Below are 72,089 nucleotides of genomic sequence, written 5' to 3' on the forward strand. Positions count from 1 at the left end.
ACAGAGTTGTGGAGGCCATCTAGCCCCAGTAGATACATCGACAACACAACTCCTGCACCTGGGGCTCAGGGACCATTTTGGAGGAGACAGTGGAAACATTATAAGAACCAGAAGAAACTGAGAGTTTGCTGTGAGAATTGTCTCCTAGAAATGTTAGAAGCTACACCCAATAAAGTCTCACCAATAGCCAAGTAGGGGTGGCATTTAATCCCAGCACTTGGGAGGCAGAGGCAGGCAAATTTCTGAGTTTGAGGCCAGTCTGGTCTGCAGAGCAAGTTCCAGGCTACACAGAGAAACCCTCTGGGGGGGGGGAGTCGGGGGGAGTCTCACCAGCATGACTAAGTATGAACTGAGCAAGGGCTACTCCAACAGACATGCTAACGTGGATGGCACAAACCCAGGCCTCAACCCTAGGCAAAGAACTAAGGAATACTGAGAATAGGAGAAATAATCCTCCTCAGGGAAGACCACACCAACTGGTCATTCAATATCAGAGTCAGCTCTGAAAACATACATACAAATAACATTACACAGACTGAGCAGGGTATATTTATGTATTTAACACATAAACACCAATTAATGAAAAAAAAAAAAAAAAAAGAGTCCCTGAATTTGAAAGAGGGCAACGAGAGGTATATAGGAAGGCTTGGAGGAAGGAAAGGGAAGGGAGAAATGATTTTAATTCCAAAAAGTAAATAAATATTAAAATTAAAAGACTGCTAATAACACCTTTGTTAAGGGCAACTTGCTTAAACCAGACAGTTATAACATTTGATCCCATCTTGCACCATCTTCATTCTGCCATTTGGGGTGCTTATCATAAATTATGCTAATGATTTCTATAATATTTAAAGAAAATAGATTTATAAAAATCCTAAGATATAGAATGATGTAAAAATGCCAAGTACTAACATTCTAGTTGTAGATGAACGGTCTTGTTAAATAAGAAACACAGAGCCAATGCAGAGATGAAAGCCCAAGAGGTCAGAGCTAAAAACCTTACCCTTCACTGCTGCTGTCCTCTTCAGCTAGAGCTACTTCCTATCTGTCCTTTTTATACTTTCTATTCTGCCTTCTCATTGGTTGTAAACCCAACCACATGACCTCCTCGTCACTGCCTGTCTGTACAGACCTCCAGGTCTTCTATGGTTGGTATTGAGATTAAAGGCGTGTGTCTCCATGCTGGCTGTATCCTTGAACACACAGAGATCTGCCTAGCTCTGCCTCCCAAGAGCTGGGATTAAAGGAGCGCACCACCACCGCCCAGTTTCTGAGATGGCTTGCTATTAGCTCTGACCCCCAGGCAACTTTATTAACAAATAAAATCACATTTCAGTACAATTAAAATATCACCATATCTAGTTTCCTGGGGCTGGAGAAATGGCTCAGTGGTTTAGAGCACTGGCTGCTCTTCCAGGAACCCGGATTAATTTCCAGCATCTACATGATGGCTCATAACTGTTCCCACTCCCAGGAGATCTGACAGTCTCTTCTAGCCTCTGTGGGCATCAAGCATATACACGGTGCACAGGCATACATACAGGCAAAACACTCAAGCACATAAAAATAAAAAATAAAGTTCTAGTTTTGCTGTTCTTCTGTGATGAGCATTTTCCCACCACAGGTCAGAAAAAAAGTGTGCACTCTGCTGCTTCTGCCTTGGCTGTAAGTCTCAAGCTTAAAGAGAAGGACACTGATGTGTAACGGAGCCAGTAAGGTGCTTTTTAAAATAAGACATCAGCTTTCTTAAGCCTTAAGCTGAAGCCTGGCCCCTTCTCCCTCTTAAGACAGTATTATGTGGTGTGGAGGGGGGCACACCATGGGTGTGGGTGTCAGAGACTTCATTGTGGAGGTGGCTTTCTTCCTCCACTTTTAAGTGTATTCTGGGGATTGAACTCAGGTCATCAGGCTTGTGCAGCAAGCCCCTATAGCTGCTGAGCCTTCTCATCATCCCTACACTTTTGTCTCTCGATTCTTAACGCCATTTCCCATTTCTCAGTCAAGTGGAACTTTAAGATGTATCACAAATCACATAGCTTTAGGCCAAATAAAATGAAACTGTGTAATAAATTGAGAAATGTTAAAATGGGGGCTGGAGAGACGGCTCATAATGTAAAAGCACTTGTTGCCAAGACTGAGGACCTGAATTCTATCCCCTGGACCCACAGGGTCAAAGAACTGACTCCCCAAAGTTGTCATCTGACTGCACATGCATGCATGGCATATCAATCTCCTTCTAACCACAGACACAAATAAAATGCAACAAAAAATTGTAATGGGATGGATGCTAATAAACAATCACGTGGTTTCTAAGACAAGGTCAAAGAAAACAAGTTATTAGAATACCAGGCCCCAGAAAGTGCCATGCAGCTCTTGGCTAAATTCAGTCTCATCTTCATTTCAGATAGATTACATGTCTGGGCCAGGCCAGGGAATATAACTAATTGCCTAGATTACATGCCTGGGCCAGGCCAGGGAATATAATCGCCTCCGAGTTCTAAAGCCTTCTACAGACCTATGTAGGCGAGGAACTTCATGCACAGCATCAAAACCCCGCCCAACAGCAAGGTGGCCAGTAAATTGGTAGATAGGATCTTTAATTTTCACTCACTTACAAAGTCCAAACTAGAACTGATATAGCTATTCAAAGATGTTATCTTTCTAAGCCATTGGGACTTTACCCCTCATGGTCACAATATTATTGCTCTATCTCCTGGCATGGAATCTGCTAAGCCAAAGTTTCTCTTTTTAAACTTTTTTCCTTTCCTCCTAGGAACACCTTCTCAAGACCTCTGACCTAAATCTCACTGAACCAAATATCATGCATGTGGTCACCTCTGACTGCACAGGAGTCTGAGAAGGCAAGTACCATTATTTTGTTTACTGACTTCTATATAGAATAATTTGAATGAGATGGCTAGTTAGAAATGCGTGTTGTCTACTACAGAGAGACACAGGAACAGACCACCAGCAAGTGGGAACTGGTTGAACATAATTATGAGCTGCTTCAACAGCATGGCATTGTTGGGTCCAGTGTCATTATTTAACTCACTAAATGGGCAAAAGCATTCCACAATGTGGCAGAAAACAACGTGGCAGGGCCAAAAGACTGAGGCATGAGCAATCTGGGGTGTGGGTCAGTCTAGCACACGGGAGGGGAAAAAAGGGAAAGGTTCTATCGAATAAGATCAATGTTAGGATATGGGGTTCAATGCAACAGAGGCCTGAGCTCACACTGGATGTCCCCACCCCCTAGCTACCTTTTTGTATGGAGAAACACAGGCTGTGCCTGCATCTGCTTCAATACAAAACTCCTCTACTGACACCCAAATGTGTCGTGATGTCACCTCTACTTCTTTATAAAACAGTGCTGGGTATACCTGCCTGAGCTGCTCTTTCCCTGGTGCTGGACCTATTCTGTGTGACAGAACCACACAATCTCAGAGCCCATCCAGTGCCACCAACTTCTGATCTCAGGATCAGGCTTAATCTCAGCATTTAGAGGCTGAATAGGGAGAATTTTGACTGTGAAGACAGCCTGGGCTACTACATGAAACCCTGTCTTGGCTGTGGTATGTTTATGTGTTGCATTATATGCACATGGAACAGCATTATTGAGCTATAAAAGGAAATGAAGTATTGATATATGCTATGACAGAAACAAACGGCAAGCCAGGTGGGGGTGGTGCACACCTTTGATCCCAGCACTGGAAGGCAGAGGCAGGCGGATCTCCGTGAGTTCAAGGCCAGCCTTGTCTACAGAGCAGACTCCAAGGATACCCAGAAAAACCCTGTCTTGAGGGAAACAAACAAAAAACAAACAAGAAAGAAAAGCAACAAACAGCAAAACCACCACACTTAGCTCAGTGGTACAGCATTTGCCCGACAAGCTCAAGGCTCTAGGCGTGGTCACCAGGAACACAAACAAGAGAACATTAAGTCAAAGAGTCAAACACAAAAACACACAACTGTCAAGTTTTCAAACTCATGGTGACTTGTGAATGTATACACTTAAATGCCATTATAATTATTTCTTGCTTTGGAAATATTTTTTATTTTTAAAACCCTTTTTTAAATCATGAATCTCCATTGTTCAGCAGCCTTTGTCTCTACCCAGTTCTGCCCCTTGTGTGCCTTTCAATATTTATTCATCAGTAACTTTCCACTACTCACGATGGGCAGAGGCGTGGATGGGAAATACAGAATCAACAGTGATCTTGTTACCTGTGAACATCTCTGGCATAAAGGGAACAAATACTTAAACACAGATGTGGGGAAACAAATCAGTAAAATGAGATTATGGGTTAGTAGGGGTTTAGATTCATCTATCAACATGGATTTTCATTGTGGTTTAGCAAGGATTAAAAAAAAAAAAAAAACTACCCACTGGACTATATGCATCTTGACAACTCCCGCGTCAACGTTTATTCCGTTGGAACCTCCAGCTTACCCCTGCAAGATCTGGAAAGCCCCATTCCTGTCTCTCTCTCCAAACCCCACCCACTCAGGGTCTCCAAACAAAGGAAAGGCACCAGAAAGCCTGGTTCTGAATTCCTGGTAGCTACTGCAGCTCTCTCCCCTAAAGTTGCCAGCTGCCCCAGCCCCTTCTCTCCACTCCCCCTCCCAACCCCCGCTAAGTGCTCAGCTTTTGACCTTGCTAGGGTACAAACCCAGCTTGTGGTGGACACATCATCACTCCTAGCCTACAACCTATGAAGTCTCCCTGGTTTTGCTTGTGGGCGTGGCTTCTCCAGCCTCCATCTCTGGATCTAGAGAACCCTCCTGGGAGTTGCTTTGCCCAAATAACCTGTTCTTATACTTTTCAATTCGTCTTAATCTGGCTTACTACATCAGCAGAGAAACCTATTATGGGGTGGGGTGGGGGAAGGGATGCAGAAAATCTAAAATGGTTAACGCAAGGTACCCAGAAATGGCTATGTGCATCTGCGTGCTAATTTTCCAAGATTTTGTAACCAATTGCTATAATGTTGGAGGCTTAATTACAACAGCTACATATTTTCTCCCAGTTCTGGAGGTTAGAAGTCTGCAACTGCAGTGCTCACAGAGCATGATCCCTCAGAGGCTCAGGGAGAAGTCCTGTCCCTGTTCCAGCTTCTGTGGTGCCAGGCAGTCCTAGTTTCCTCATGGCAGGAGAGCCTCTGTCTCCTCCTGCTTGTGGCCTCATTCACTGGGTCCTGCCTTTACATCTTCTTATGAAGACGCCATCAGAGATTTAGTGCCCCTCCTGTGTTGAAATGGTTTCTGCTCAACAATCCTTAACTAACCTTACCTTCAGACTATTTACAAGTAAGGTCACAAATGACATTCTAAGTAGACATGAGTTTGAGATAAATGGGATATTTCATCTCACTGTAGCTTGTAAGCCACATAATTTCTTTAGACTCAATAATAAAAACTGTCAAATTCAAACTTAGCTTCACAAATTTATAGTAATTTTTGCTCAGGGGTGGGGGGATGAGGGCAGAAACTTTATTTAAAAAATGAAGTCAAACAAAATCAAGCTGAGTTCTCCCCTTTTATCTATGAATTAAAATTGAAGTAAATAAAGGAGAAAACTACCTTTTGATAGAATCATTAAGTCAGTGATATATTATTTATAATTTATTAATATTAAAAACATTGGTAGCCAGGCGTTGGTAGTACATACCTTTAATCCCAGCACTTGGGAGGCAGAGGCAGGTGGATCTCTGTGAGTTCGAGGGCAGGCTGATCTACATACAGAGTGAGCTCCAGGACAACCAGGACTACACAGAGAAACCTTGTCTCAAAACCACAAAACAATATAAAAAAACAAAACAAAACCAGAAAACACTGGTGTCACACTATGACAACAATTCAACAATCCCAGTCCTAGAACTCAGGGCCCTGCACTTAGTTTTTTCACTAAGAAAAACCTGAAAAGAGATTCCAGGCGTGGAGAGATGGCTCAGCTCTCAAGGACCAGGTTCAACTGCCAATTACATGGTGGCTCACAACCTTCACTAACTCTAGTCCCAGGGGATTTGATGCCCTCTTCTGGCCTCTGAGGGAACCAGGCATGCATGTGGTACACAGACAATAATTTTTAAAAGAGAGAAGGATCCCTAAGGCCATCTTTGCCCATTTTGCAACGTTGGGGGTAAAACTTAAAGCCTTCCACATGTGAAGAACAAACTCTACCAATGAGTTACATCCCTAGACCAGATTATTTTTCAAAATGTGGATGAAACTTTATTACCATCTTCATTGTACAGTACAATCATCAGTCAGATATCAAGTACTTGAAATAGCATGATGGAAAAACATCTTTAAATGCTAAGTAAAAAGATAATGTGTAGGTAATTTTGTAAACAAATTACCAAATAAAAAGAGCGTTGGCTGACTGTTCATTTTTCAAATATATCCCACATTAACACTCAGGGGATGTCTTATATCATAAATTCTATTTTTAAGGATCTTTCTAATATATCAAGATTTATATGAAAAATGAAATGTAAATTTTTGTTAGAAAACATTAAATATGAACCCAATGTAGAAATGTGAAGGTAGATTATTCCTTTGGCAGAAAATAAATAACTACAAACATCTTAAAATAAGTACAGTTCATAGGATCATGGGAAGAAAAAAATATATCTTTACATTTCATATTAATACTGAAACCAGATCAATACAGATTTAATTTCATTTTATGCTATCAATAACTCTGCTACACAAATTTATGAATGGAAAAAATAAAATTATTTTGAGGAAGAAACTTCTGTATATATTAAACTTCACAGACACCAATATATACTATTTATATACAGATCATGTTGCATGTCTTATTATTCCAAAACATCTGAGTTCTACTGGCTGGTCCCCATTCAGTGAGTACACAGTATTTACACTGATTGAAAAGCTTTCACTGAATAAAGCTTTTAAGATTTAGACAAGAACTAAACATGAAATGCACAAATATTAAGATGAGCTTATTACACAGTTCAGAAGAGAAAGGTAAGATGTGTCCATGTGTGCAAACGCTTTCAAGAGCAGCTCTGGAGTCTTTTACATTTATTTCCTTAATTTTTAAAGAACAGATTTTTCCAGAAAAGTCAGGTGCCGTGTTGCAGTACATTCTTGTATGTACATAAGTAAATTCACCTGAAAGGAAATGCTACAGAGAAAGGTGGAAACTCTTTCCTGTCTCTTGTACTGAACCAGATCCTCACAGAACACAGGCTTGCAGGGACTGACTGTTCTCTTCAGTGTTGGCCATTTTATGCAGTAGCATGTTCTAGAATAAAGTTTCTTTGAAAAAAGAACATAATTGTTATCAAATATTTATAAATAGATAAATGACAAAATTTCCAAATTGTCTTCCAATGGAGTTTTAATAGAAAGATTAAGTGCTTAAAAAATATATAGAAGTTCATTCATGCAAGATTTAACTTTTAAAAAAGATTAAGCTTGGAACATTCTCGAAGTCTAAATATCATGTATCTGAAGCATGTGCATCTAGGGTTTCTAGTTTGTTGTTATGTAAAAAGTTGGTACAATAGGTAGTTTGCAAAGTTTTATCAGGTTATCACCAGCTCCCACAGTATGTGGGATCTTGCACTATTAACCAATTTCAAACCGGACTTCAGAAAGACAGCATGGAGCTCTCCTGTTCCTTTCTACCAAACCACTGCCTGCCGTTCCTGCAAAGGCTCACAGTTACTGCCGAGGAAATGCATACTTCTTTCAAGAGCTTGGCATGATGACAGCTTACCATGGAATGTCAATCACTTCTGTAAGAAGGTAACACGCCCACCTCACACTTCATAGCCATGATGCTTTCTATCCCATCAGATTATGAAGAAAGTCTCCTGGCTCAAGTTCACTGATAATCCCTGAGAAGGAAGTACAGGACTTGGCAGGAAGGAAAGCCAAAGGACAGCACCTTCAGGAGACATCCAAGTCACCTGAAAAGGTCAGCAGTGGCAATGCTAAACATCAGGGACAGAATGCCTTCCTCAGGGAAGGCTACCATGTGTGAGGCACTCCTGGGTCCACCGCTGCCACAGGACACATGGCTTTCACTGTTAGTAACAGAAAACACTGTGTTCCTTCCACATGCTCTTGCTTCTGTGGACAATCATAGCTAATTACTCACCACAACACTGCGAGCAAACCGACAGGACTGCACACACAGCTGTGATTAAGGAGCCCAAAGGAAATGCATGGCAAGCTAAAGGCCTACACTAAAAGACGTTTGTCTTTTAAAATAGTAGGGTGGGGGAAAGTGGGGGGGGGGGGATGCAGACAAAAATGTTTAAAGGTCCTTAGTGCTCCTCGAATCACATCTTGGAGGAAACTGCTTTCCTTACAGAAAATGTCTCACACTCCTATCTTATACATTGTAGTGTTCTAAGGCTACTCACTGAGAGCCCAGAAAGTTCAACAAAACTAACCCGAAACATCTTTAAGCTGCCTCTGATCAAAAGATGAGCTTCGAGCGAACTGGACTGAAAAAAAACCCTTTTATGGCCTTCAGGGTAAGGTAGGGATTTGTGCTTTATTATTCATGGTTCTTTTTGACTGAGAGGGGAAAGTAAGCACTTCAGATCAGAATCCCCTGGGTCGAGTGACACACCTAGAAGACTTCCAACAGCCCTGGTGTGTCTCTAAAGGAGAGGCTGCTGGTGGTAACTTGTGGGCGGCAGTGCGGCTGGAGGTGCAGGAACTGCCCCTGGAAAGCCAGGCAGCTGTGGCAAACTGGAGGCTGTGCTCTGGTAAGAGGACACGTCTGCAGACATCCCCACAGGCTGTGTGTAAGCAGCTGGACCAGCAGCTGACGGAAGACGAGAGCTCTGGTTCACATAAGAAGGGCTGGAAACAGTGTCCTGTCCAGTGCTGCAAAAGACAGTTTCCAAAGAAAATCACATTTATGTCAAGTTACGGCAATGTATCATAACAAACACGCTTTTCCCATCTTCTTTTCAAGTTTCTGTAGTTATCAGATACTGTTAACGTAATTTTGTTTGGTTGGTTGGTTCTATCTTGAGACAGGGTTTCTCTGTGTAGCAGTCCTGGCTGTCCTAGAACTCGCTCTGTAGACCAGACTGGTCTCGGACTCACAGAAATCCACCCGCCTCTGCCTCTCCAGTGCTGGGATTAAAAGGCCTATGACACTACCACCTGGCGTGATTTTTTTAATGTTTACTCAGAAGAGCAGGGCTGGAGAGCTGCCTCAGGGTGTAGAGACAATGTTCATTGTGAAAGCATGAGGCTCTGAAGCTGGAGCCTCAGCTAACCCTGGCACAGGGAGACTGAGACAAGCTTCCTTGCCTGATCAGGCTAGCCAAAACGGAGTGTTCCAGATTCAGTAAGACTGCATTAAGAAAAGAAAACAAACAAAACAAAACACCTAGGTGGATGGTGCTAGAGAGATGGCTCATCAGTTAAGAGCACTGGTTGCTCTTCCAGAAGACCCAGTTTAATTCCCAGCACCCACATAGCAGTTTACAACCATCTGTAACTCAAGTTCCTGGATATCTGATGTCCTGCTTTGGCCTTGGAAAGCCTCAGGCACACAAATGGTGCACAGACACACATGCAGACAAAACAACCACACACATACAATCTTAAACAAACAAACAAACAAACGGTGGAGATGACATTGAAGAGACATCCTGACTTCTGGCCTCTACACATTGCCCACATGGGCAGCACACCAGCAAGGTAAATGTACCCACATACACACACCTACACCACTCACAAAAAGAAACAAAAGAGAGGAGAGGGAAGTGGTGGAAGGCCCTCGATCAGGTGACAAAAGTGACAAGAGAAATTCCTGAAACAGCCCAAGTAGATGGGTGAGGAGGGTTAGGCGTTCAAACAGACAAAGTGGAGAAACTCAATGAAGACAAAGGCGGCCCAGCTACGAGTGAAGTAAGGAACTGGACAAAGAGCAAGCTGTTCCTTCACCCGAAAAGACAGTGAGCACATGTATTTATTATCTGTATCTTTGAAGGGCAGGGTCTCACTATGAAGCCTTGCCTAGCCTGGAACTCACTATGTAGACCAGGCAGGCCTTGCACTCACAGAGATCTCCTTGCCTCTACATTTGAAGTACTGAGACTTAAATTTTTTATTTAAATCTCAAGGTTCCATGAAACAGTTACAATAAAGTCTTGTTATCTTGGAGTCTCCTGTACATTATAGTAAATTTTAAAAAATAAAGAAAAACAGAAAAAAAAAAGAGTGCTCAAAGAGAAACAAAATGTAAGATTCTAAGGCTAACTTCACCCCCTTCAACCTCTCACTCAAAGTATTGAAAGTCCTGAAGATGCAAGAGTGGCCAGCATCAGAGAGCAGAGCCCTGCTCAAGGCGAACCTGGGCCCCAAACCCCTAAGCTTTGCTTTGACAAGAACTCAGCACTTTCAGAGACAACAATATACCTTGCACAACAGTGTATCATGCACAAAAGGGCACTTGCACAACAGTGTACCATGCAAAATGGTGTACCCTGCACAACCATGTACCCTGCACAATGGTGTACCCTGCACAACCACATACCCTGCACAATAGTGTACCCTGCATAAAGTATACACCCCCCCACCCCCGCACAATGGTGCATCATGCACAAAAGAGCACTTGCCCAACAGTATAGCCTGCATAACAGTGCAGCCTGCATAACAATGTATCATACACAAAAGCTCACTTGCACAACAGTGTACCCTGCACAACAGAGTACTTTACGGATCAATCATATAGACAGACAGACTGACTGACTCACACTCTAAGTGGGAAACAAACCATACCAAATTGCAAGACTTTGCTTTTCTCCTATTACTACTATGGCACAGATTTAAAACATATTTAATTTTAAATCACACCAAATATGTTGCTTATAGCAGAGGATTAATGTTGCTATTTTACCAGCTTTTTCTCATAATCCTACTGTCCTTCAGAAGAACAAAACTTCAACTGCCCCACATATACAGTTCACTTACTTTTCAGGTAGTGCTGGAACCTCCTGCTCACGGACTTTAAGTTGAAAAGGGAGCTTAGAGAGCAACTACATATAAAACTGACACATTTTCTCTTTGATAAAGTAAATAGGAAGATTTAAAACATGATTCTCAGAGAAATGTTTGTACAAAAATATTAAACAAAGTCCACTATTCAAACTTACTTCCTCTTATGGGTAAAAGCAGTAACTTTTTTTTTAATATTTAGGAATATATACAGGTAAGTGTCTCTGACATTACTTCAATAGGCTAACTAACCACAGCACAGTGGTAATAACACCATGGCATCAATCCCTATGAAGGACCACTATAAAATAAAGACTTTGTCTAGGAGCTGGGTGGTGGCAGTGCATGCTCTTAATCCCAGAACTCGGGAAGTAGAGGGGGGGAAGAGCTCTGTGAGTTCTAAGCTAGCCTGGTCTACAGAGCGAGTTCCAGGACAGCCAAGGCGACATGGAGAAAGCTATCTTGAAAAACCAAAGACAAACAAACAAACAAAAACAGAGAGAGAGAGTGTGTGTGAGAGAGATTTTTGTCCAGTGTCTTAAACAGTAGGTTTAAATCTTAGCAACTATCAAGGTATTAGCTGAAGTAAAGGCAGCGTCATTCAACCTAGTGAGAGTAGTAACGGCCACTTCAGGAACTCCACCTTAAGAGTAAGTATTGAGAGATGTATGTGGTAGCACGCACCCTGATTTCTGTACCCAGGAGGCAGATAGACGGATCTCTAAAAGTTCAAGGCCAGTTTGGTCTACACAGTGAATGAATTCCAGGACAGACAGGCCTACATAGAGAAACCTTGTCTCAAAAACACAAACAAACAACAATAACAAAAGTAAAATTCAGGAATATTACTGTAAGTAGGAGAGTCTGTAGGTTCTCATTCTAAAACTAAGAAAAATTAACACAGCTCTCCAAAACTTACCTTAAATATGGAGTTTGGACAGTGTGTGTTGTTACTGAGGAGTTCATATTTGGAGGCAGAGATCTCAGTGAGCCCATAGGATCGGGTCCTAGGCCATAGCTCTGGGCAACAGATACTTGGTGAATGCTATGACCCAGGTAGTTTCCACCATGCGACTGAACTGGATATGTCTATTAATCAAAGAGAAAAAAAAACGATACCTTGCTTTCTCAATCATTTACTAAACATATCTAAAACTTTAAGACTTAAAGGAAATAAAGTTCTTAATTATTTGTGGAACAATCTGATTCTACCAACCTTTCCACACTGCAACAAAAAGTGGAGAACTTCCAACTCATGGTGTCTAATCAATGAACATTTACAATGTGTTTAATTGTTCTTTGATTTTGTAGGAGTTTGGAAGAAAAAAGTGGGGACTATTTTAAAGTAGAAAGTTGGAATCTATCAAGAGTGCCTAAAACAACATACGTCTTGCCACAGAACCATCCCTTGAAGGGACACCCATGATTACTCCACGTTACCATGAAAATGACAACTCTTCACTCTCATTCCAGGATGACTCCTCCAAGTCCTCCGTGGTGAATAGAAGGTTGAAAGAGAAAGCCAGGGGGCCAGGTCCTCTCTGCCTTGTGTACCATATCTCCTGCTATAGTGGTTTAAATATAAATGTTCCCCATATGCTCACAGGGAGTGGCACTATTAGGAGGCATGGCCTTGTTGGAGGAATTGTGTCACTGGGGTGGGCTCTGAGGTTTTAGATGCTCAAGCCAGGCCCAGCATCTCTCTCTCTTCCTGCTGCCTGCCAATCTAGATGTAGAACTCTTAGCTCCTTCTCCAGCACCATGTCTGCCTGAGTGCTGCCATGCTTTCTACCATGATGATAATGCACTTAACCTCTGAACCTGTAAGCCAGCCCCAATGAAATATGCTTTCCTTTATAAGAGTTGCCCTGGTCATGGTGTCTCTTCACAGCAGTAAAACCCTAAAACATCTGTCTTCAGAAGATAAGAGAAAAAAGAGTTGTGAGGATAAGACAAAATGCATCCTCAGGAAACCACCAGATTCTTATGTATACCTATGTAATTTTCACAGTAACAGCTCCATAAGGACAGCGTTCAAAACAATCCACATGTTTAATAAATACCATACAGTAGTAATCACTGGTCCAGTTTTGTTTAAAGCAAAGATCACATTACAATTTAGAATGGTAGGCATGCCAAATAAACTATATTAAGTGCAATGACATTATCTCTTTAGCACTGATGGCAACCCACTGCCAACAGGCTGAGACTGTAGGAGCAAACATGAGCAGCTCACGGTTTCTAAGTGTCCTTTTCAGACCAACTAATGGTGTTGTAACCCCATCCACTCTTACTAGATACATCTTTCAAATAGAATGGGAATTTCTGAATATTTCAAATAAACTCACATGCCAATTAATATATTAAGAGGCTGTGTGAAAAAGGTAACCCCCTCGAAAGCCTTAAGAAGGAAAACAAAGAACAGCTGTACACGGACTGCAGCACAGAAACCAGGCACAGGAATGAGCACCCCTTACAGACACACAGTTCTACTGCACAGGGGACACACATCTGCTTTGTTCCACTTTCACAGAAGCAACAAACAGATTTTTGAAAACAGAAGTAAGAGTAGATAAACTTTAGGAGTCTTTTTGTACCCAGAAATCCTTTCTAAGCTCATACGTAATTTTCATAAAGTTCACATCATGGCATATTTGATAAATGCTTCTTGTCTTGTGTGACAGTTACCACAGTAACCATTTAAAAAAAAAACTTAGCAATTATATTGTGTTACATCATCTAATTATGCACCCACATTCTACTTTTTCTCCTTGGTGTCTCCTTGACACACAGTTGAATACTGGTTTCCATAAACTAACATGAATTTTGTTAAACTTAATTGGCTAAAATTTAAAAAATGTTTCAGAATTGGGGATACTGAAAAAATTAAGTATTCTAATATCAGATGGCAAGCACAAAAACATGGAAAGTACTAGAAAGGTGATGCTGTTAATGGGTAGCTTATGGCAATTATACCTCAAAGGGCCTGTAGCGAAGCTTCATTACACACTTTTTTTTTTTTTTTTTTTTTTTAACATTTTGAAGTCACGAACCTAAGAAAATATAAAGCATGCTCTGAGACTAGAAGAAGATATTAGATGCTGAGACCCACAACCAAACATTAGGCAGAGCACAGGGAATCCTGCAGGAAAAGAGGAGGAAGGATTATAGGAGTCAGAAGGGTCAAGGACACCTGAAGAAAATGGCCCATATTAACCAGGGCCCTAGGGCTCACAGAGACTGAAGCGACATTCAGGGAGCCTGTATGGGTCTGATCTAGGTCCTGTGCACGTATGTTACGGTTGTTAGCTTGGTGTTATCTCGTCCAGCCTTACTAAGGGATGTGCCTAGTCTTATTGTAACTTGATATGCCATGTTTGGTTGATGTCCCTGGGAAGCCTGCTCTTTTCTGAAGGAAAAGAAAGAGTGGATCTGGGGGAGAGGAGAAGTTGTAAGGGGGTACTGGGACCAATGGAGGGAGAAACTGCAACTGGAGTGTAATATATGAGAGAAGAATAAATAAAAAGAAGCTCATTAACTACTCTTTAAATAATTACCTAAGACAAATCCTGAAAGAAGTTTTTAAAGAAATATTTAGTCTCCTTGTTGAGCAGTCCCCAGAAGATTTACACAGCAGACCCTACATAAAAGGACCCACACTTTATAATAAAGGGCTTATATCTACAGAATAGATACATATTAGTATGTATTATTAGAAAGGCATACAAAGAAGCATAACCCACCTTTAATAAACTTAGTGGTCTTTTCATTGTGTTAAAAATGAACTGGAATGTGTTTGTGGAATCATGTAGCTCATCTTTACAGTGAATAGTATCTAGACAACACTTCCTGAGACCATAAAAGTACAGTGTCGAGGTCTGAGTGTGAAGACCCCCACCCCTGAACATCAAAGGCTGTGTGTTGGGAGGACAGGCTTTCAGCTGTTCAGATCAATCCGGTAGTGAGTCCATAGTTGATCGGGCTATAAGGTGAGCACTTGCTGGACAGAACAGCTCACTAGGGCTTCTGAAGGTTTATCTCGGCCCGGATCTTCACTGCTCTGCTTCCCACCTGCCATGAGGATGAGGTGGCTGTGTTCCACAAACACTCTTTCAGGCCTGGGGAAATGGAGCCAGCTGGCCATGAACAGAGACATTTGAAATCAGGAGGCCAAATAAACCTCTCCTCCTTTAAGCTGATTTTTCTCAGGTACTTTTTCACAGTGAAGGAAGCTGATACAGTTAGTTTTATCTTTTTTTTTTGGTTGTGAGTCTAGCCTGTAATGGCTGAACCATCTCTCCAACCCTAGTTTTATAATTTCATTCATGGGCAATAGATCTTTAATATGCTCTTAAACATTTAACTTCTAAAAGATGAATATTTTCTCAAAAACAATGCTCACCTGCACTGGAACCCCAGAGGATGTAGATGAGTAATGTGCTGGATGAAGCTTTGCATAGACTGAATAGACAGGTACCTCATTCACCAATTTGTTATATAGGTCCAGAGCTTCCAAGACCTTCACATTCAACTCAGACAGTTCTGAATGCTGCCTGATAGAGAAGAAAAGTATTTTCACGGCAATGTAAAGGAAGGATTGTTTAAGTTTAGTACATTTTTATTCATACCTCAAAAGGCTTTTTTCATATGCAATAATAGGATAGTCAGAAAGGGAAACTGAGAGAAGAAATTGTTGCATTCAGTCAATAGTTAGTCTTCCTATTAAGTCTTCCTAATAATATGGGAAATTGTTGAATTCAGGCAATAATTAGTCTTCCTAATAATATGGAAAAGTCAGATCTAAACCTCATAAATGCAAATCAATTCATAATTTGTGCTAGAATTTACTTTAGTATATTATAGATTTATGTTGAAAATTCAATTACAAAGAAAAATAGTCCCAATTTCAGTAAAAGTCTATGCCTTCATTATAAATCTCACTTACACAGTATGCAGGGTGCTACCCAGAGCTTCTGTGGAGTATATTGTGACTTAAACAAAAGCATAATGGGAAAAAAAAAATCACACATACTTTAACTTGCTTAGATCCATGAGAAAATCAACTAAAAAATTATTTAACCCCTCATCTGCCATGCAGTGACATGGGTGAGGGAAAGATGCCCTCCCCCTCCACCCCTTGCTACCTGTGGCAGGAGGGATAGAGAACTAGCCTTGCCCTACATCAGCTGCAGCACACAGGAGAGCAGGCCCTGCACCCTGTGTGGGCAGTACACTAGAGCGGACCCTGTTGTCGGGTGCAGGAGAGCTAGCCCTGAGGGCATGAGAGCAGGAGAGATGACCCTGTCCCCCTTGTATGTCCCTACAGCAATCAATCAATTAGGAGAGAGGGCCCTGCACCTTGCCTGGGCAAAACAGTAGAGCTGGTCCTGGTGATATGAGTGAGGATGACCTGGATCGGAGGGCCTGAGAGCAGAATTGGCCCTGTTCCGTGCTGTAGGCTACACTGAGTGAGCTAGCCAAGGCAGTGCTGGAGAGCTCATCCCAGTAGTGGCAATGAGGAGAAGCTAGCAAGCTACCAACCCAACATCCACCCAGGTCCAGAACCAGGGCTAAGAGTTGGCCCAACCCAACATCCACCCAATCTACGAACTGTTGGAGCATGTGAAGGGGACAAACCTATAGACCCAAAGCTGCAGGATCCCCACGACACAGGACAACAGGACACTCAAGAGGGGCCCCAGGGAGAGCCTTTTATTGGTAGTGTAGCGGAAACCAGAGGCCTCAAGCCACACCAGTCACCTGTGGCATGAACACTTTCAAGTAAAGATGAACGAACTAAAGGGTAAATTGTGTCTCAACAGGCAACATTACAGCGTCCACAAGATTTTTTGTTTGTTTGTTTGGTTTTTCTTTTAAATTTAGTTTTCATTTGGGGAGGTTGCAAGCACAGAGGGCAGATTCGAGGAGACAGAGATAAGTGGGATAGGAATGCATGATGTGAAATCCACAAAGAATCCATAAAAGTAAAAAAATTTTCTAAATATTACCAAGAAAACGTAAGTAAAATCAATATATATACATGCTAGTCTCCACTATTCTTTATTGACTTGGTGGTTTTGAGGAAGTAAATAAAACCAGGCACCTTACTGTATAACAACCAAGCCAAACAAACATTTCCACATTGCCCAGGGAACATATGGCAAAAATCCTTCTGATTTGGTATAATTCTGCCTAGTCCCCTGGAAGTAATAAATGACAACTTATAATGGACAAATTTATACAAGAAATGGCTACTTTTTATCTGGCCTAAAGCACCTGCAAGTCTATACTGAACGTGGTTCAGTCTATAGAGAGGGGGAGGCAGAAGCAAGCAAACACACAGCCTACCACACAAATGGCCATCTCTCCTTTAGTAAAAAGGTGCTGTTTCTTCTCTAGCAATGATTGTAAGCAGGCCACAATCTTCAGAAGTATCTGCTGCAAAGCACCCAAATCTACAGAAATCAGGTGTGTGTACTAGCAAACGTGTGACTAAGAATTAACCTAAGAATCTGGTCTACATAACCCAGCACACTGATGAAACACCAGCAGAGCAGTGGAAGGCCATGATCATCATGCATGAAACCACTTTTCAAGATCCAAGATAATCCAAAGCAAAAGCAAACTTTACTTAATTGTACTCAAAACTATACTGCAACAAGTGAGAACATATGAGTCTCTATTACTAGAAGACAAATTCAAAAGTACACACACACACACACACACACACACATACACACACACACACACACACTGCAAGTGGTGTAACATATAACCAAGTACAAGCTTCTATGACATGGGGAGAGAATACAGAATTTAGAGGAGATTAATAGGAGCCGGGGACTGCAGAGACAAGCCTAGGATTTAAGCTGGTCCTGAGGAAGGCGGCACAGGCAAGGAGGTGCCAGATGGTGCAAAGAAAAACAGGCAAAGAGACAAGCTGGGTACACAAAGGAAGAATGAAAAGGACAATGTGATGATGAATAATTATTTAGGGAAGGCCGTAGAAAATCAGGTCACAACAGTCTGTAACCTAGTCAAACAGAACAGCAGCTGTAATCCCTGAGGTTGTAAATGCTATAGGATTTCACTCTTTGTGTTGACAAGATGAAATGGACAATTTAATTTTCTAACAACAGAGTTTTATCCCCACCCCCACTCCCAACCTGTAGGAATAGCAAACTACTGACGATTCATTCATGGGAAAATGGTTTATATCTATCTCTGAATTCTCAACTGGAGCAACCAAAGGGACTGAAAAGCACTGTCCAGCACAGTAGCTGTGTCTGGACCCATTGCTGTGAAACACAAACACCAGCTAGTCGACTCACTGCTTAACAGCTGCTCTCTTCAAAGTTAACTGACATCAGAAACAGGGACTCTGAGTTTTAATTCCTTTAGATATTTTTCTTTAGCGATATTCTTTTTATTTAACAAAAATAAGGTTACACTGTCATATCTTCCCCTATAGATATGGCATCATTCCATATCAACAAATATTTATCAATGGCAATAATTTCTACTATGAAATATAGAATTTTAATTTTGAAAACCAATCTCACACTGAAAGGCATTTTAGCTAGCTGCATTTTTATGGTCATAAATAACACAGTGCTGAATACCACAACATCTGATCATTGTGTATCTCCTCAGGTTTAGTATGGGCTTCAAATGGCTTGGTTAATTTTTCAGCCCAAGGAAATGTGTTCCTACACTCCTAGCCACACCTATGGCAAACTGGTCATTTTCTTTCAACTTTTCCAGTCTGATTACTCATTAATCACTAGTAGCAGATGTATAAGTAGGTGTGTGATGCTTTCTCCAAAAATATGATCAATGTACCATTGATTATTTCATTTATGTAAAAACACAAGATTTGTAAAATTACATTATGGAAGAGCTGGAGAGATGGCTCACTGCCTGCTCTTCCAAAAGGACCCAGCTTCGATTCTGAGCTCATACCCATCTGTAACTCCAGTTCTAGAGGATCTGATGCCCTCTTCAGGCCTCTGCAGGCACCAGGCACAGACATGGTGCACAGACATACGTGAAGGTAAAACACACACATAAAAAATACTCTATGGAACAAAATATTTTTTCCTTGAACAAATCATCACGTTTGCTATTCCTACTTTTAAAAAAATCTATTAGAAAAGTAAACACCCTAATCCTTTTCTTCCTGCATTATTTATAGAGCAGTTCAATGGTAGGGGCTGGAAAGGGAGAAGAATGGAGAGTAACTCCTTCCCTGGACGTCATTCCTCAAGTTTCTCCTTCAATGCAGAGAGAGAGCTGATAAAGGACGGAATGGTGCGGAACCCATTGGAAGCTGACAGCTGACAGCCGACCCAGCAGCACGGCTGCCCTTCTCAAGAGCAGCAAAACCAGGGAGAAAAGGAATCGAAAGGGCGACAGGAACGGAGACACGAGAGGAAACAGGACTAGTTGCTGCATTGCATTTAGCTCCTCAAATAGAGAAATTTCACTTGTAGTGGACACAGATGTCACTCGGGTCTGTAGCAGGTCAATGCTTGCCTAAGACTCCCATTTTCATTTTGTCCTCAATTCACTTTATTCTTTATTACTCAATTCCAGACCCAAAGTGACTGGTGGGATCAAATGCAAGAGTCCACAATTCTATGCATATCACATTACTACCACTGATGAGAAAGAATGTTCCCAAAATAACAGCACTATGAGCAACCAGCTCTAAGAGTCTGGCAACTAAACAGTAATCGCAATAGATGACACAGTTCCAGAAGCACTTTCACCAGCTGAAAGCTCGCTCAAACAAGTAAAGATGTGAAAATGATACAGTTTTCACTGCATGGAAAACCTCACCTATCAATCTCTTCAAGCTTTTCATCTATCATTGGACCCATCTGTTGGCAAATATCTGTAAATACAGAAATAATTACAAATATAGAAACTTAATACAGCTTAAGTCAGTTTCAACAATCTTTAAACAAGAGAATATGCATCATCATACAAATTACAGAGAAATAACTTTGTGCCAGAGAAGAGATGATAAAAGATCTAGTTTAACAACATTTATAGCACCTTTACTATTATATACTACTATCACAGACCAAGGGCAAAGTCAAAATTAGAATAAAAATCCTATCATGTTCCTGGAGCCATTAGCCAAGTTTATAGGGGAATAACTGTGACAGTTATCCCAAAGTCTGAAGAGTATCTACAGAACTACTCCTAAGTAAAGCAAACCTGGCCCATACTGCATAAAGTATGTACACATGTGCCCGCACATCAAATAGAAACATTTTCATCTATTTAAGACATTTTAAAATGCAAGGCTGATAAGAGATAACAGAGCTTGCTCCACAGCCTGGTGACCTGAGTTTGATCCTCAGGATCCTCATTCGGAACAGAGAGGCAACTCCGTAAAGACATCCTCTGGATTCCACAAATGCACATGGCATGCTCACCCACACCATACACCATGCACATGTATAAAAATATAAACACTAATAACATGCAAATACTTATAATGGGGAAAAGCTACATATTCATAATCAAGCTTTCTTCTATAAAAAAATTAAGATTTATATATTTGCTGTATTTTTTTCCAAAGGAAATTGTTTGGTTTTGGTTTTATTGTTTTTTGACAGGGTCTCACTCCATAGTTCAGACTGGCCTTGAACTCATGACAACCCTCCTGCCTTAGCATTTTTCATGCAAGAATTATATGTACAATCCCCTTATGCACAGATCCCCAAAGTACTGTGGATTTTTGTTTGTTTTTTTGGTTGATTGGCTTTGGTATAGAAACCCAAGAAGGATTCTTAAAACAAAAGATTATCTGTTTTTGCTTTAATCTCTTAGCATCTAAAGGATACACAGTAAGGAGACAGTTAAAACAAAAACAAGCACTTTTACATGTTGATTTGATTAATATGCTGTTATTTCTAATTCTGCCCTTCCTTTGGCGGATCTCACCAGTGAGCTTACAGATATACAAGGACTCCCTTCGTGAAAAGGCTGTGACAATACTTTTGAAGTGACATTTCCACTACTTTATTATACAGGTCTGTTTTTCACCAGAATTTCAAAACTCAAAAAGCAAACAGGAGGCAGGAAAAAACTTCAAGACACTATAAACAGGTAATATATATGTTAAGCAATGTTAAGGTGAACTCAATATTAACTAAATACCTTCTAGGTCCAAGAGATCTTGGGAGTCAGGTTTTGAATCCTTCGGATCTATGCTCTGAAGAACCTGCAGGGCTCTATCCATTTTATCCTAAAAAAGCAACGGGTGACACTAAGAAGTCCAGAGAGTTACCTTTGCTGGATAGAAAAGCACTGTTCCCAGGCATTCTCAAAGATAACACATTTTTAAAGTCTTGGTGTTTATTAAACAAAAGGACAATACCTCATCTATATAAACAGGCTCAGGCTCTGATTTCTTAATTTCCTCCACATCATCATCAATTACATTCAACTTGTCCACTGTTGCTACGGAAACAAAGTAAGTTATAAGTTCTCCAACATTTACTTTGGCAATTCAGTCATTTATTTCTAAGTGGTCTATTATTATCCACGGGTGGGGAGAGTTCTTTAGTCACCACACTTCATAATCAATATATTATATACAGTCATTCATTCACACCACAATATTTACTCAGCACTGACAGTGTGCCAAACCTCCTTCCTAGTGCTTAGACACACACCAGTGACTACACCCACGAACCTCGTGCTCCGAGTGGAACTTAAGTGAGCCGCATTTGCAGGCACTGTCACCACAGCCACTTTCCTGAAAGCTCAATGTCACCACTACATCAAGTAGATACACAAGCGGACAGATGTCATCACTAAGCCGGTTTCACTTTAACTGTTAAGTTCCATCTATACTCTGACCTTCTATATTCATAAATACAAATTCTAACCTGCATTTTCTACTTGAACAAAATAGACCTGATTTAACCTAACTCTGACAGTTAAAATAGTACAAAGTTACAACAAAAGCAAAAAGTATTTCACAAAGAGGATGTTGAAAAATAATTTATAAATATACATATCCTGGAAACTAATACAAGTTCCCTGGAGCAGTGCTAGACTGTACTCAATTTTAGTTAAGTTTTGATTGAAACCGAGATACTATAAAAACCACTGCCACGCCCAGCTCTCACTACTCTTCAATGTCACTAATAAAAGCCAGGGGAAAATAATCTCCACGAATGGAGGTTTCTGAGGACCCTTGTGAACTTACCTGCCTCAGACTCTACGTTTAAGTTGGTCGTCACGAAGTTAGAGGGGAAGAGTCCAATTCCTCGGGGACTTTCTCCTTTCCACCAGTTGGCATCACTGAAAACAGAGCATGGAAACGGTCATTCGCTCTCTATCCTGTCAAGAGGAAACTAAAAACAGTTATCACACTTGTAAATTTGAGTTTACATCTAGCTATTTGTAAGCTGTTTTTCTTAGATAAGCACAGTGGGACATACCTGTAGCCCTAGCACTGGAATGGCAGAAATAATTTTTTCCTCAAATTAATAAAAATGTATTAAAATATACAAATCAAAGAAAATCTACATCCCCTTACCTAAATTTTGAAGCACTTTTCAGTGACTAAGCCCCAAGCCCAAATCCTTCCTTCCACACTACCAGCATCCAAGCTAGACAGCGGCCTCCTTACCTGTGTCCTCCATCCTTTCACTTTACACCGATAACTAAAACGACACTTGTGTAGACATGTGCTACTCCAGCAGAGAGCACCTTTCAGTTTGATGATTAATACTTCTGGAGCCCCGCACATCTCTTTCAAAGTTCTACTGAAGTGCACATTATATTTCATTTACTCACTTCCGTGAAGATGAATTTCTAGGTCATTCCCAGTCCTTCAACACTATAAAGACTGAATAGTGCAGGGAGGTGATGGCACATGCCTTTAATCCCAGCACTCAGGAGGCACAGTTAGGCAGAACCTTGAGTTTGGATCTCTGAGTCTGAGGCCAGCCTGGTCTACAGGGTGAGTTCCAGGTCAGCCAGGGCTACACAGAGAAACCCTGTCACAAAAAAGAAAAAAAAACAAAACCCAAAAAACAAACAAACAAAAGACTGAATAGTAACCATTCTAGATTAGAAGGTCCATAAGCAACAACTACTCTAGGTTTGTTCAATACAATGACCTGCAAGCTAGGTATGATGCATATGTCTATAGCTCTTATTACCTGGAAAGAATTTCATGAGCCCAGGAGTTCAAGACCAGTCTGGACAAAAAGCCAAAACAATGAAACCCTGTCTCCCCACAAATAGGAGGATGGGGGGTGGGGTGGGGTGGGGGAGCAACCCAAACAGTTTGCTGGCTCATGGGATATAAGCATGCTCAATTTTACAGATATTGTCAAATGTTCATCAGCAACACCGTGGGAGTTCACGTTCCTTCTTCCCCAAGGAGCACATAATTAAGTCATTTCTCCCCACACTTGATAACTGTCCATGCCTACACCCAACACCAGCAAGAAGGCGGGGTCATACCTCGCTGTGCTCATCTGCATTCTCAAGCATCCACCCGTGGGACACTGCTCTTCCATAGACTGCTTGCTCTGATCTCTGCCCCTTTAGCTCTTCCTCTTGGATCATGGCTTTTTTCATGGATTGTAGTTCTTAATGTACTCAGGATGGCAACTGCTTGTCTGAATTAAGACCACCCCTGCTCTCAGGCCGATTCAGCAACCCTTTCTTTCTCTATGTCTTACATGTTTACCTATCTTTCTCTGCCCTGCATTAGGAAGTCTATTTCCCCACAGATTTGTCCAGTAGTTCAGATTTTCATTTTTGTCCTCTCCCATGTTGAGGTCACTATTTATGTGAAATCAAACTGCATGTACTGTGTGAATCAAACTTCATTTCACTATAGAATAGCTAATCAGCCTGCAGAAATTACTAAAAGTTTACCTTTAAAAAAAGGAGAATTTACGATATCCTAACTGTCCAACAGCAAGTTGTACGTGTTCACGAGCTATTCCAGTATCTCACTCTATCCAACAATCGGAAGAGGAACTCTTCATTTACAGTTCTGTCTTCCGTGCCTTCACTTACCTGTAGTCAACCATGGTCTACAACTATCAGGAGAAAAGGTCTGCAGAACTAGCAGTTTGTAAGTTTTCAATTTTATGTCATCTGCCTAGCAAGTGAATCATTTCTCTGTCCAATACATCCATACACACATACACACAGGAGCCCAAGGAGGTCAGAAGAGGTGTTGCCCTCCCTGAAACTGGAGTCACAGATGGCTGTGAGCTGCCATGTTGGTCCAGTGAACCAAACCTAGGCTCTATGCAAGAGCACTAATAACTGCTGAGGGCAATTTTTGTTACTATTGTGAATGACATCTTTTCTACTACATTTTCTAAATATAGCACTGATTTTTTGTATATGATGTTTATATCTAATAACCCTAACATAAATTTAGCTGTTTATTAATAGTCTGTCCATTGACTATCTTGGACTCTTCACATGGATAGTCATAGTTACCTAGTAACCCTTTTTGTCTACTTTATAGAAATCTCATGTGCCAACTGTCATTCTTTTTTTTTTTTAAAGATTTATTTATTTATTATGTATACAGCATGTATGACTGCAGGCCAGAAGAAGGCATCAGATCTCATTACAAGTGGTTGTGAGCCACCATGTGGTTGCTGGGAATTGAACTCAGGACCTCTGGAAGAACAGTCAGTGCTCTTAACCTCTGAGCCATCTCTCCAGCCCCCGCCAACTGCCATTCTTAAGGATGGTTTTGTTTTTCTTTTTCTTTTTGGTAGGATTAGGAACCAGAGCCAAAGCTTTTTCATGCTAGGCACAAATTCTTTTCTTTTAAAAAAAATAATTTATTTAACTTCATTTTATGTGATTTGGTATGAAGGTGTCATATCTCCTGGAACTGGAGTTACAGATAGCTGTGAGCTGCCATGCAGGTGCTAGAAACTGAACTTGGGTCCTCTGGAGGACCAGCCAGTGCTCCTAACCATTCGGCCATCTCTCCAGCCCCTAGGTACAAACTCTTAACACTGAGCTGCCCACTAAGGAGGAATCTTAGGATTAATAATCAATTAATCTCCAAGATTCTCAAACATTTCATTTACTGAGTTCCACAAAGATATAAAAGAGTTATCCATCACCCAAATTCTTTTGTTGTTGTTGTTTTTTTTGGTTTTTTGAAACAGGGTTTTTCTGTGTAGCTTTGGAGCCTTTCCTGGAACTTACTCTGTAGCCCAGGCTGGCCTTGAACTCAGAGATCCACCTGCCTCTGCCTCCCAAGTGCTGGGATTAAAGACGTGCGCCACCACTGCCCATCACCTAAATTCTTAAGATCAGAAAATGATGCATCAATAGTTCTGAGATATTATTATATATGCTAATTCCTCACTCTCAGTGGAAAAAAAAAAAGCCTCCTCACTCTATCTGTCAGGGATTTGGCTACAGCAAAGAGAAAAGTAACCAAGACTGAAGCTGACATTGTCAAGATGAGAAAGAAATGAAGCTGTTGAAATAACACTGACATTTTCTTGCAGCCGTTATGGAAAAACAAGAAAACAAAACAAAAAAAAACCAAAAACTATCTTTGCATTCTGAGATTTCAAAAAGAGATTCAGGGTCTCCCATCTAGTTTTAGGTCTTGGGCTGGCAACATAACTCAGTTACAGTACTTCCCAGCCTGAGGACCCAAGTTTGACCCCAGGACCCACATGGTGGAAGGAAAGGACCAATCTAAGTTGTCCTCAACTACTACACACGTGACATAGCACATAGATGGCCCACTCCCCATAATAAATAAATGTAAATATCAGAATCATGAAAAACTTCAGCCTTTGTCTTCAGCTATGAACAGGAACCAAGACGACTCTCCTGATGACCTTTGTAGTGACAACGGCAAAGGAAACAAATGTCCTCGATGGGTGAAACCGCCACGTGTGAATATGAGGGTGAAACCGCCACGTGAGAACACAAGGGTGAAATTGCCACGTGAGAAGACTAGGGTGAAACACCACGTGAGAAGACTGTCTGCCACAAACAAGTAAGCAGTAAACCCAGAACTACAGTGATATCATCCCAATCACTTTCATTTTTCTTCTTTCTTCCTTTTTTTTGGGGGGGAGGTTGTTTTTTTTGTTTGTTTGTTTTGTTTTGTTTTTCGAGTCAGGGTCTCTCTGTGTAGCTCTGCCTTTCCTGGAACTAGCTTTGTAGACTAGGCTGTTCTCGAACTCACAAAGATCCGCCTGCCTCTGCCTCCTGGGGGCTGGGACTAAAGGCAAATACGGCCAGTTCCCATTTTTTCTTGAAGCTTCTTTTTTACTTCATAATCAACCGTTCCATTTAATACGTTCCATTTAATACTCCTTACAGTATCTTGTCAACTTTTTCAAAGTCAACCCAAGGGGCTAGGAACATGATGCAGTGGCAAAGCACTGCCCTGACTGTACCGGCCTGGGTTCGACCTTTGACAATGAAAAACGTGGAACAAAAAAATGCCATCAAGACTCCTCTGAAACAGAGCAGCCCCTGGGCAAGCCTCCTGTACCACACATCTACACAAAGTGTAAACTGATTCTCCATGGCTCCAGACAGCCTCTTTCATGGCCATCACCAGGTTCTGTCTTGCACATCACTGTCTATACAGTCATTTTAACTCCCTTACTTAAGTTCCACAAAAACAGAACTGTGTCCTCATTCATTTTTTATTATAACCTGTCTATTACATAACATTTTCTCTATAAATACTTACAGCAGCAAAGCAAAACCATATGTATCTAGACACTTAAAAATAGGCTAGACTGGGGCCAGCAAGATGGCTCAGCAGGTTAAAGTCGAGTCTGATAGCTTGAGTTGGATCCCCAGCCCACATGGTAGAAGGCTGACTCTTGCAAGCTGTCCTCTGACTTCCACATGCACACAGTAGTGTGTGTGTGTGGGGGGGGGATATACACATTCACACATTCATGCATGCGCACAAATAAATAAACGACCTTAAAAATGAAAACTATCTCTACTTGACTGGGATATCCTCACTGGGTTATTCAGAATGGAAGCAGGCACATATGCTAAATCTGTTCACAGCAACAAGCTGTCTGACCTCACTGTTGCAAAGTTTCTTCAACTTAAAAAAGTTACTACACTTACGTATCAATTTGCGCGCGTGCATGCGAAGGTCAGAGGCCAACTTGCAAGAGGCAGTGCTCTCCTTCCAGCACATGGGTCCCAAGGACGGAACTCAGGTCATTAGGGAAAGACAAGAGCTCTGACCCACTGAGCCATTCAACTGCTTTTAAAATATCGTCCATGCACAAGTCTTCAGTCTCTAGAACCTCAACATTTGGGAAACTGAGACAGGAGGCCTTAGAGGCCAGGCCAGCCTGGGCTACACGGTGAGAACCTGTCCCAAAAACAAACAAACAAACAAAAACCACACACACAAAGAAGAGAATTGGGCTCAAAACGGATCGATCTATTTTTTTCCTTAGAATTTTAAACGATAAAGGATTGTGGGGGAATATACAGTAGTAGTAGGAGAGGATGGGGGAAGAGCCAGGCATGGCTTTCAATAAGTTCTCATTCCCTAGTCTAACCATCAAGAAAATAGTCAGAGAAGACTGTATTATCTGACTAAAAGGAAAAAACCCGAATACTCCTGATTCTCAGCTAAGGATACTGTACTGTTTTCAGAATATTCCACAAGTAAAAATGTGGAGCATACCTGTCATCCAAAACAGTAATGATTTCACCGTGTTTAAAGGTGAGTTCGTTGTCCTCCACGGCTTCAAAGTCGTACAACGCTCTGACTCTCCGCGCAGGCTTGTTATTTAACTGCGTCTCTGCAGGTGGACACAGAGACTTTGTCTCTGCGCACTGCTGCTTCTGCTCTTGCAAGGACAGCTCAATAGCTAGTTAAAAGAATTAAAATGCAAATATATAAAATGAAAATTAATTTTAACATCGAAAGAAGTTTAAAAAAATACTGGATAACAATTTTATATTCAACAATAAATCAAGTATGCATTTTCTTTTTTTCAAGAGGATCTCGTGTAGCCTTGAACTCCCTAAGTAGTTGAGGATGACTTTAACTCCTGGTCCTCATCTCCACCTCTCAAATGCTAGGACTTTAGGCCACCAAGCCTGTCCAAACAAAGACTAAGTGGTTAAATTCACGAGGGGACAGGGACACATAACATTTTTAAAATAACATTTTGCTCATCCCTTATTATCACAGTCTGTAATATACAGCAGCTATTATTTTTATAGCAAACAGATTGTGACATTATAATATGGGTAGCTTTCCATATAGGACAAACCATGAACATATTTCTGTGCTTGAGTCATAACTTTGGCATTAAGAAAAGGTGAAATGTAATCTCTCTAAAGGTAGAACATTAAACACATATCACTGAAAAAGAAAATGAATTAGGTTCATCTTCCACCATGTCACTGGTTTTCTTGACTTCTAAGACCCTACAGCTTTTAGAATTGAGTAGAACTAAAAGCCCATTAGTCTTTTTATAATTTTTCTTTCAATAAAACTTCTTGGTAAGGCTATTTTCAGCAGCAACAAATTATCATGCTCAAACCCTACCTTTCGCTATGTCTTCATCTTCTTTGTTTCTGTTCAATGATGTACCGTTTTTGGCAGCAGCCGAGACAGTCTGTAAGCGTACGAGTAAAATGAGCACAACTATCCTCTCAAAGGAAGCACAAACTCTATAATTATGTGTAGATGCTAATTAAAAAATACTGACAACACTGATAACTCAGCTCCATTTAAAAGGGAGGTTCTTCATGATCACTTAAGCAGTTGTTTTAAATACTAACACTAAACATCAGTTTTCAAGAAAACATTATAAACACACCAAACGCATACCATGACTAATATTTTACATCAATCTAAGTATCTGACATAGAACTGGGCATAGAGGAAGTAAGGAAGCTTTTTAGAGAATGAACAGATACCACTTCTGGCCTCAACTGTTGCAGGTCTCTTATTCAGGGAGAGGCACTCAGGTGCTATTAGCTCAGAGCTCTGACAGGAAGAGAACACTACAGTTGGAGAGGAGCAGCCTTGCAGACTCAGCAGAGGACTGGAGAAGGTCCTGCTGAGTCTGAGAGCACCTAAGATAGGTGTCCAGGACTCCAAGCCATCAACAGTTCTTGAGAATGACATGCAGAAAGGACAGACTGGCTGCTCTTTACTACTCACTAGACAACTAAAGCTATCCTTATGTTTCCAATGAGTCTCCAGTCTTACTGCTCCACTCATCACATTAGCTTATTACCCTCAATGAGTCTCCAGTCTTACTGCTCCACCCATCACATTAGTTTATCACCCTCAATGAGTCTTCAGTCTTACAGCTCCACCCATCACATTAGTTTACTGCCCTCACCAGTCTCTAGTCTTACAGCTCCACCCATCACATTAGTTTACTGCCCTCACCAGTCTCTAGTCTTACAGCTCCACCCATCACATTAGTTTATCACCCTCAATGAATCTCTAGTCTTACAGCTCTACCCATCACATTCCTTTATAACCATCAATTAATCTCTACTCTTACAGCTCCAACCATCACATTAGTTTACTGCCCTCACCAGTCTCTAGTCTTACAGCTCCAACCATCACATTAGTTTACTGCCCTCACCAGTCTCTAGTCTTACAGCTCTACCCATCACATTTGTTTATCACCCTCAACACAACACATTCACAACAGGCAATTCTCCATTCCACAAATCTGTTCACATTAGCCCTTTCCCACCATCTCTTCTTTTTTCCACTCTACCTAACACATCACATTCAAATCTCAAAATTCTTCCTCTCTATGTCCTCACTGTCTCAACCTGTAGTCCTTCTTTCTCCTTGGTGCTAAGATAGCATCTGGTCTTCATCCATCAGTCTTTGACACTTACAATTTAAATTAGTAATCTGTTATATGTATATGGCCATCTTTCAAATTGACTATAAGTTTCTTTTGAAACATTTAACTTATGGGTTGAGGGGGCATGTGCATGAGGTCAGAAGACAACTTTGTGCGCTGGTTCTTGTCTTCCATTTTCACTGGGTTCCTGGAACTCAACTCAGGTCATATCACTTGTACTCACTGAGCCATCTCACTAGCCCCTTATCATTTTCTTAAACATAAGGCTGACTTGAACATCCTATGCTTTTCACATGATTCCAGACTTTAGAGCAGCATTAAACACATTTTTTGTATCTGATTCACTTTTTAAAATTTCCGATATATACAAGAAAAATACTGAGCAATTAAATGTCTCTACTAGATGTACACTATGTAAGTACTACATCAGGTAGACTCTTAGGGGATGCAGACAATAAGACATTCCTTGCTAAGAGCAAGATGGTTAACAGGGGCTTACCTGCCACTCACCCTGATGACCGAAGTTACATCCTCAGGACCATATATATAATAAAAGGAGGGAACCAATTCCACAAGTCATCCTTTGACCACCACTCTCTTACTCTCTCTTGCTTACACACACACACACACACACACACACACACACACACACACACACAAAACCCACATCCCTCGCTAGCTTTTATATGAGAACTGTGTCTTCAAACAGTAGGGGGACAACCATGGTCTGGATAAATCTCTCACCTGGGAACCTGCTGAAGGAAAAGTAACTCCTTCTTCTTTCATAGATTTAATAGTTGCAGATATCAGACTACATTGGGGGTCCTTTTGGAATTCCTCTGACCATTCCACCATTAGAGATTTCAGTTTTTCACATACTTTAGGATGAGCCTTTGAAAGAAGTGGTTTAAAAAGGAAAACAAACCATGAAAACCCTCCCATGTAGTTAGAGTAAGTACTAAGTTCATCGCCCATGTAGTTAGAGTAAGTACTAAGTTCATCGCCCATGTAGTTAGAGTAAGTACTAAGTTCATCGAGAGCACTGGAAGATGGCTTGGCAGGTACAAGTGCTTGCTTGAGTTTGACCCCATGAAGCACACTGTCAAGGGAGAGAAGCGACTCCCCCCAAGCTGTTTTCTAGGCCCCCACAAAACACACTGTGGCTTGTGCATGTGAGCATGTGCGCACACACACATACACACTCACAAAATAAAACAATTTCAATTTATTAACAGAAAATCACCACTGAATTTCTCCTTAAGTATATAAACATCAACGAAGTGAAGTAAGCTCTAGACTAGTTGAGTAATTGACAGATGCTTATTCACATTTTCAGACAGAGATGCTTCATGAAAAAAAAATCACCCTTTCAGAATACTTCTTACTCAAATGAGTAGAAATCTTTTATAAGGAAGGCTATTAGCTGTTTTCTTCATATTCTCACTATGAGATTAGAATTTCTGCATCAACTGGAGTAGCAGCATGAGAATGGTGCTTCAGAGTTTGTGTTTCAAAGAAAGCTCTCATATGAAGGCCCCTTTCTTCACCAACTCTAGTGGAAGGCGGTACAGAATGGTGTTGAAGTCTGGAGTCAAGAGTCACAGACACCCAGATTTGAATCTCAACTACGCCCCTTTCTAGCTGTGTGACCTTAACAAATCTAAGCTTCAAGAGTGGTGAAAAATAAACAAAGCAGTCTACACAGAATAGTCAAAGAAGTGATCAGGCCTCAGCCAAGATGAGCCTGTACCAATAACACACACACACACACACACACACACACACACACACACACGCACACATATATGCACACATATACATATATATATACATACATATATATACACACATATATGGATATACAAGGACATTTATACAGATTTTATACACACACACACACACACACATATGTATATATATATATATATATGGAAGAAAACAGCCTGGATGCTACGACTATCAAAAATTAAGGACAAGAAGTTCTAACTTATTTAAAAGTGGTCTCATCAGTAAGGCAACTTTATTATACATAATTAAAACAATGCGTAGTACATTTATTGTGCAATGACTTAAACTTCTTTTTGGCTTAAAACTTACCTTATTTTTTATCAGAGCACGTACTTCTGTTGCAAAATCACGGGAACACACTTCTAAATGAAATATCTTTCCACAGTTTGCCACGCAAGCCCCAAGAAGCTATCAATTAAAATAAAAACGAATATATAAACAACAAAATGTTTTGACCTTAAGTCACTGACGTGAATGCACTTTTAAATAGGGTCAACTGACATGACATTTACTCACAGTTAATGCCTGAAGAGCAACATGAGGGACCTTATGGTTTACCCGTTTCATTATGGCTTTTAGGCAATCTTTTGCTCTAAAACAACAACAAAAAATATGGAGAAAATTAAGAATTTTTTGAGAGTTTCAATTCAAATGTTAAAATTACAAGGTATTTACTAACTAACAGCTTTAAAAATAAAATTCTACAAACATCTTTGTAAGTAAGTCTATGTGGTTTTGCACACTGTGGTTCACAGATGTTATAAAACTTTGTATTCCAATAATAAGAGAAAAACCACTTCCCCACAAAGCCAGTCAGCATAGAGAACTATACTATACAAATGCTTTTTCTCCAGACAGGCTGAGCTTTCTTTCCATCAGCAAATTCTCATCCTGAAAAGAGTTAGCATGATACATCACCTTAAAAGGCTCACTGACACATGGGAACGTGCCTTGAAGACAGGATGCTAGTACGTTGCACAATCACCCTCTGCTAGAGAAAGCTAGAGCAGCTTCACAGCTGGGTCCTATACAAAAGCATTCTTTTTTATACAAGTTCAATCTTTTCATTATATTACATATTGTATTTAGAAAGGCTCTCATAAAAGTCTACCTCACAGGGAAATTCCTCCACTAGCCAATGGATTCATGGTTAGCATTCATCCCTGCTGTGAAAGCCTTTACTTATCTATGTAAATACAGATCAGGTTTTCAGTCAAACACTGCCTTTGTTTCTCAAGATAAACCCTAGCCCACTGATCTCTTTACTTCTATCTCCCCAAACCAAACAACTAGTTAAGTAGGTAGTTACACAGCAAATTTAAATAAATACTTCCATTAAAACTAGCATGTCAGCATCCTTTCAAATTTATGTTGTGAAGACACAAGCTAACCAAGGTCCTTACCCATGAGCATCTTACCCATTGGGAGTGCTTCCAACCCTATCACAGATGTCCATAATCAGACTCCAGTCTTCTGTAGTGTTGTACTCATTTGTGGCTTTTTCTGTAAGACATATTAACATATATAAAAATTAGAACATACCTTTAAAAAACATTAAGGTACCAATGAAGGCCAACAGCTAAGAAGCTACTTTTTTTCTAGTCAAAGACAGAAAAATAGAGATGGATTTCAGAAACGAGTACACTTCTACTAAGTTCAGTTTTATTTACATGTACTTTTAAGGTTTGGGTTTCGTTTGTTTTATTTTTGTTTTTAAGTCAAGGTCTCTCACTGTAACCCAGGCTGGCCTGGAATCCGCATAAGGCCTCATCCTGCTGGTTTGGAGAGATGGGTTGGTGATTAAGGGCACTTACTGTTCTTGCATAGGAACTGGATTCAATCTCCAGCACCCACATGATGTTCACAACCATCTATAGATGCATCCTCCAGTCCCAGGATGCACACGATACACAGACATACATACAAGCAAAACACTCATATACATAAAATAAAATAAATCTAAGCAAAAAAATTTTTTAAGTTAAAAAAAAAAAAAAAATTTTTTTTAAAAGCCTCACCCTGCCAAGAGCTGGGATTATAGACATGAGCTGCCAGGGCCAACTTAACTTCAGTTTTAAACTGTATCCTATAATGATATGAACCAAAACTAACTAAATGTTCTCAGGTATACCAGTAAAATGTCTTCAAAATTAATTATCCAAAGAATCCTAATTTGGAACACAGTTTTTAAAATATATCATCATACGAGTAAATATGCATCACCGTCCTTTTTATTTTACATTTATTTATCAGAGTGCATGCATATGCGTGCATGTGTGCGCTCACGCATGCGTGTACAAGCACTATGCCACTGCTCATGTGTGAGGTGGGAGTCATTATCTCCCACCATGTGGGTTCCAAGGACTGAACTCAGGCTGTCAGGCTTGGATGCAAGTCTTTACTCACTGAACCATCTTGATGCATTAAACTGTTCAATTAAGTATTATTCTCAATAGCAAAGAGGGAAATTGATGAGATAAATATTAAATATAAGAAACTTACACAGTAGAGAATATGAAAACAATACATACAAAATTAAGGTACAAAAATGTCTGAGTTCTTGACATAATACTTTGTTTGGACCTAAAATGATGAGTCAAAAAGCAGCTAAGAATTAAAGGACTAACAATATTTGCATAAAGTTGTTAAAATATCTTTATGGAAATGAAATTCACATTCTAATACAGTTTATGCACTTAATCAATATTAATACAGTGCATGAATTTAACAATCAATATTAGTATAATTATATGCTTATATAACTTTCACCACTAATTTTTTTTGGGGGGAGGGGGGTTTCAAGACAGGGTTTTTCTGTGTAGTTTTGGTGCCTGTCCTGGTTCTCACTCTGTAGACCAGGCTGGCCTCGAACTCACAGAGATTCACCTGGCTCTGCCTCCCGAGTGCTGGGATTAAAGGTGTGCACAACCACCGTCCGGCTATCACCACTAATTTTAAAGCATATCATTTTCCCAAAAGAAATCTGTACTCGGGGGCTGGAGAAATGGCTCAGCAGTTAAAAGTACTGGATTCTCTTCCAGAAGATCCAGATCCAATTCCCAGCACCCACATGGCAGCTCCCCGCTGTTTGTAACTTCAGTTCCAGAGAATCCACTGCCCTTTTCTGGCCTCCATGGGCACCAGACACATACACAGTGTACAGACACAGCAGGTAAAATACTCATACACATAAAATAAAACAATATTAAGTGTTTGGAAACAAAATGAACAAACAAACAAAAAACAGAGGAAATCTGTATTCCACTGCTAGTCATGTCCATTCTCTTCCTATATCAAATTCTTGCCTCTACATTGTCTTTACACACAAGTAAACTTGTAAGATATAATTTTTGGTAACTTGCTTGCTGTTTAGTATGATGCTTTCAAGTTCATCCATGTCACAGTATGTATCTGTATTTTGTTTCCTTATACAGCTGAGTAACATTCTATTGTATGAATATACCCATTTTATTCATCTTCTCATCAGTTCATTGAATTTGTTTTTTTAGTTAATAGAAATGACGAATTTCTGCTATCAACATTCATGTATGAGTTTTTATGTGGATATAGGTTTTCATTCCTCTCTGGCATACAGCCAACAAAACCCCTGGTTCATATGGCAACTCTGATTTTTAAAGTTTTTCAAAGTAGTCCAATGGGGCTCTCATTACATAGGCCAGGCTGATCTCAAACTCACTACAATGTCCTACGTGGTCTCAAAATCGCAACCGTCCTGCCTCAGTCTCCCAAATGCTGAATATTCTACTTTTTTTTTAACCTAAATTTTTAAACAGCAAATAAATAAACAAATGGCAAGAACAAAAACTAAAACACTATTATACTCTTTAGGGATATAATACAGACAGTGAAAGTACAAAACATGTATAAGAATGACAAACACTAAACTGGAGGTCGAACAGTCCAAGCGGCAGCAGTGCCTCTGTTTACTGACTGTACAACGTGTATGTACCTAGAAGTTTTATTCTCAAAGTCCTGCATGTAATCTGAATAAAGTTAAAATACCCAACTGTTTAAGGACATTTTCAGAAAATAATGACTGAGTCACAGCACTTTACTACACTCATTTTTTTTTTCTGAGACTACCTCACTATGAAGTCCAGTCTGACTTCAAACTAATCATCTTCTTACAAAAGCCTCCCCAGTGCTGAGATTATGACAGGAACCACCACATCCTGCCTGTATAAAATTTTAGTAGAATTTCACTATGAAGGGAAGCACACAACCTTTTCCTGCTAGCAACTAACATACAAAAAGTCACAATTTAGAACATTTTATGGGCGACAGCGCAGAACAGAGCTGTGGAGTTCTTGTCTAACATGCTTGAGGCCCTCAACTCCATCCTTAGTAGCCAAAACAAAAAAGACTGATTTTACTGGCCTTCTTTAATAAATAATTCAAAAACAGCAATACACACATTCGTCCCAGGTGATACAGTAATAAGCAGAAGGACAGCAGGGACTCTACAGTACGTTTTTTACAGCAAGGAATAATTTCTAAAAGACAAAAACTCTGAGCTTAGAGGGCAGCTGTACTTTGCAAGTGGAAACAAAAACGACATTGAATCCAGTTTACCTTAGTTAACCAACCGCTGGAACTTTCTTTAAACGACCCTGTGACATGTGTGGTGATGCAGCCCTGTGACCTCAGCTCTCGGGCAGGAAGTCTGAAGTACTCAGGGGTCCCAGGCCCATGTGAGCTGCCTGTTTCAAAAAGCCACAGCAAGGGCTGCTGACACAGCTCAGCAGTGGAGCACTTGCCCACCATGTGCAAGCCCCCAGGTTTGAACCCCAGCAGCGCCAAAAAGCAGGGGGCTCATGGTCAGTCTGAGATACATAGTGAAATCCTATCTCAAAAAGACAGGTAGGACTTCATACATAGGCCACTCTATAGCTGCTTCAGAGAATAAACCTTATTTACTGTCTGTTTCTTCTCCTTCCTCTTCCCTAACCTCCCTCTATTAAGGCAGGATTTTTTTTGCTCACTATTGTTATTTCTAGCACACCCAAGAGTACTTAAGACCTGCAGTAGATATCAATACCATTCCATGAATGAACAAATGGTATGCAGGATGTTCTTCTACATCCTATATGCTGGTGCAATGGCTACAATGTGTTACATGGCTACAGGCCAGCCATAAAGTCAAAGAGCTTTAAAGGTACCGCCCTACCGGGCCCTAGTGAAAGCTTAGATTACTCTGAGTTTTACTGCTGAATAAACAGCACTTAATGGAGCTTCAAGAGCAATATCTGGTGGCAACCAAAGACAACAAGCAGATTACTGGGGTATCTGGGGCTCCAGGTCTGTTTGCTTACTCAAGAATGACTACCTTTGTGAACTCATGGAGGAGAAAGTGGAGAAAGCAAGACCTCAGAGGACTTCAAAGGACTTCTCATATATGCAGTGTTATCCTCAGGGTCTGAAGACTAAATCACACATATTACGATGGCTTTGTGTTTATTCTTCCTCTGCCTGTGAGTTTTACTTGTCTAAGTCATGACAGAACCAATCACTGTTCCTTGTTATAATATGCCATACAGTTTGAAGTACTTGAAAATTAAATATTCAGCCATATTCTTGTGTGTGTGTGTATTATTTCTTTCTTTCTTACATGTATATTTGTCATATGTATATCTGAACCTTGTTTAGTATACAGTCTAAATCAGAAATAGAAAAATATTTTCGCAAAATTTGTTAAGCAGCAAGATTTAAGAATCTGTTCTTTCTCAGGGTCAGGTATGGTAGCACACACCTTTAATCCTAGCACTTGGGAGGCAGAAGCAGGAGGATATCTGAGTTCAAGACCAGCCTGTTCATAGCCAGAGTTACACAGAGAAACCCTGTCTCAAAAAACAAACACAACAACAAACAAATCTGTCCTTTCTCACTTATCTGAGAAGTTAGCATTATCATTACCAACATTGTTGACTATCCCTATACATAAAACATACATCCACTGCTCAATCTATCAGGCCTAGTTCTGCTAGAACACAACTTTTCATGATTATTTTTTTCATTTTTGGCCATGTGCTACAAACAGGTACAGAGCCTATTCTGATACCCCCCAAAAGCCTACCAGTAACACAAAAATATAGAAAGAAAATACTGTTTACTTGATTTGAATCCCATAGAAAATGGAAGTATTCTGATTTGAATATTCCATCAAGCCTAGTTTACTCTATATAAATATAGGACTCACAATTATTCTTTTAAAAATGTATAAAATGCGAAGACTTTATAATGGCCTGCCAAAATGGACTTCATTTTTCAAGTGAACTAAGTAACAGTTAAATTATGTCCTTAGGGATATTTTAAACTCCTGGGAAATTTTAAATATTATAATTAAGAAGCCTTTCTTTTACAGCATGTCACTCTGCCCAGGGCTAGAGCTGCATCTTACATTATCCCATATGCATAGAGGGGAGAGAGTGCAAAGAGCCTGCCTGGGGACTAAATGCTAAACTACCAGAATCTGGTGGGTGTAAGTCATAACACTTCATCACCAAGCTTTGATTACTGTATACGGAGAACCTCAAATACACTGTGAAAGTGCAGAGAGAATCTAACAATATCCTAAGAATCACTCCTTCAATACCCACAAGGAACAAAGTCTCCTCCACACAGTCCATTATGTTCACAGCATGGCTTTGAAAAGCATCCAAGTCTCCCATAAAACTTTCAATACAACAGGCTACATCAGTAACAGAAATGAATTGTATGAAACAAGAGCTTCACCAAGCAATCTAAAGCTCCTCCTACTGTTTGCAAATAAGAACTCATGACTGGTTTTCTGCTTCCAAGTAGGACAAAGAATCCAGTATCTATTGATACTCTACCAAAAACAGCTATAAAGTAAGATAGAATGTATGAGAAAAGCATTGCGGGAAATGAGTAATAGGCTGTGCAGTTCTGAGGACTTTCAAGGATGAGAAATGTGGAGCAAGCCTCATGATGGCCCCAACTTTCTGCATGGACATGCTAAACCAAGACAGTCCAAGTGGAGAACTCAAGAAACAAGGAAGTGAAAGAAAAGACTTCTGAGCACAGGTCCTCAGGAAGGTGAAGCTCCATGATATTCAGTAGAGATCCAGTGCTGGGAGTTCTCCTGCCTTGAAAGCTAAACGCTTGTCTCACCCCCATAATTTGTTATGTTGAAGCCCTAAATCCAGTAGAGCAGGATTTGGAGATGGGGCCACTAAGCAAGTTAAATGAATTCACACGGATGGAGCCCTGATGCTCCAAGGTTAGCATCCTTTTAGAAGAGTCCCTGCAGAACTAGAAAACTGATGTCTGTAACCCAAGGATAGCTCTCACCAGACACCAACTCTATTGGCCTTTGATCTTGGACTTGTAGTCCCCAGAACTGAGAAAATAATCTCTGCTGTGTAAGTCACCCAGACTATGGCATTTTGTTATGGTAGCCTACACAGATTAACAAAAAGTGAACAGAACACGTCATTCATTCAGCTGGAAGCTCCAAAAGGCCACATCTTAAAAGAGTGATATATGTGAACACTAATAAACTTGTATAAGGATCAGAGGACAGAGCCAGCCACTAGATTACACATAGAGGTCAGGCAGTGGTGACACACACCCTTAATTCCATCACATAGGAGGCAGAGATCTGTTTGGATCTCTGTGAGTTCAAGGCCACACTGGAAACAGAGCCAGGCAGTGGTGGCATACACCTTTAATCCCAGTACTGGGAAGCACACATGCCTTTAATCCCAGGAAGTGACATGGCTGGGCCGAGAAAGGTATATAAGGCGTGAGAAAACAGGAACTAAGGCAGTTCAGCTGAGACCCTTTCGGGTGAGGACTCAAGAGTCTGAGGATTCGTGGAGTTGATAAGGTGAGGTCCGCTGTGGCCTGCTCTGCTTCTCTGATCTTTCAGCTTTCACCCTGACATCTGGCTCTGGGTTTTTTTTATTAAAAGACCATCTAAGATTCAAACAACATGAAAGTTATAATATTTTTAAAACAAGCAGGTAATCAGAACCTTAAAGGTGTTAGCTTTTAAGCTTACCATGGGACAAACTGACATAAACATTTTAAAACACTACAGGCAGAGGCAGGTAGATGCATGAGTTCAAGGATAGCCTGGTCTACATAGAGTGTTCAGGCCAGCCAGGGCTACAAAATGACTGTCTTAAAAACAAAAACAAACAAACAAAACAAAACAAACAACAACAACAAAAAAAACTCCTTACATTCTATTAGCTAATAGCTCTGCAGTTTAAAATCCTGGCAAGTTCTCCTAAAATCTATGCCCAGGATAGCACAAGGCTTAATGTTAGGGTACTGTTATTGCTGAACTAAATCATTATAATTAGATACAAATGTATTAGACCAGGTAGTAAGGACTGCCTGTATTCATATTTTAAATCTTTCATTAAGTATGAACTATTAAAATTGGAAACAATCTACAGTATATACAGTTAGTTCTCTTAATGCATTAAAATTAAGAGAGAGAGAGAGAGAGAGAGAGAGAGAAGAGAGAGAGAGAGAGAGAGAGAGAGGAGAGAGAGAGAGAGTCAGAGAGTCTCAAATAGCCTAGGTGGGCCTCAAACCTGCTATATAGCCAAGGATGACTGTCAACTTCAATCCTCCTGCCTCCACTTCCCAGGTGGTAGGATTACAGCTGTTCACCACCACAGTTTGTGCAGAGCTGGACACTGAACCTAGAGCTTTGTGCATGCTACTCAAGTCTTTCACCAACCGAGCTGAAACCACAGCCAAAACACAAAATACTTTACAACCTCCAATCACATCGGTAAGACAAAGATATATAGATAAAAGACAGTTACAGAAAGCAATATAAATTTTATTATGATTAAAATACTACATATCAAAGCCAGGCATGGTGGTACACACCTTTAATCCCAGCACTCTTGATGAGGAGGCAAGCATTGATCAGACTGTTCTAAGTTCCAAGCCAGCCTGAGTTACATTGGATCTTGGTCACTGACAAATTCTCCTGCTTGTTGGGGCTGGAACTTGGACCCCTCTTTCAATTACATCTGCATCAGCTTTCTGCTGTTGGTAGTTTCCTTCATTGGTTAAGCTTTTCTTTACTTCCTTTTCACAAGCTGGAAGCTTAGCTGGGTGGGATCATGCCCACTTACAAGGGGTTCTTGCAAAGGGGTGAGATCACCACTCCCTTCATTCCATTTAGTATCTGGCTTTCTCCTTGAGTACTGGACTTAGTTCCAATACACTTCCTGGTGCTCCTTTTCTCTATTTTGCATTTTGCATTTCTATTTATCCAGCTGGCTCTTTTTCATTATAGATCTGCATAAGAGTGATTACCAATAACCACGTGACAAAAATCAATACTAGGCTTGTTTGAAATCTTCAATTTAACCTCAGCCAGATTTTTTGGACAGGGCAAAAAGCAGCCACATTTGTCAAAGTATCACAAGAATGGTCTGTAGGCCATCTCCTTATATCCTTCCCCTCTGAAAGTGGGCTGGTCTGTGGTGATATTTTATTCGTGCTCTAATAAATAAAGCTTGCCTGGGTATCAGAGGAAACAGTCAGCCACTATATTAAACATAAGAGGCTAGGCAGTGGTAGCACAAGCCTTTAATTCTAACACTGGGAGGCAGAGATCCATCCAGATCTCTGTGAGTTCAAGGCCACACTGGGAACAGAGCCAGGCATGGTGGTACACACCTTTAATCCCAGCACTAGTTAACCATAGAGGTCTGGAGGTCTGTACAGACAGACAGGAAGTGATAGAGCTGGGCAGAAGAAGGAAGTAAGATGTTAGAACACAGAAAGATTTATAGGCGTGAGTATACAGGAAGTAGCTCTCTCTTTGGCTGAGGCTTTGTAGTGGTAAGAGGATGGCTGGCCTCTTTCTGCTCTCTGATCTCTCAGTTTTCACCCCAATATCTGGCTCCGGGTTTTTTATTAATAAGACCATTTAGCAATTCATCTTACACAGGTCTGTCAAAATTTACATTGCTCTCAGCACCACTGTTTTCCATGCTCCTGCTAGTATGGTATATTTAACCCACTCAGAGCATTCAACCTCTTTTCTAGTCCAAAGTCCCAAAGTCCACACTCAGCCAACAAGCAGCACAGTCAGGCCTATCACAGCAATACCCCAGTCCCTGGTACCAACTTCTTCTTGGTCATTGCTGTGAAGAGACACCATGACCAAGGCAATGCTTATAGGAGAAAGCACTCAACTGGGGGCTTCCTTACAGTTCAGAAGGTCAGTCCACCATCACCACTGCAGGAAGCAGGGTAGCATGCAGGCAGGCACTGGAACAGTAGCTGAGAGCTACACCCTGATCCATAAACAGAGGAGGGGGGTTGCTGACATGGACTTTTGAAACACAAAGCCCATCCCCAGGGACACCCTTCTTCCAACAAGCTCACACCTCCAAATCCATCTAATCCTTCTCAAATAGTGCCACTTCCTGATAACTAAGCATTCAAATATGTGAGTCTATGGAGGCCATTCTTACTCAAATGCCCACACACGGTAAGACTTTCTCAAAACATCAAACTGAACAAAAAAGAAATATTTATCAATATCTTTGGACCTGATCAAAGTAATGTTATCCATTTTTGTGTTACTATACACAATAAGTGAGATTAGATTAACTTATAAAAAATAGAAACTTATATCTGACATTACTGGAGGCTGGAAAATCCAAGCCAAAGGTGCTAGCTTGTGGAAAACATCTTGTTGCTTCTTTGTATGGCAGAACGTGGAAACCGAAGAAAGCAAATCTATTCCCAGACAACCTTCTAATGTCTTTGAAGATATTAATGTCTTTATCTGTGTATACGTGAGATATAGATAGGTAGGGAGGCAGTCAGGAAGAGAGGCAGACAGACAAGAGACTGGAGGTGGCATCCATGTGACAGCTTTCAGTCAATGCTGGAATCTGGAATCCCACTTTACTGAATAGGTCTCTCTTGTTCCTGCTGCTCTGCTGCATACCCCAGGCTGGTAGGCCCACAAGCTAGCAGCCTTTGCAGAATTTATTTTTTTATTATGTGTGTACATGATGTATATATGTAGGTGCCCAAATGACAGTGCATACATGGAGGTCAGAGGTCAACTCTGAGGAACTGCTTTTCTCCATCCACTTTTATATCAGTTCCAGGGATCAAACTCAGGTCAATAAGCAAGCACCTTCACCTACTGAGCCATAGTGCCAGCCCACAGGCCTTTGAAATTATCCTTAAGATATATTTTTATATGTACAAGTACTTTGCCTCTATACATGTATGTGCAACCACCTGCACATCTGGTGTTCATAGAGGTCAGCAGAAGGCAATGGATCCTCTGGAACTGGAACTGGAGCAGAGCAGCTGTGAGCTGCCAGCAGTAAGTTTTCTTAATAGGTGAACCATCTCTCCAACCCTAAGGCTTTCTTTTTTTTTTTTTTTTAAATAAAAACTAGCATTAATTCTTTCAGGCAGTGGAGCCCTAATGAGAGAAACACTTCCCCAAGGTTCCACCTTCCAATGTTGTTACATTGGAGATTATAAAATTAAGGGTACATTCAACTACTGCAATCTTAGAGGAAAACATAAGCTTTTTATGTGTTAATAAAATAGAATCAATAATTTTTAATCTTAAAATTTTTAAGAAAAAAGAAAATGCAAATAAATGCAAATGTTTCAAAAGCAGAAACAAATCAGAAACTGAGAAGCAGATTTGAAGGCTGCAGCTGATGACTTCCACTAGAAAGATGTGTCCTTTCTTTGGAAAGAGTTCACTATAATTATTTGAAATATAAGAAAAATGTATCTTTGTGATTTATGAATAAATAGTGTGTGCTTGTGTTATTATAATTATTTGGGTTATTAGTATTCAGACCATATAATCCTTTCTCTTCTTTTCTTACAAGGTAGCTGAGGATGACCTTGAACTTCTCTGCTTCTACCTCCTCACATGCTGAGTTGACAGGCAGATGTCATTATGTTTAACCTATGCAGTATTGAGGATCAAACCCAAGGCTCTGTACATGCCAGAAAAAAAAAAAAAAATCACTCTACCAATCTGAGTTCCATCCCCACCCCTAAACCACACAATTCTTATATAGTTAAATTTAGGGGCTGAAGAGCTAAAATACAGTGGCTAAGAGCACTCGCTGCTCTTCCAGAGGACCCAGGTTTGTTTCCCAGAACCCCTGTCAGTTGACTCACAATGGCACACTATAGCTCCTGGGATTCAGACAGTTCTTCTGGCCTCTGTAAGCATACACTCACCTGGAATATACATGTTGCATGCACTCATACACCCATACAATTAAAATATGTCTTTTTAAAAAAACTTAATTAAAAACAAAACTGTGCACTGCACACACATCCAAAAATAAAAGGGTACTTATAGCCAAGTACTGAACAGCGAATGATAATAATTCAGTAGTGGCTTCTTAGCATTTTGGATACATTAAATCATTCATTCCTCAGCACAAAAGCATCTCCTCTTTATAGATGGAGAAAATGAGACAGAGGAGCAAGTGGAATGGGTTATACAGCTGGAAAGTGGTGAAACATTTGTCTGGGGCGTGGTAGTACATACTAGCACATGTACTACAAGGGAAAAGCTCCAGGGTTTGTTCGAGACAGGCTCTCTATGTAACCCTGGCTGTCCAGGTACTTGCTGTGTGGAAGTCCTACCTGCCTCTGCCTCCCAAATGCTGCGACTGAATGTGTGCACCACCACACCTGACTCTGAAGCACTAATACTAAACTGACTTGTGTATACATACAATTTTAGTTCAAAATTGGCAAATAAGTTCTTTCCAAGTTAGTTTTCTATTTTTCTACATATAAACATCCTTAAAATGCTGTATAGGACAAAGCCTACAGACACAGACTTGAGTAAAATATCATGATTAACTCCACTAACTCCTCACATTGAAATACAGTATTCTTGACACTGGGTAGGAGATGGATCAGTGGGTAAAGTGTCACACACACACACACACACACACACACACACACGGACCTAAATTCAGATATCTAGTATTCACATAATAGGGCTGAGGCTTGCTGTCCAGGTAGCATAGACTAACCCATGAGCTCTACATTCAGTAGGAAACTCTGCCTCAAAACTCCAGGCGGAGAATGACCGAGGAGGACACCAGATTGACTTCTGGCTTCTGTTCTTGTGCTCAGGCACAGATGAGCAAGTGCGTAAGTGTAATGCACAATCCTCAGAGGTCTTGATTGCTCGGCTGCTTCTTCATTTTTTTAACATGTCACCACCTTTCTTTTTTCTTTTCTTTTTCTTTTTAGACAAGTTCTCATTACACAACCCTGGCTGACCCAAAACTCATTATATAGATGAAGCCAGTCTTAAATTCAAGAGATCCACCTGCCTCTGTTACCTGAGTCCTGGCTTATTAAAGGCATCCTCCACCACATCCAGTGACCACCCACATTTTTTCCCATGGGGACTAAGGAGTTTGGCAGATAGGAGAAAAAGCAAGGGAAATCAAAATCATTTTCTTGCCTTTTATTACTTTAAATCACTTACCAAAGGGACAAAAATAAAAAGGAATCCAGAGGCAGATCTCATATTCTTGAAAATACACTGACATTTGGGCCAATTCTGCCAAAGTGCCCTCTGTAATACTCTTAGGTGAGGACAGGCTCATTTATATATCTGGCACAAGAGTTTAAGGGTAACCAGGCTCTGCTGACTCCCCATGGGAGGCCTTACCTTCTTGTAGGAGGGAATGGGGGGTGGATTTTGGGGAAGGCTAGAGGGGCAGGGGGAAGGAAGAGGGGGATCTGTGATTGGTATGTAAAATGAATAAAAAAACTTCTTAATAATAATTAAAAAAAAAGTTTAAGGATAGCCTCAACTACACAGCAGGTTTGAGACCAGCCTGAACTACATGAGACTCTATCTCACGAAACCAAATAAAGGAGGAAGGGGAGACAGTTCAGCTGGTAAAAGAGTCCCCAGCATCCACACAAAAGCCAAGTGCATCAGTGTGCATTTGCAATCCCACTGCTGTGGAGGTAGGATGGGAGAACACCCAGGACTTGCTAGCTAGCCAGTTTAGCCTAATCAGTGTGCTCTACATACAGTGAGAAGAGATTCCATCTCAAAAAATAAGATGTCAAGAGACAGCTGAGGCTACTTCACATTAACCTCTAGCTTCCAAACACATGTGCAGACGTGTATGAGCACATACATATACACAAAATAAGCAAAAATATAATTAATTAGTTGGGCGGTGGTGGCACACACCTTATTCCCAGCACTTAGGACATAAAGGCAGATGGATCTCTATGAGTTTAGGCCACCCTGGTTAAAGTTAAAACCCTGTCTCAAAAAAAAAAACCACAAAAAAAAAGAAAAAAAATTAACTTCAAGGATAAATAAAACCACAATGAGATACTACTTGAACATCTAAAATAATAAAATCACACCAGTGGGCAATAACAAATTTCTGACATGAAACTGGTATTAATGATCTTAAATTAAGTAACTGGCCACTTTAGGAGCAAAGGACTATGCCCTGTGTTCTGTCACAATGACCTTCAATTCCTATATTAAATATGAATATTTATTCACTATTAGGCAATATATCAGAGCTAATAAAATAGTAACTTAAAAAAAAAGTCAGGGCTGAAAAGAGATGAAGACCTTGGTTCAGGTCCCCAGTGCCCACATAAAATGCAGGATGTGGCCACATGTGCACCTGTAGTGTTGGGGGTAGATGGACAGGAGGGTCACTGGGACTTGCTGGCCATCAGCCAGCTCCAGGGCAGACCATCTCAAGGGAATAAGCAACAGAGCAGGACACCTGACGCCTCTACCTGAACATGGTGCATACACTTGGACACACACATGCATGTATCCAAGAGTCATGAGTGAGGTCGTCGTCGTCCCCACTTCCACTTCACGTCCTCAAATGTTACTAGTATTTCTAATACTCCGGATTATAAGAGTTACACTTAATCATGACACATGAAGGTTTTCTTCCCCCTCCCCTTGGTTTTTTCCTCTGTGTAATAGCTCTGGCTGTCCTAGAACTCGGTTTATAGAGCAGGCTGGCCTTGAACTCAGAGACCCATCTGCCTCTGTTTCCCAAGTGCTGGGATTAAAGGCAGGCGCCAGCACCATCCGCCTATATGAAGGTTTTCTATAAAAGAAGCTTCTCCACAATAGAATAAAATATCCCTTTTAATGAGAATCAAGTAAACTTCTGAGTCGCTACAAATTCTATGTGCAAATAAAAATTACTAAGTGAGTGCTTCATACAGCTGATTGACTAAGAGAGCACACGAGTTCTCACGATGGGGTTATGGCCAGAGGGAGAAGGTAAGGCCTGGAAGAGAAAACAAGCTTGAAGGAAATAATGGCAATGAGAAAGGTCTCACTTAAAATTTTCACATTTATTTATACTTACTGGGGAGTTGGGGCAAATGTATGCCACAGTAGGTTTGTGGTTGTCAGAAACAATTTGAGGGAGTTAGCTCTCTCCTTTACCAGGTGAGTTCAGGGATGCAACTCAGGTTGGCAGGCCTGGGGGCAAACACCTTTACCAGCGGAGCTGCCTCACTGTTCCTACAGTCTCCTTTCCGCCTCACTGTTCCTACAGTCTCCTTTCCACCTCACTGTTCCTACAGTCTCCTTTCCGTCTCACTGTTCCTACAGTCTCCTTTCCACCTCACTGTTCCTACAGTCTCCTTTCCGCCTCACTGTTCCTACAGTCTCCTTTCCACCTCACTGTTCCTACAGTCTCCTTTCCACCTCACTGTTCCTACAGTCTCCTTTCCGCCTCACTGTTCCCACAGTCTCCTTTCCGCCTCACTGTTCCTACAGTCTCCTTTCCGCCTCACTGTTCCTACAGTCTCCTTTCCACCTCACTGTTCCTACAGTCTCCTTTCCGCCTCACTGTTCCCACAGTCTCCTTTCCGCCTCACTGTTCCCACAGTCTCCTTTCTCAATATGACTTCTGGAGGGGACACGTGGTGGTACTTTATTTGTGTTGAAATGTGGTGATATTTTATTTGTGCTTTAATAAATAAAGCTTGCCTGGAGATCAGAGGGAATAGCAAGCCATTTTAAATAAACAAAGAAGTCAGGCAGAGGTAGCATATACCCTTAATCCTATCACTTAGCAGGCAGGATATGGCTGGGCTAAGAGAGCCAATGAGAGAACAGAACAGAAAAGGCATATAAGCCTGGGTAGACAGGAAGTAACTCGCATTTGGAAGATGCAGAGTTGGTGAGATAAGGTTGGCTGGTGGCTTTCCCCATTTCCCTGATCTCTAAGGCTTTCACCCCTATATTTGGCTTCATGTTTTTTATTTAATAAGACCACTTAGAAATTCATCTACAGAAACATCATCTTGCTGTACTGTGGCCTAGGCTAGCTCTCAACTCCTGGGTTAAACAGTCTTCCTGCTGTAACTTCCTGAGTACTGGGACTATAGTATGTGTCACGGCATACATTCACTAACTCATTTAAACATTATACTGGAAGCTGGAATGGCACCCATCTGAAATCCCAGAAGCCAGGAGGGTAAGCCAGAAGAATTCAGAGTCTCAAGTCAGCCTAGGCTACACTGCAGGACCCAGAATCAAAATCAATGAAATCATATAAAACATCCCAGGCACAGTGGTACACGCCTATAATCTCAGCTACTTGGGAGGTTTAAGGAAGAAGAAAATGAGTCTGAGGTCAGTCTGAGCAATATGGTAAGCCCCTGCCTCAAAACACACCATGCTGCTGTTTCCCCCTCCCTAGAATGCTGGGCATTTTGGCACTGACCTGTAGTCTCTGCACCCAGAAAGAAAGTCCAAAAAGAAAGATCACTGGGCCCTGGAATTCAAAGCTAGTCTAGGCTAAAACACAGTGAGACGACATGTCAAAAACTGACACTAAATTAAGGAGACAGCGCAGCAGAACTTCAAAATCCTTTATCAGCTTTGCTTCTTCCTTCAAGCCCTTTGATGTTGTTTGACAATGCTGTGCATCAAACACAGGACGTGACTATCTACCAGGTCATGACTCCAGGCCCACACCTTCTAAGTGTCACAACCAGTAAACAGCCTTTGAGCTGCAACAACTGCCAGTCCCAACTAGAACTACATTACAAGACACCCCATTTTCAACATCCTTTAACTGCAAATCAAATGAAGCCAACAGCGCTAGCTGAAAAGTCTCCACACTAAAGAACTGTTTCCACGGGATGGTATAGGGAAACAGGTGCTTGTCCTTCAATCACTGGCAGTTACAAACCCATTAAGAAAATGTTAAGGGCAGTTTACAAGATGAGAAGTATTTACAATGCCTGGAGGAGCCGAAGATGCCATTGGCCTTGTGAAACTCGGTCTTAAGACAGAAAGAATGAATAGGGTGTAGTATCACACATTTGTAATCCCAGCACTTGGGAAGGAGCAAGAGACAGGAAGGTTGCAAATTCAAGGCTACTCCAGTTCCAGGCTAACCTGGGATGCACAACAAAACAAGATCCTGCTGGGCGGTGGTGGCGCACGCCTTTAATCCCAGCACTCGGGAGGCAGAGCCAGGCAGATCTCTGTGAGTTCGAGGCCAGCCTGGGCTACCAAGTGAGTTCCAGGAAAGGCACAAAGCTACACAGAGAAACTCTGTCTGGGGGGGGGGGGATCCTATCTCCAAACAACAAAGTACGGGGGCTGGAGAGATGGCTCAGTGTTTAAGAGCATGTGTTATTCTTGCAGAGGAACCAAGTTCAGTTCCCAGCACCCACATGGTGGTTCCCAACCATCCATAACTCCAGTTTCAGGGAATCCAATGCGCTCTTCTGATCTTCACAGGCACCAGGCAAACAAGCAGTACATATATATATGTATATATATACATACATACATACATACAAGCAAAACACCCATAGACATAAATAAATCTAGAACAATTAAAACTAACAAAACAAATTAAAGAAAGGCTAAGGGGAAAGAATGTATAGGCAATACCAAATGTCTCTGGTTTCTAGAACAATGCTTGTTTTAGCAAAAGGGTTTGACAAGGTTGGTTAATACTTGTGATAATTTTAGGAAAGGAACTGTAAGTCAAACTACATTCAAAGTCTTTGTTACTTGGGGCTGGAAAGATGCTCAGAAGTTAAGAGTGTACACTACTAGGCTGGGCAATGGTGGTGCACACCTTTACTTCCAGTACTCAGGAGGCAGAGGCAGGTGGATCTCCTTAAGTTCAAGGCCACCCTAGTCTACATAGTGAGCTCCAGGACAGCCAGAGCTACATAGTGAGACCCTGTCTCAAAACAAACAAACAAACAAAGTATATAAATAAAAAATAGTTTACACAAAGAAACCCTGTCTTGAAAAGCCAAAAGGAAAAAGAAAAACACACAAAAATGTATGTAGTGTACTTCTATACGTAATATACACATTTACAACTAATTTTAAAAAATAGAACTTTCGTTTTGGAGTGTTAACTGAAGAGAGATGAGTGGAAAAGACAGCTGCTAAGAATACATTCAACGGCATCTTTAATGTCCTCCTCTTAGAAAGATCAAGCATGTCATAGCATTAGGAACTGACAGAGTTGGCTGGCTGGCAGGGATGGGAGTTCATGCTGTTTTATACATTATGCTTAAAATAGTTCACATTTTAAAGAAAACTTCAAAGATACTAATTAAACTTTCAAACAATCTGAAAGTACTAGCATTTCTGGAACCATGCAAACAAAATAAGGTATAGGGAAAAAAATACATTAAAAAAAAAGCCATGCTTGTCCATAACCAATTTTTTTTAATTACAAAAATTATAATTAGCCATATATGTTCAAGGACTAAATTAAGTAAACATTATAAATTTGACTGTATAAAATCCAGTTGTATTACTGGAATGCTTCCAATTTTACATTGAGGTTTCTTACAAATTTCTGCTGGAGTAAAAGTGCCTAATAGAAAGCCCTAAGTTACTTTTTGTCAAGGTCTTTTAACAACAAAAACAAAATGCAGGAAATTCACACATCAACCTACCTTCTCAGAAGACATTTTTCTGGACTAAATTAAAACTCAGCTTTGTGGGGCACAAATATGTCTTTACAAATGGATGGAGATGGCATATGAAAAGACAAATACTTATAGTCAGGCATGAAAATATATACCTGAATACCCGGCACTCAGAAAGCTAAGGTAGGATCTCAAATTCAAGGCCAGCCTAGGCTACATGAGAGTTCCAGGAAAGACCAAGACATATATTATGACCCCATCTCAAGAATAAAATAAAATAAGAGCCAGAGAGATGGCTCAGCAGATAAACAGTTGTCTCACCATCCTGCTGACTAGGGTTCAAACCCTGTACACCATGTATAAAGCCAGATGCAGTGGTACACAGCCCAGCACTCCTGTGGAAAATTGTACCAGGAACTTGGAAGCTCAATGGCCAGCTAGAACACAGCAAGGCAGGAACAAGGGACCCTGATTCAACAAGTAAGTGTCTTCTGCCACATGTTCCCCATGGCACATGCACACCCAAACACACAATAATATGCCAATTTTTAAATAGCACAAACACTTAGCAATAAATGATAAATAGCCCAGAGCACAGACTATCAGACAAAAAGTACTTGGCTTGAGCAAAGAGAAAAAGTACACTAACAGGCACTGGGGTAGGACATAACACAGCCAAGCAACGACTTCGCACCCCAGCTAACAGCTGGCTACTGAATACAGGCAAAGAGCACACACTCGCCCTCTTTATTTAAGCAGCCTTTAAAGTAAGCTGGGTATGAAATTCCTCTACTCCTGCATCTTCTCAGGATTTTCTTCCCTGTATTTATTACCCTTTTCCTTTCCTACTTGACTAAACTTGGCTTTCTCTTCCAGGATTTTCATTTTTATTTTATTTTTTTGCAGTCTTTGTCCAGCTTTAGCCTGGTGGTGACCACCTTGCTGGGGTGAATGCCCACACGGACAACTGTGCCATTAGCCTTTTCTCCCTGCACCATTCAGTGCAGACGGCATATGTCTTCCTGGACTCCTGGAGCCACTCTGCCCATCTGCTGACCTTCGTACCGTCCTCGCACGACTTGAGCTTCATCATCCCTTCGACTGTGCACAGATCGACCATTATACTTCTGTCTCAGCTCTTCAGAAAGAGGAGGAACATGACCTTCCTCCGAATGTGAGAGGGTGAACCAAAATGTCTCTTACAGTTCTTCCTTGGGTCAGAGGTCACAACTTCATTTTGGCATCTGTCTCTCCGGTAATTGCTACAAGAGGGAAGAGGTCTCCATGCCAACATCTTTTCCCTTTAACACTAGCCACTCCATCTTCCCACCAAGTCGTCATCTTTACTTTCTCCTAGGAAACTCTCCAGGATGTGCCCTACTGTACATAGAGTAAGAGGTGCAGGCTTCCTACTGAAGAAATGCTGTCAGGAAGATGAGGGAGGAAAGGACAATGGTGACCTTTACCCCAGGAACTGCCTACCTGACACTGTTGCTTCTCTTGCCTTCACAGATGATTACTTTTAGGCAGAAGGGAGGGTATATAGCATCTTATGTATTCCTCCTATTTGTCACACTGCATTAATCACATCACAGTACAACTATCTACTTGAGCACATATCCTTCCTTATACTCAAGTGGCTTGTGAGCAAGAACTCAGTATATTTATTAATTTTTGTCTTTGTAACGTAACACAATGCCTGATACACAGTAATTATCCCATGGATTTTTGGTGAATAAAGAGTGAACACAGGTAACACAGAGTGGGGGGGGGGGGGAGAAGAGGAGGAGGAGAAGAGGAAATAAAAATAATGCTGAAAAAAAGGCAGTGGTGGTGCATGCCTTTAATCCCAGTACTTGAAAGACAGAGGCAGACAGATCTCTGTGAGTTTGAGGCCAGTCTGGTCTACAGAGTGAGTTCCAGGACAGCCAGGGCTATACACACAGAAACCATGTTTGAAAAAAAAACCAAAAAACAAAAAAGAAAAGACACTGTAGAGGAACATTGCTGTAATGCTCAAGTCAGATAATGACTTGCTTTGTAGTATTTAACATTTCTGCATTAAGAGTCCTTAAGGTCTGAAAACTAGAACATGTGTTTTTCCTCTGATGTAAGTTTCAGACCAATTTGAGCTCCTCAGCATTTCATGCCATGTTTTTCTAGTTGCACTCATCTGTCTAGGTGGGTCTCCACCAAACACACTCTTTCACCCTTGACATTTTGGAAACTGAATTCAGTCATGTGAGAACTAATGAATAAACACTTCAAGTTCTTGTTGCCATAGCCCATGAAAAATAATCTACTCAGGTTTTTTTTTTTTTTGGTTGTTTCTGTCTGAAGATCAGAGCCTAAGAAAACTATACTAAGCTGTGATACAAGGATTTCAGAAACCACTCAGGGAAAAGTTTAGAAAAATAAACTGGGCAGAGCAACTCAGGACTACTGTTACCAGAAAAATCTTCAATTTGAAAAACAACAGGCTTCCAGGAAATACTTCCTTGAAGAAAGAGTGCACAGGTTTTATATTTGAAATACTCTGTCTTGGGCTGGAGAGAGGGCTCAGTTAAAGGCACCCCCTGCTCTTCCCACTACCCACACGGTGGCTCACAACCCTCTGCAACACCAGCTCAGGTGATCTGACAGGGTCTTCTGGCCTCCTCAGGCACAGCACACACGTAAGGGACATAACATGCAGACAAACACACATACACATAAATAACAAAAGAAAAAACAAAATAACCATTTCTACTTTGCATTTTCTGGTTCATTTCATTAGAGCAAAATGAAAGCTTTTACAGTAACAGTAAGAAGTACAGGTCGGTCTCAAGCAGGGTGGAGGCCCAGACTCGGATCCCAGAATTCTAGGTGCTAAGACAGAGGTTTTGGAAATTTGAAGCCAGCATGGACTATATACAGACCCCACTGTGTCAAAACTAAATTAATTCAATAAAAATTAAAAAGTGCAATGCCTCACATAGGTAATGTAACAAAAGAACAATTAATTATTCCAAAACAGCGATTAAGCTTCAACATGCTTCCTATCTAATTAGACTCTCATATACTTGAATATGACTTAGAGAGTTATAAAGCAAAATGAGGCACTTTCTAGACTTCTCTTAACTAAGAAATTCTAACTGAACTGGTGGCTCACTGCTAAAATATGTAGCATTGTGTTTGACTCAAAATTTCTAAATCCTAAAACGTCGCTAGGAGCCTCTTAACCACTGTTTCAAGAATGTTGCCAGACAGTTTGCTTTTACTGTTAATATTATGCTTAAGTTGTACCCCATCCATCTTTTTCTCATTCTGAAAGACCTATGTTACCAGACTAACGTTTGACTCCAACAAATACCGGTTGTTCTGGGCTGTTTTAGAGATTCTGGGAGTTTTCCTTTTCATTCTCTGGGACTGGATCTAGAAGCAATTTCAAAACAGTCAATACAGACTGAAACTGCAACCATCAGAGCTTGAATGTGTGCCTATGGAAACGATGAGAGTTAAACCTGGTATGTCTGGGACTCTAGTTCGGGACTGCCCTAAGCAGCAGGGGGGCCACCACAGCACCTTCTTCCAAGGGGAAGGGTGTTACCCAGCTCTGGAAAAAGCAGGAAGTTTGTAAAAGCCACTTAAGCCTCCAGCGAACTGGCTTTTCCCCACTCCCGCTCTGGGGAACAGCCGTGCTAGGTACCCCAATCACCGACAGGTAGGAGGTGGCCTGGCCGGCGACGCGCCGAGGCTGCCCCCCGCCGTCGAGGGCGGCGCCGCCCCTTCGCTCTCCGCCCGGCTTCCAGGGCACCAGGGCCGCCGCCCACTTTCCCTTGCACGGCGGGCGCCGGGCACCGCACTCACCCACGTCTTGCTCGAACGGGTTGGCAGTGAACAGAGGCATCGCGCCGGCATCCGAGGCTGAGTCGCGACGGTCTGGCGGGGCTCCGAATGCTCCCGCGGGGCGACCGGCGGCGGCTTCCTAGACGGCTGGCCAGGCAGGCCGTGCCCTCACTTCCGCCTCCGCGCCTGCCCCGCGCACGCCGGTGCGCCCCGCTCCGGGCCGTCCTCCGCTCCAGCCCCGCCGGCGGCGCCGCACGACGCATGGCCGAGCACTAGCACCCTGCGGTGTCCTCACCGCCGTCCTGAGGACGTGGCAGCCCCTGGCCCGACGTCTGCTCAGGCCCGGCGGCAGCCACGGTCACCTTTCCACAGCGAGGACCCGGGCGAGCCACGGGGGCGGGGGGAAGCTCCGAGGCCGGAAGTTGTCGCCGCTGGAGATGCCCGTGGCCGGCGAGTTTGCTGCGTCCCGGAGGCCAGGCCGGGTGCGCGGCCCCGGGATGTGGTTCCCTTGGCCCCAGGGTATGACAGAGGCTCCTCTCTCACCCGAGTACTTCCTGAGGACCAGGTCAGGTCTTGGCGACTGGGAACCCACCCACTGCTCCGCGTCTCGGTTGCTGTGGAAACGGAACCGCTGGCCTATGGGAGGCGTTAAGAACCTGTCGATTGACTCCTGGGTTGCTGATGTTTGTTGGGTCCTTCGGTTAACCACGCCGAAACAGTCACTCGGGAAAGCGATCACGGAGAGACTCTTTGCTTCTCATCTCTCCTGCACAAAAACAAAGTTCGGACCACGGAATACAAAGACGAGTGAAGGAGCTGGAGAAACGGCGCATCAATTTAAGAGCGCTTGCTGGCAAAGTTCGGTTCTAGTATCCACGGGCTGGGGTGCGGGGTGGGGGGAATGGGTAAAGCAGCCAGTAACTCTGAGTTCCAGGGAACCTGACGCCCTCTTCTGGCCTTGATTGGCATCTACACTCACGTGCACACACCCACACTCAGAAACATAATTAAAAATTCTTGGTTTTTTTTTTTTTTTTTTTTTTTTTTTTTTTTGGTTTTTCGAGACAGGGTTTCTCTGTGTAGCTTTGCACCTTTCCTGGAACTCACTTGGTAGCCCAGGCTGGCCTCGAACTCACAGAAATCCGCCTGTCTCTGCCTCCCGAGTGCTGGGATTAAAGGCGTGCGCCACCACCGCCCGGCAATTAAAAATTCTTATGCCTGGAGTTGTGGTGCATGCCATTAATCCCAGCACTCGGGGGTCAGGGGGCAAGAGGCAAGTGCATCTAAAGTAATCTTCAAAGATGAGAGGAAGTACACTCTTGCTTTTGACTTGCTTTTTGACATTTATAGCGCAAAAAACATGATTTGGTTGTTAATAAGAGTCATAAACTCGGATTCCCACAGGATCCAGCTAGGCATTTAAATGAATGTAATTGTGTAAACACCCTTGCTGCAACACATGCCCTGTACTTCTCCACCCTGCTTCATAGTTTGTTCATATCATTTATCACTCTCTAAGGTATCTCTGTTTTCTTTAGAATATAAATTCCACGAATTTTGTTCACCACTGTGAACCCAGGATCTAAAAAACAGTATCTGGCAAATAGGTGATCAATAAATACTTCTAGAATGTAGCCCTGGCTTTTGAATTGAAAAACACACATCTAAAGCTGGCACCTTGAGCCAATGAAATGTCTCAGCGGTAATAGCCCTCCCAGCCCAAGCCAGAAGAGTTGAGGTTCAATCCCCAGAAGCCACCCTAGAAGAACAGAACCAACTCCCAAAAAGTGTCCTCTAACCTCACCCTTACGCAGTAGCTTGAGCATACACACTGACTCACACACATCATAAACACACAAAGTCTTTTTTTTTTTTTTAATTTAAAAGATTTTTAGGGCTGGGTGTGGTGGAACAGACAGGTGGATTTTTTTCAAGTTCCAGGCCAGACAGAGCTGCACAGTGAGACCCTGTCTCAAGTAAATTAATTAAAATAAATGTTTTTAAACTAAAGCTGGCAGCTTCTAGTAAATTTCAGCCATTTGTTGAAGTGTGAGCCCTTCTAGGGCTCCCAATTTTTCAATGATTTTTAAATTTTGAGAATTATTTCAACATTTAATTAATTATGTATGGATTCTTGTTTCAGTTTTGAGACAAGATCTTCTGTAGCCAGGCTGACCTGTGTAGTGGAGGATTACCTTTTGTATCTACATTTTAATCAAGCAGAAAATTATTTTCCAACCTCTAGTGTTAGGAGATAAGAGAATCCTTCCACATGAAGTAATTTGGAGTGGTAAACACATTATCTGCTATAAAGTTAGGTGCACAGGCGGATCTCTGTGAGTTTGATGTCAGCCTGATCTACAGAGTGAGTTCCAGGACAGCCAAACACAGAGAAACCTTGTCTCAAAGGGAAAAAAAAAAAAAAAAAAGGAAACATTTTCAGGTTAATGGACTAGTTTTTAAAAGGCATCTTCACTTAGGGCACTCAGGATATATTTGGACACTTTCTAGTGTTAAGGCTCAGTATTAGAATGGAAAACAAGCCATCTAGAAATGAGGCAGAACCTGTTAATAAGTTAGATTCTAGTGTATAAGACACTTGGCATTCATTTAGGAATATTCAGGTAACTGGGGGTATTTTGGAATATAATCTGATATCAGTTTGCATATGAGTAAGGAATCCCAGACAATTTAGGATGCTACCAAAGCATTCAAACACCATCTAAGGTAACTTGGAAGTGCTTTATTAAGAGCAAAGGGCTGAGGGTTGGCCTTTGGAAATATTGCCATTTTAGAGCTCTCTGTTCCTGCTGTTTATTGGCGAGCATACTCAAGTATCTGTATTTACCTGATGGCATATGTACTTAGTTAGTGAGCTCCTCTAGTAACACTTTCAGTAGTGACCAGGAGCAAGCCCTGTGTTAGCAACAGCAGGATACACAGGATTTTTTGTTCCGTTTGTTTGTTTGTTTTGTTTTTGTTTTTGTTTTTTGTTTTTCGAGACAGAGTTTCTCTGTGTAGATTCTCCTGGATCTCTCTCTATAGACCAGGCTGGCCTCGAACTCACAGAGATCTGCCTGGCTCTGCCTCCCAAGTGCTGGGATTAAAGGCGTGCACCACCACCACTGCCTGGCTTTGTTTTGTTTTTTTAACTTCATCTATAGACGGTATTACTCACTTAAGACATGCCTGAGGTAACCTACAAATTCTGGTGTGCAAAGTAATTTGACTTCTTCATTTTTCTTAATGCAATCTCTCGAGTACTTATCTTCCTGGTGTCAGGAAATATGATCAATTTCAGATGAATCCAGTTTCTATATTTTTCTTGATTACTTGGATTTATGATCAACAAATCTATGATATGTACCAAGATCCATCTTCAGATATGTTCTGATTCTGCCAGCACATGCTTTTCAGGTTACCCTTATTGTTCCACACAACAGGGACAGTGTTTCCCCAGGCACGCTATGACAAAAGTTGAGTTCTTGGTGAAGAAACACTAAAAGCAGTGTGCTAGGTCATGAAAGAGGAAGAAGCATATTGGAAGACATCTTTCTCAGGTGCGATTTCTGCATAGTCTTCAGGCAAAGGAGGCCGTAGTCTTCTAGATAAAGGAAGTAGGTCACTTGTGCTCACAGCATCAAGGGAAGTCAGTCTGTCAGCTTGAAGTCCTAAGTAAGGATGCCCGTTCCGACAGCCCCTTCTGGATTCTACAGTCTCATTCCTTCCCATCAGAAACTGAACTACATGGATTTCATATTACTTAAATACCCACATGTGACCAGTGGCCTGTATAGTGGATCACTGTGGGAAATGGATGCAGAAGAAATGAAAGTCTTTGCTTCTGTATAATTTGTGTTTTATCTTATATTTCACTTTCCAAAAACCCATGTTTGCTTGCTTTCCCTGTCTGTCTTTTACGTCTCCATTTTTCACATCTGGAAATGTAAGAACTCATTCACCACCTCATCTTTCCTAGAATTCCTCAACTGGTCCCAACCTATATATCATCCTTTTATCTGAACCATTTTTTTTTTTTGCACCAACAGTTAATATTGAACCACCTAGTGTTAAATATTTTCTAAAAGTTGTCTTGTGAGTATGTTGTAACTTCCAAGAGCAGAATGTCAGGACCAGTGTGCTTTGTAAGTTCCATGTCCTTTCTTCCAAAAGAAATTAACCCAGTGCCTAGAATGCCATATACACTGCATCTGTGTACCCCCTGAAAAATTCATACACTGAAATTTAATCCCCAAGTGGGGTCTAGCCTTTGGGAGGTAGTTAGATTTCTTAGTTTCTTTTCTATTGCCATGATAAGACACCAAGAACAAAGCAACTTATAAAAGAAAGCATTTAATTTGGAGCTCACAGTCCAATATTAACTGTTGGTGCAAAAAAAAAAATGATTCGGATAAAAGGATGATATAGTAGATTCCGTAACTATCATGGAAGGGAGCATGGCTACACAGCCATGGCACCAGCGCAGTAGCTAAGAGTTTACATCTGATCCTCAGGCAGGAGGCAGACCGCTGACTGGGAGTGGCATGGCCTTTTGAAATCTTAAAGCCCACCCCCAGTGACAAACCTCCTAATCCTTCCCAAACAGTTCCACCAACTGGGGACCAAACATTGTAAGAAGAGGCTGGACTGAATGACTTAACCCCCTTCCTTCATCCCTTCTTCCTTCTCTTTCTTCTTTCTTTGGAGGATATATCAGTATAGACCAATGATATTTTGGTATAGACCCTTTAAAAACTGGGCACCATGGAGAATGCCTGTAATCCCAGCACTCAGAAGGTTGAAGCAGAATAATTGCAGATTTGAAGTCCTGGGCTACTTTGTGGGCCCCTGTCTCACAAGCACAAAAGTAAATAAGTGATGTATGGGTGGTGTAGGAGAAAATAGTCACTTTGGTAAAATATAAGCTAGGCAAGTAAGGTAAAGAATGAACAGAAATGATTTTTTAAAAAGTGATTGGGGTGAGGTTTTGTTGTTTTGGTTTGGGTTTGTGTGTGTGTGTGTGTGTGTTGTTTAGTTTTTGTTTTGTTTTGGCTTTTGGTTTTTGGTTTTTTGGTTTTTTGGTTTTTCAAGACAGGGTTTCTCTGTGAAACAGCCCTAATTGTCCTAGAACTCACTTTGTAGACTAGTCTGGCCTCCAAACTCACAGAGATCCACTTGCCTCTGCCTCCCAAATGCTGAGATTGAAGACGTGTGCCACCACACCCTGCTAAAAAGTAGTTGCTAAAGGAGCCAGGGAAATTTAAATTCATTAAATTATATGTGTGCATATGTTCTTCTATGCTTTTTTTTAATCTTTATGAGTCAGGGTCTCTATGTGTAGCACTGGCCTGGAACTCTCTCTGTACATCAGGCTGACCTCAAACTCAGAGATCAGAGATCTGTACTGGGATTAAAGGCGTGCCCTACCACCGCCCAGCTCATCTACGCTTTAAAGGGATTTGCTGTTAAAGTCCTAAAGACTTCATGTCACTGGACTCCTAGAAGAGCTGGTTGATTTACTTGAGTAATTTTTTTCTGCCAGTCAAATTCAAGAGGGATATAATGTGTAAATGGACTAGCTTGATTTATGCTTCATGGTTTATTTAAAATTGGTTTTGCTCGTTGTCATACCACAATATGCACAGTGGGTGGCGACATTATTTCACCCCAGAATCAGCTTCCCTAGAAAACAAGCACACTTTGAAACAAATTTCAGGGTAGACCTAATTTGACCAAAACTAAAAACATCACTTTCTCTATCTTCTTTATGAAGCCATGTGAATAATACACTATTGCAATATGCCGACCTGTAACAAATTTCGATCATTTATAGTGAGCATCAAATATAGTTTCTTTTAAGTCACTTTGCTAGTGAATGTCAGTGAACTGGGCTGAGAGCTATTAAAAGATATTTACCTAATCATCATCTTCACCCAAACTTTTTAGTTTTAATATAAAAAATATTTACTTAGACTTAATTTTGTTTGTGAAAGTTAGCAATTGTGGAATAAAAACCTATTATGATAAGAACTGCATGAAAATGAGGCTGGAGAGAGACCTCATTGGTTAAGAGCGTGTGCTTCCACAGCACCTGAGTTTGGTTCCCAGTACCCATGTAATTCTAGTTTCAAGAGATCTGACACCCTCTTCTGGCCTCCAAGTACCAAGCACACACAGCGTATTTGGTGCTTTGTCTAGGGAAATACTGTCTCCATTTTGGAATAAGTAAATAATAATAATAATAATAATAACAATGAATAAAGAAGACTCAGAGAACAGTTACTTGGGTGGGACCCTAAAGATGGACAAGCACACATCCCTTGCATACATCTGAAGATTGAAAACAAATCACTTTAAGGGAATGTTTAGCCTTACTTACACAAGCTATAGAGTAATTTTCAATCATACAAGTTTTCCCCTTCTAGCTTCGAGGCATAATTTAAAATTCATAATTTAGTCAAAATCTGTGCTCATCTATGTCCTAAGAGCATATTTTTTTCACTCTTTACAAAGAAGGTACATGTGTTAACAGTCTTGTGGCTAACAGGGTAGTTCAGTAGGGCCCTAGGTTTAACCCCCCAGCACCAAAACCAAAAAAAAAAAAAATGGCTATTTATCCTTCATCTAGTCTGGATTTCCATTTTTAAATTTTTTATTGTTTTTTGAGCCTTTGGGGGAATGTTAATGTGAATTCTTACTTGACATGAAACATTCCAGGAAAAGCTGTGATGTGGTTTTAGATCAGGTAGGATTATGCTTCTTATTTTGGCTCCTAGTAATTTCTTGAGGGTACCAAGGATAAACTGTTAACTTTTAGAAACTGACTTCAAAATCCCAGGATCCAGCTGGGTAATGGTGGCACGCACCTTTAATCTCAGCATTTGGGAGGAAGAGGCAGATGAATCCCTGAGTTCTAGGAAAACCTGGTCTACAGAGTGAGTTCCAGGACAGCCGAGGCTACACACAGAGAAACCCTATTTCAAAATAAAAACAAAACAAACAAACAAAAAACCCAAAACAACAACAACAACAGAAAAAAAACCCAAGATTTTTTTCTTGGCCATAAATTATCCTTTCTAAGCCAGAATGTTATTAATACATACGTAACTTAGGGTTTTCCCCCCAAGCAGATAATCTTATTCTTACTCCTGTTAATCTGTTCTTTGTAATCAAGGGAAATTGACAATTCAATAATGTCTCAGACCAGGGATGTAGGGCTGTGTAGAAATCTAGCCTAGCCTACACAAGGCGCTGGGTTCCATATTCAGCCATATATAAAAGTAACCCTGAATCTACATGTAGTGGGTGCATGTCTTCAATCCCAACACTTGGGAGACTGCGGAAGGATGTCTATGAGTTCAAGGCTTGCCAGGTCTACAAAGGGAGTTCAGACCTGCCAGGGGTACATAGTGGGACCCTATGTATGTATGAGAGCTTAAAAAGAAAAAGAAAAAACTTCAAAGTTTAGGAGCTGGGTCATGATGGTGCCATCCTGTAGTCCACCTAGATGGGAGAATCTTGTGAGTTCCAGGAGTTAAATTCAGCTCATCAGGTATGGTGGCAAGTGTCTTTACTCTCTGGGCCATTTTGCCTGCCCTCAAAGATTTATATAAAGGATAATAAATTGAGTTGATGAGATGGCTCTCCACTCACACATAGACAAAAATAAACAAAATGTAATAATAAGAAATCCACTTGTTGCAGAGTACATTTACTTTTTAATTTGAGACAGGGTTCTCACTATGTACCCCTGACTGGCCTGGAACTTATCATGTAGACCAGACTGTCCTGGAACTCAAGAGATCTGCCTCCTCTGCCTCCTGAGTGCTGGGATTGAAGGCATTCACTATTATGCTCAGCCATATACTTTTTTTTCCCTAAAAGGTACTTTTAGATCTCAGTTTTATCTTAGAGGTAAAATATCCTAAAATAACTTAATTTTGTTTACCCCTCAAAAATTAATACCAAACTATATCAGTGTACCAGATATAATGACTATTTTGTTTGTTACCTCCGCCTGGATCAGTGGACGTGCAAATAGGTGTTGGCTAACAAATGCATTACGAACAGTCTTGGTGCCCTGAGCAGTTCAATTCCATCCATAGACAGGCCTCAGTCACCTTATTGGAGGTCTAGAACTTCCAGAGTCAGGAACGTTAGGAGGAATCTGTGTGGGCATTCTCTCCCTGCCTTCCCATAAGCATCTGCTTGATCTACTTGGTAACACTAATTCCCAGTCTGCAGCTTGTTCCCAGGACCCTCCTCACTTTGGTATCTTTCTGAATGATACTTCTGCTGGCAACACATTAAACAATTGTTCCAATCCAACCAACCCTCCTGACTTTGCTATCAGGTCTGCCTTTCAGCTCTTCCTGAGCATCCACACCCCAATCCATCCACACACCTCAGCAGTGGGCAGCTGAGGCCTCACTAAGTCCTGGGGAAAAGCTTCTGAATTACAGAATGAATAAACACTTTTTTAAAAAAAGATTTAGTTTTTATCTTATGTGTATGGTGTTGCCTGCACGTATATCTGTGTACTATATGAATACCTGGAGCCCAGGGAGGCCAGAAGAGAGTACCAGGTCCTCTGGAACTGGAATTACAGACATTTGTGAGCTGCTATGTGGGTGATGGGAACTGAACCCAGGTCCTGTGCAAGAGCAGAAAGTACTCTGAACCTCCAAGCCATCTCCCCAGGCCCTAGAGTCAATTTTTAAAATTTAGGCTAATTAGGGTTCTCCATTTCAAAGAATATTAAGATAAGTATTCAGTTTATATATGTGTAATGAATTTTTAGTAGAAAATAGAGGATGGCGTCCAACATCTCATCCCCCCACTGTCAATGTTAGAGCAGATCCTTCCTCACTGAAAAGGAATGTCGTGAAGAGTTATCTGAAGTTAACTGTGTGGTTCTCAGTCTTAATCTACTTCTTAATTAGTATTTGGGAACTAACTTTTAATCACAAGATTACATCTTTTAGTTAATCAAAATGAAAACAACCTTTGCCTTTCACACAGATTAGAACACTAACAGAACCCAGACATCCCTTATTAGAAAATGGACAAATAAAACCATACATCCAAATCAGCAGGATGGCTCAGAGGATAAAGGTACAAACCTGACAACCTGAATTACATCATCAGATCCTGGGATGCAAGAAATAAATCGAATCTCAAAATTTTTCTTCTGACCTCTGCACATGCAGTGTGACTCATGCATAGCTCCCCACATCTCTCTCTCTCTCTCTCTCTCTCTCTCTCTCTCTCTCTCTCTCTCTCTCTCTCTCTCACACACACACACACACACACACACACACACACACTGATAATAATAATAAACTATAAACGTCAGATAAATGATTAAGTACATAAACACTGAACACCTGTTTCAGGTTTTACCGCCTGTTAAAAAAGAAGTGTTTATATTTTTGCATTCATAAATGGATATGAGATTTGAACAAATGAAAAAAAATCTCCTTTTCTTTAGATAGTCCTCACATACCCTTTTTTAAGAAGACCTATAAACTATCTCTAGCTATAGTACAAATCAAGTCGTAATACTGAGCCAGCTAAAGAAAGGATAATTTCTAAAACTTCCACGATAGTTTTTTGGGTTGGTATATTTTTCAGTTATGACATTTGTGAGATTTCAACATTTGATTCATGTTACTCTTTCAACTAGGACTCATTGAGCCAAATTAAACAAAGCTGGGACGACTTTCAAGCCTTCTTTTAGGGGGCAAGGTGGTGGAATAGAATATTTGTTTAACTATGTAAAGATGTGTTACGTTTGTTTTACCTTGCCTGCCTAAGGCACTTGATCAGTCCAATAAAAAGTTGAACAGTCAATAGCTAGGCAGGAGAGAGATAGGTGGGGCTGGTGGGCAGACAGAATAAGTAGGAGGAATCTAGGCTCAAGAGAGAGAACAAAAGAGAAAGAGAGCTGCTGTGTAGGGGGTGGGATGGGGGGGCAGCCAGCTAGGCAGCTGCCAGCCATCCAGACCCAGAGGAAGCAGGAAAATTGGACATACAGAATGAAAGAAAGGTAAACAGCCCTAAAGCAAAATGTAGATGAAGAGAAACTGGGTTAAATCAAGTTAATAAGAGCTAGTGGGAAAAGCATAAGATAAGGCCAAGCATTCATAATGAATATTAAGTCTGATTTGGGGGTGTCATTATTTGGGGCCTGGCAGTCCAAGAAAGCCTGATACAGGGGTGGGAAATGGGGCTCTGGGGAATAAATTCAGGGGCTCACAGGAACTTATGAATGCTAGGTAAATACTGTATAACTAAGCTATAACCTTAATCCTCAAGTTTCTTTTAGGCAAAGACTTATATGACTTGACAGATAATGAAAGCAAAGTATTTAGATATTTAATGAATTATCTGAAAGTTACTACAACAGAAGGAGAGGTTAAAACTCTGAAAAAGCTCTTTCAAGGATTAATTATTGGGCTATACAGAGATGGCTCAGGGGTTAAGAGTATGAACTGCTCTTGCATTGTATCCGAGTTTGATTCCCAGTACCCACAGTCAGGCAGCTCACACCTGCCCATAACTCCAGCTCTGGAGGATCTAGCTCCCTCTGTTGGCCTCTTCAGTCATTACACTCACATGTACATACCCAGACACAGACACGCTTATACACATAATTAAAAAATGATAAAGAAAAATCTTTGAAGTGTTGATTATTTCAGTGACACCACAATATATGAAAATTTTCAAATCATCAAAAAACTGGGATTAAAAAGACTCTGAAGTCATAATTCCATACAAATTTGTATGAAGTCCACAATAAACAGACTCTTTTTAACTACAACTCAAAGGAAAATTGAGGAATGAGCTCAGAATATGTGTGGAGCCAGTGTGATCAGAAGCTAATACAAGTGTAGACTCTAGCTAAGAAGTAGAGAGAATGGTATCCCAAAGGAGCAATGATAAACACCCATCTAATCCAAAGGAAAAGACCACAGAGACAATCAAGTAAGTAAAGAGCCAGAGAGATGGGAGCAGGCCAGCAAGACAGAGCAAGAAAGCCAGAGGTGTACTCCTATATGATGGCTGCAGGTCTTTACCCAATAAAGACAGACACTCTGGAGGATTCGAACAGTACATCACGAAGTTGCTGATGTCCAGAAACTGTCTAGTTGGAGAGACATAGCTTATACCATGAAAAAGTAAATAAATAACCCTATGAGACAAATAATTTAAGCAGTGTTGCAAAGCAATGCATGGTTAGCGACTCATTAGGAAAATCTTCAAAGTAGAGAGGAGCTTGGAGCTCAGTTTTTGACGGACGATAAGAGTTCAAAGGGATAAACAAATATAAGGCTTGACAATGAATGAAAGCAGAAATAGGAATATATCTGGTATATTATAAGAAAGCAGTGAAACCAATCTGAGGGGTCTATTAATCATGGTTTTCATTTTCATTTCAAAACAGGAAATATAGAAGGTTTGCACAGAGCAATGCTCCTTAGTGGTGATATATTGTGTACCCTAGTAAAATTTGCCTGAAGATCAGAGAACAGAACAAGCCACTAGATTAAACATAGAGGCCAGGCAGTGGTGGCACACACCTTTAATCCTAGCACTTGCGAGGCAGAGATCCATGTGGATCTCTGTGAGTTCAAAACCACCCTGGACTACATGAGATTGACTCAAGTCTACGAAAGAAACAGAGCCAGGCAGTGGTGGCACACACCTTTAATCCCAATACTTGGGAGTCACACGCCTTTAATCCCAGCACTTGAGATCTCATGTCTTTGCTTGGGAAGCACACATGTCTTTAATCCCAGGAAGTGATGGCTGGGCAGAGAAAGGTATATAAGGCATGAGGAGACAGAAACTAAAGCTTTTTCCGGCTGAGGAATCCTAAAGGTAAGACATGGCTTGTTTCTTTGTCTCTCTGATCTTTCAGCATTTACCCCAATATCTAGGTCTGGGTTTTTTAAATTATACCATTTAACATTCATGTTCCACTTCTTAGAGCACAGTCTTGGGAACCCTGAAATCAAAATCAGATCCTTGCAGATAGCAAGAAAACCAAATGAGTTTTCATGACACAGTATGAAAAGACCATTGATCAGGGTCTGAAACACATTTTAATTTCTATTTTTAATTATTTTTAATTGTCTGTGTGTGAGGAGGTGTGATCTGTACACATGAGTACAGTGCCCATGGAGGCCAGAAGAGGGCATCTGATCCCCTGGAACTCGAGCTACAGTCAGCCACGGGGGTGCTGGAACTAAACTCACATACATCCTCTGCTCTTTTCATTCTTGTTTTGTCTTTTGAGACAGGGTCTTACTATGTATATTGGCTGTGGAGCTCTGTATGAAGACCGGGCCGGCCTCAGATTTACAGAGATCCACCTGACTAGGCCTCCCTGCTGGGATTAAAGGCATGAGGTACTCTGAATGGCTCAGCCATCTCTCCGGTCCCTGATAAGGTTACAGATTCCACATTGCCGTTCACCGTTGAAGACTGCCAGTTACATCCCCAGTTTTCTATAAAGGTTTTCAAAATTTTCTTTATTTCCAACTACATATTTGTCAAAGGCGAGATTTTCCTCATTTGCTTGAACCAAAATAACACATTTATCACATATTGTATGCCAAGGAGGATTTGAGAGTACAGCTGTCTTCTATTAAGCCAGATGTGAAATTTCTCCAAAGAAAAAATGTTAAAGATGACTTTTTTCCACTAAATTTGTTTTATTTTATAATTTTTTCATAAAAACTTATTGTGGTGACATACAATGTGCTAATTGCTTTTTAATGAATTAGTACATAAATACTTACAACGTTTCTCCATTTTAGTTTCAAATATAAAGCCTCAGCAATTCTTGGGAACAAAAAGAATTATTGAGATCACTTTTTTAAAAATTCAATGGAAATTCATTAAAAGCTTTTTTTTTCTGAAATTTTAAGAGCAGTGTACTGGAACCCATTATTGCTGTTTTACCAAATGGTCATGCTGTTAAACTGCCTTCTATGTGTGTGTATAGCCATAGATCCATGCTGTGCTCAGTTAAACTGCCTTCTACATATGTTTATGTCCACAGATTCACGTTGCCTTCAGCCTTGGTCAGAGAAGCTTATTGCAGTGGGCTGCAGTTAATGCAGAGACTCATAACTGGCTAAAAAAAAAAAGTAATGAGAATGAATTCTTGTTGAGAGCTCAGCCCTAAATGAGACATCTATGTTAAGCACCCACTAGCTAAGACTCAGGGCATGTCACAGGGAAAGAGAAAGACCCTAAGAGCCAGAGGATCGGAAGGAGTGCTGTGAAATGCAACCTTCTGGACATGACCATTATACTCACAAACTCCTCACAGCTGTGCTTGGTTACCTGCGGAAAATCAAGCCAATCAGCATTCCAGCACGGATAAGAGAAACCCAGGAGACTACACTCACGCTGAGTAGTTGTTGACAGGTGATGGCTGGGGAGAAGGGGAGTCCTTCTTTTTTGGGGTACTGCCACTGATAGATTACCTGTGTTTCAGTAGGTGGATCATGCCCATATGCATATGGATAGAACTAATTGGATTCAGTGATGTATTTTATTTAGGAAAGAAAGAAAGGAAGAAAGGAGAGAGAGAGAGAGAGAGAGAGAGAGAGAGAGAGAAGAAGAAGAAGAAGAAGAAGAAGAAGAAGAAGAAGAAGAAGAGAAAGAAAGAAAAAGAAAGGCAGAAGAAAGAAAGAAAGAAACAAAGAAACAAAGAAACAAAGAAACAAAGAAACAAAGAAAAAAGAAAAAGGAAGGAAGGAAGGAAGAGAAAGAATGTGAAGTTGGAAAAGGGTTGTGTTGGGGGATCAGGAGACTTGGAGTGGGGCTGTGGGGTAGATATGATCAAAATACACAGTATATATGTATGACTTTCTCAAATAATACCACACACACATTAAAAAAAAGTTTTCTGGTGGAGTCTTTAAGGATTCTTGTGTGTCAGGTCTCATACAAAATGATATCATATGCAAATAGAGATGCTTGGACTTCTTCCTTCCCTTTTTGTAGCCCTTTTATTTGCTTCTTCTGCATGATTGCTCTGGCTAAAACTTCCAGTACTATATTGGATAAGAGTTCAGAAGATGAACAATCTTATCTTGATCCTGGTTAGTGGAAATGCTTTGAGTGTTCCCTCATGTCATGTAATGTTGGCTATAGGTTTGCCATATACAACCTTTATTATATTGAGATATGTTCCTTCTATTCTGACTCTCCTAAGGATTCTTTTTTGAGACAGGGACTCTGGCTGTCCTGAATCTGTAGATCAGGCTGGCCTCCACCTCACGGAAATACACCAGCCTCTGCTTCTTCTGGGATTAAAGGCATGCTTCACCACACTCCAAGCTTCAGGACTTTTAACGTGAAGCAACACCAAATTTTATCAAAAGCCTTTTCTGTATCTATTGAGATGACAATGTGATTTCTGTCCTTGAGTCTATTAATGAAATTTGCAACATTTGTAGATATATATATCTAGAGCTATATATCCATCTCTGGGATAAAAACCAACTTGATCATGGTAAGTAATCTTTTTGATGTTGTTCTATTGCTGAGAAGAGGCACCATGACAACAGGAACTCTTATAAAGGAAAGCATTTAATGGGGGCTTATTTTACATTTTCAGAAGTTTAGTCCTTCATCAGCATAGTGGGAACCCCAGTGGCACATAGGTAGATGTGGTGCTGGAGAAGCAGCTCAGAGTTCTACAGATCCACAGGCAGCAGGAAGAGAGAAAAAGGGCCCTGAGTCTGGCTTAGGCTTCTAAAACCTGAGAGTCCACCCCTGACGACACACTTCCTCTGACAAGGCAAAGGGTAGATGGGATGATTTAAGAAAAGCTGGCAGGAAACAAGCCAAGCTAAGGCCGAGCATTCATAAGTAATAATGAGCCTCTGTATGATTTATTTGGGAGCTGGGTGGCAGACTCTCCAATGAGTAAAGAAAGAGTAAGAGTAAAAGAGCAAAGAGTAAAAACCAACCAACTACAATGAAGGTTTTGAATTAATAATTGCTCAATGTTAGGGAATAAATAATCAGATCAGCATTCTGCCTTAAAAATAACCAATGACAGAGCTCAATGGAAGCTAAAAAATTGGAGTCTCTTGGTCTTTTTTTTAAGATTTATTTATTTTTATTTTATGTGTATGTGTGTTCTGCCTGTATGTATGTCTGTGCAGCCCATGCATACAGTGCCCACAGAGGTCAAAAGAAGGCATCAGATACTCTGGAATTGGAGTTACAAATAGTTGTGAAACACCATGTAAGTTCTAGGAACCAAACTCAGGTCTTCTCAAGAGCAGCAGGCTCCTAACTGCTGAGCCATTTCTTAGCCCCTTGATCTATCTCTATGCATAGCTATATGTATGTATGTATGTGTTGTCTCCATGTATACTCACATTTATAAATTATTTGCATAGTATCAAATTGACTTATAAGTTACTCTTTCACAGAAATTAAAACAGTTATATTAGCTCAAATTCCCTTTTGTTTTTAGTACAATGAAGTTTTAGAACAAAAATTCTGGCTCTGACCTCAGTAGGATAGGCTTGGCCACCTGTCCCAGAACGCCAACTACAGAGACAAGTAAACACAAAGAACAAAGAGAGGGGATTCAATCAACGCAGCCCTCTTGGCAGAGGGGATTGAGAGGCCTTGAAGCAGGAGAGTCAGATGTAGAAACAGAGGCATGATGAAAGAAGTTGGCAAAAAACTTGGAAACTCCTCCCGCTGGAGCTAAATGAAGGACTACAACATGCATAAGAGAAGCCTGTGGTCTCCAAATGTAGGAGAAGGTGGGTGCTGTGTAAACAAGACACATGTGCTTACTGCTTTCATGGCTGAGCACTATGAGAGCTTCTAACCTTTCCCAGCTCTCTGGCCCACTTCCTCACTTGGGAGCTCTTTATTTCTTAATAAACTTTCTCTATGCCTACCATAATCAATGTGTCTCTGGTCTCTTTCTTTGTTCTGAGACACTAGGACCTGGAAATCTCAGCAGATGTCCTCTGGCTTCTGACCTGCACCTATGACAGGGTGAGCCACCAGTCAGTAGGTAAGATTTCTGTCTCTAATGTCTTACGCCTCCGATGCTTGCTTTCCTTCCTTCCCTTCTTCTTTCCTTCCTTCCTTGATTTGCTTCCTCCTTTCATTTTCCTTTTGAGTACTTGGCAAGAGTGGGAAAGCTCCCCAGTGAACCTTGACATACCCCCGGAAGTTTACAGGCCCAGGCTCCTGGGCTCCAGGACAGCAGAGAGCTACCCACCAATAAAATGGGTAGACTTTAACAAAATGTGCCCCTCCTCTCCACTCTCCCCCACATCCTCTAATTATGAACAAGGTTCCTTCCTCCCTTTCTCACAATGCAAGGTACCCTCTCCTCTCTCTTGCCATCTGGAAATCAGATACAGTCTGACTACAAGCAATCTATAGACTATTCATCAACCACGCAGCATGAAACCACCCCTTTCCTCCAAGACCTGTAAGAAGGAACTCACCATCTCTACCTCATGGGCCTGCACTTTCTCCAGAGCTCTTGCCATGACATCTGTCTGTCTATGGCATTGGATCATGAACTCTCCTCAGAGCCTCCACTGTGTTATCATTCCATAGCATTAATAACACTTCTAACGGCACCAAAGAAACAATCTTCCTCAGCATCTACCTTCAATCCCAAACCCAAGACCTTTCAGTCATCCTTTGCTTCCTGACTGTGGATCTAGTGTGAGCAACTGCCTCAAGATCCTGTCACCACGACCTCCCCACATGAAAGACTGTACTCTTCTATGAGCCAAAATTAAACCCTTCTTTCCTTAAGAGGTTTTTGTCACTTTAATAAAACAAGTAACTAACACAGAAGCAAACACATATGAAGGCAGAGACAAAAGACTGCGATCCCGCCATTAGCTGAAGAGGAAGAGAAGATGATAGAGATGTCCTATTTAGGGCCAAGCATTCAGCCATCACTTTTTCTCAGTTCTATGATTAGCCACGAGTCTCTGAAATAACCATTGCTCACTTCAAAAAGAAGTTCACTGACCAAAGATGAGAACAGCACTAATCTATGGGCATAAACATAAATATTTAGAAAGCATTTGATGGGCACAGCATGTCCATTTAGTAAAATAGTAGTAACTTTTCCACTAGGCCCTGCTGGTCTTGGTGTTTATCTTAGGATCAGCCGTAACAATCTGCTGTATGATTTATTGTTTGATGTCCCAAGTAATAGCATCCTCTCTTCCAGGTTCCCATCACCCTTTGATTTCCAAACTTAGACCTCCCTCTCTCTTCTCTCATGCTCCCCACAACACTCTTTCCCTCCCTCTCTCTGTCTCATGTTTCATGTAGTCAAGGCTGTCCTTGAACTTGTACAGATTTCCCTGTCTCTGCCTCCTGAGTACTGGGATTACAGGCATGTGGCACCACACTTGGCAGTTCATGACTTTTTTGTTTTATTTTTTGTTTTTTAAGATAGGGTTTCTCTTTGTAGTCTTGACTATCCTGGAACTAGCTCTGTAGACCAGGCTGGCCTCGAACTCACAGAGATTTGCCTGCCTCTGCCTCTCAAGTGCTGGAATTAAAGGTGTGCACCACCACCACCTAAGCTCA

General features: G+C 41.1%; 1 protein-coding gene and 1 pseudogene across 1 annotated transcript; both read right to left on the reverse strand.

Annotated features, from left to right (window-relative positions):
- Positions 1-8,517: 8,517 nt before the first annotated feature.
- Positions 8,518-55,038, reverse strand: Stam2 (signal transducing adaptor molecule 2). Its single transcript, XM_059260467.1, has 14 exons — positions 54,492-55,038; positions 33,086-33,170; positions 32,184-32,259; positions 31,977-32,075; positions 30,624-30,770; positions 28,589-28,658; positions 27,716-27,902; positions 22,232-22,326; positions 21,395-21,477; positions 21,175-21,262; positions 19,843-19,897; positions 15,404-15,554; positions 11,921-12,090; positions 8,518-8,874 (listed from the first exon to the last, which is right to left on the reverse strand). The coding sequence occupies exons 1-14, from the start codon at positions 54,529-54,531 to the stop codon at positions 8,646-8,648; spliced, it is 1,575 nt and encodes a 524-aa protein (XP_059116450.1). The 5' UTR covers positions 54,532-55,038; the 3' UTR covers positions 8,518-8,645.
- LOC131909764 (large ribosomal subunit protein uL24-like) lies at positions 51,432-53,675 on the reverse strand (annotated as a pseudogene).
- Positions 55,039-72,089: the final 17,051 nt, after the last annotated feature.

The sequence above is a fragment of the Peromyscus eremicus genome, chromosome 4 (assembly GCF_949786415.1).
Source record: "Peromyscus eremicus chromosome 4, PerEre_H2_v1, whole genome shotgun sequence".
Taxonomy (NCBI): Eukaryota; Metazoa; Chordata; class Mammalia; order Rodentia; family Cricetidae; genus Peromyscus; species Peromyscus eremicus.

What these genes read in the sequence shown, in the direction of transcription:
- Stam2 (XM_059260467.1), bottom strand. Translation starts at nt 54,531, where the DNA reads ATGCCTCTGTTCACTGCCAACCCGTTCGAGCAAGACGTGG. An exon ending in ATTACTGTTTTGGATGACAG is followed by an intron (nt 22,327 to 27,715) that starts GTATGCTCCACA and finishes CTCTGTTTTCAG; the next exon opens with TGATGCCAACTGGTGGAAAG. An exon ending in AGATCTCTTGGACCTAGAAG is followed by an intron (nt 19,898 to 21,174) that starts GTATTTAGTTAA and finishes CTGTATTTACAG; the next exon opens with ATATTTGCCAACAGATGGGT.